Below are 69,806 nucleotides of genomic sequence, written 5' to 3' on the forward strand. Positions count from 1 at the left end.
AGTGCCGGTGAACAGCTGGACCTTCTGCATTCACTAGTGCAGAATTTTTGGAGGAACAAATTGCCTCAAGTGTGATTTGCTTTGATTCGTCACTCCTCAAAAGTTTGAATTGCTAGTCCTGGGTTCAAAGTCACTGGAACGTTAGACTCAAGACGCTTCCCTCAGGATAGAAAATCTGCCACCTGTGCCACTTATATACTTATTTCCCCCCATAAAATTTATATATTGCTTGATTGTAGAAAATCTCAAAGCAGTCACTGTAGAGGGGGCTAAGTTACAACAAGTCATTGAGCTGTTGGGCTGTATATCTTCCTTGTGGGGTCTACAACCCCTCAAGACCCCTCAAGTCAGTTTTGATGGATGGTGAGACATTTGGGTTAGTATGTTGTTTCGGAAGGTGTGAAATAGAGAGATTCCGATTGGGTGGTATTCAGGTAAGCTTTACTCAGAGTAGACCCCATTGAAATCAATGGACCTAACTTTGTCATGTTCATTCATTTTGATGGGTCTACTCTGAAAAATACCATCCATTAAATATGAATCAAACTGGATTCCCCCACCATCCCTACAGGCAGTCCCATTTTCGACACCGAAGGTAACTTGAAAGTTATTATTATTAAATGTATTTATATCCTGCTTTTCTCCCAAACTCGGGTCCAAGGTGGCTTACAACATTTAAAAACTTTGTTATAAAATTCAGAATAATAAAACAAACCAGTTAAATAACAAATAGTAATAAATTAATTGATAAATTGATAAATTAATAAATTAATAATTAATACATTAATTATTAATAAATTAATAATTAAAAAATTAAGTATTTGTTAATAAATTTGTTAATAAATTAACAAATAGTTAAAATACATTGAAACACATTTCGAACCAGCATTACCGTTTGCCCTGGCAATAGTCCAGTGCTCAGCTTTGACTATGCCTTAGTTTTCTGAATAAGAAGGTTTTAGCCTGTTGGTGGAAGGATAACTCCCAATGATATGGACGTATGATCATCTATTCTCCAGGCTGATTTATTACATAGTTTACGTTTCTAATACATTCACCAGCTTCTAAAGAGAAGAATGCTTTAAATAAGGTAGACACCTAAATATGGCTGACCTGTTTCGGGAAGCTTTTAATGATTGAGATTTCGTTGTGCTTCTTTATATTTCGTTGGAAGCTGCCCAGAGTGGCTGGGGTACAAGAAATGAATTAAAAATAATAAAAAAAGGTTTGCAAACAGCCACTCTCCTGGTCCCTGGTGGCAAGCATGAATCAATTCTGGGTGATGAGATGCAGAAGGGTCTCTCTAGAGGAAGAGCCTAGAGTTCATTCCCTGCTTTTTCCTGTACAGTACCGGTATTTTAAATAGGCTAAGGATGCTTCATCCGTTCTAGTATATACTAATGCCAGCTCCAAACTTTCCATACATGTCCTTATGTAGCAAAACCCACTAGGGCACAAGCAAGGAAACCTGCCAGACTCTGAGGTATGCCCATGGGGTTTTTTATTTTAAAAAGTGGATGAAAATACCAGTGAGAACATGGGGTGCTGACTGACTATTGGGAGGCGAGGAGGAAAACTGCAGGGATATGATGGAGTGGGTGGAACTCTGGTTGGGGAAAAGAAACAGCAACACTTTGTTGCAGTTCCTTCTTTCACATTAACAATGTTTGTCTCTGAGAGAAGGCTGGCTTTTATTTAATTAGGAAAAACACACACATATAGACTGCTTAATCCACATGATCCAGAAGCTGTCTGCAGACAAAAGCTGGCTCCCTCGGCCTATAGAGCGAGATGAGCGCCACAACCCCAGAGTCAACTGTGACTGGATGTAACCGTCAGGGGTACCTTTACCTTTACGAACTAGTAACAACAACAACAACAACAGCTGCCCATGCCCATGCCGTCTGAACACTTTTGCTCTCTTACTGTTTCTTCTTGGGCAATCACTCACAGCCAAGTAAGATTGTCTTCCATAAACACGATTTTAACAATGAGTCTGTAAGTGACTGTGGAGGCCAATTCTGGATCCACACGACATTGGTTTTCAGGCGGGAGTTGATCACCCTGTGGATTTGCCAAGCGTGCCTTCCTCTTAGCACGTTTCTCCCTTGCGTCCTGAGTTCAAGTGTCTTCAAAGCCCATGTAACCTTTGGTTGGTGTTTATACTACATTTTTTTTTAGATTTGCCTTGAGAAAGTCTTTAAACCTCTTTTATCTCTGATAGGACGGTATCCAGCTGAGAGTAAAATTTTTCTTTAACCTCTTCATCGGCATCCAGTGTTGGTGCGTAAGCACTTAGAATAGTTCTTACTGGTACTACATTAACTCTACAACCAGGAGTATAGGCTGGATCCAGTTATTTCAAGAGCTGCTTATCAGTTCAAGAGGTTAGATTCCTCGCTTCTGTCTGCCTTGGGCTCTATATTTTCCTCCAAGAAGCTGAAAAGAATACAATACTGCTCTTGTGAGCTCGCCATTAAGGGATTGTCTCTCCTGAACCACATGACTTGATAGGGTTCGGTCTTGTCAGGCCACTTGTTTTTCTGTGAAACTGCCATGTTAAACTTGCTTCGCTAAGGTACTTAATTGCTAAATGGCTGGAGCTTCTCCCCAGTTGCTCGGTCTGTTTGTACAGTGCACAGGCGTTTGCTCTGTACCAAACCTCCCTCCCTAGCACGATGATGTTTGAGGATGTCCTCCGGGAGGTGGATGGCTTTGGGAGATACCAGATCCTGGTCTTCTTGATGCTTTGCATTCCCAGACTGATGATCCCCATGCACTTCCTGCTCCACAATTTCATCTCTGCCTCTCCATCTCACCACTGTGCGCTTCCAGCCTTTGCTGGCACTTCCAATCTCAGCCAGGATGAGGTCTTCTCCGTTGGCCTCCCAAGAGAGCCTGACGGGACACTGAGCCCCTGCAAGATGTTTTCTAGGCCACAGCTTCAGTTGCTGGCAAATTCTTCCTGGGAGCTGGACAACGCCTCATCAATCCTGAGCTGCCAACATGGCTGGGTCTACGATGCCTCACAATATGCATCAACCACGGCCACTGAGGTAAGCTTTTGATGTACTTCTATTGCAATGAAAGGATCCGGGTGAGAAAGAGGACGAGCATTAGCTTTTTTTTTGCTGCTGCTGCATCACACTGTTGACTTGTGTTAAGCTTGTGGTTTACTAAGACTCCCTTTTCACATGTCAGCCAGGTGTCCTCCATTTTAAATTTGTGCAGCCAGTAAAACCTGACATTTTGTTAGCTTGGGCCCTGTTCTCCAATCTGTTAAGGTCATCTTGAATCCTGATTCTGCCCTCTGCAGCATTAGCCACCCCTCCCAGTTTGGTGCCACCTGCAAATTGGATGAGCACCCCCCCCCCGAATTTGTTTTGTCATCCAAGTTGTTTATCATCCAAGTTGCCATCCAAGATGTTTATGAGGAACCATTAGAGAGCACTCTTTGGGCTTGGTTGGCTTCTCATGCAAACTACTCCAGCTGAAATCCCCTCTTCTGCCCAGCTATTCCTGTTCTGAATCTGGGTCACCTTAATTACAATCCATGATACTTCCTTCCAGTGGGATCTGGTGTGTGAGAAGAAAGGCATGAACCAGGCAATTGCTACCTTTTTCTTCATTGGTGTTACTTTGGGGTCTGTACTTTTTGGCTACTTGTCTGACAGGTGAGTAGAGTTTACTTTTGGTCTTTGGTGCATGGGCAGACAGACTTCTGGCGTGTGGGATCTACTGTGGTTCTTTTTTATTATTATTATCTCGAGGTCCACCAACAGCCGCCAGGTGGTTTGTTGGGGTGGGTCAGGGTAAAAAGCAGCATAATTATTGGAATCGAGGAATATGTTGCCTCTGGGCACATGCTCAACCCAATATTTTGTTTTCAGTATCAGCCCTGAAGGACCACAGTCCTTTCCCACACAAAAATCAACTTCTGGTTTTCACTCAAAGCTTTCTTCAACTTGCAGCCTAACTTAGATGTGTGGGGTTTTTGCCCGGGGGTGTGTGGAGATTATTTATTGTTGCTATTCTTAAACAAATGAGGATATCTACTGATCTGCTGCAAGTGCTCTGAGAGCTGCCAGTACATCTCTGATCCACTTTTTGCCCATCTCTGCCTCACCTGTCTCACTGCCAAGTCTTAGGTAGATAAATCTTTAATTACAAAGACGTATATGAATTTTCAAACTGTACAACCTTGGGCAACTACTTCCCTCCTCACCCCACCCTCCGAAACAGACAACCTTTTCCTATCAACCCTCCACGGGAATAATCCTAAACCCACCTCAATTGGAAGAAAACTTGGTGGGCACTGGGGTGTATGGCGGGGAAGACATCATGGTGCCCCTGAGTGCTGTTCAGAACTCCACTTCTTTTGATGCAATCAGCCCCTGAACACCTCTGCCATACCTCTAAATAAAATACTGTCTCTTTGCAGATCTATTTCCCACTCAGTTTCTTCCCCCTCCTAATTCATTTCCTACGCCAATCCCACTCAAAATTGACATTTCCTTCACTTAATCCCATTTCTTCCATTACAAACATGCTAACAACTCAGGTTCGCTCCTCCAAAAGAAAGGTTTCCCCTGGTTGTCTCACCTCATGGAGTTAAGCCAGATCTCTCCTTTCGTTTTTTTGAAGTTTGTGCCCAGGGCTATGTTAATGAGCTCTCTCAGTGGGTCGGGGGATGTCCCTTCCCAGGCTGGCTCCAGATACTACCACAATCGCTGGACCAAGGCATGACTCCGGTCCACCTTTCCACCAAGAAGGACTGACTCTGAGAAAGCAAAGTGCCATTTTGGAAAAAAATATGAATGAGCATGCCTCTGCCCTTGCTCCATGAAGAAAGAAGACTATGATCTTCCAGCATAATCTGTGGAGTCAGGCCAGGAGTGGAACTCTGGAAAACTCATTTGCACACTTTCGCTGGTGCTGGATGGAGCCTTAGAACCCCTTGATTAGGTCCTGACCATCGTACTAAAGGGAGACAGGAGGGGGTGGACAGGAAGTAGAAATCAATGCATGTTGGAGATATATATATATTACCGTGCTAAAAATCAATGCACATTGATTGTTGCTGCAGTTCAGTGCGCAGCGTGCACTGAATAAAAGAGCTAAAGCTGACTAGAGGCCGTTAATAACGCTATTTTTTCCAGAGGTGCAGGAACTCTCCATGAACGCCTCCCTCATTCTCTTGTAATTCCAACGGCGCCCACTTGAGAGGCGCCGGAACTGAATTCTAGTGAGTTCTGGCTGAGGAAAAAGCCCTAGTACCATCTCCTATTTCTTCAGAGAATTGAAAGGGGTGTTAATGGCTGCTAGCCATGATCATTTGATCCTGCAGCCAGGATTAAAGTGTAGAAACGATCTGAGAGGACTCCTGTGCTCAGAGCCTGTTTGTGGGATGAGCCCTGTGGGCAACAGGAGTGGGTAAGATAGGCCTCGGACAAGACTCTTCTTATGTAATCATGTACAAAGGAGGCATTGAGGCACCCTCCTCTCGCCATCATCTTTATCTATGGGTTTTGTAGGTTTTTTGTACTATTTCGTAAAGCTCAAATCCTCTCTATCAAGAAACAGCAGCGGGACCAACATGAAAAAGGTAACAAAAACTGTGGCATGCATTACATTGTACATTTGTCTTCCAGCAATAGTTGTTCCCGCTCTTCCCCCAGAGAATCCTGGGAAATGTAGTTTGCTAAGGGTGCCGAGAGGGTTGTTAGGATCCCTCTTCCCCTCACAGAGATATAATTCCCAGAGTCCCTGGGGAGAGGGATTGGTTCTGAAGCCACTCTAGGAATATGTTGTAGCGGCCTCTGCTTCAGAGTATCTGAAGAAGTGTGTATACACACGAAAGCTCATACCTAGAAAGCTTATACTTAGTTGGTCTTTAAGGTGCTACTGGAGTTATTTTTTAAAAAATGGGGGCGGGGAGATTCTTTTGAAGACTTTCTTAAGACAAAAAGACTTGATTCTCTTAAGGGAGTTCTTTTTGGATCATCTTTCAATTATTATTTTTTTGTATTTCATCTTGTTATTTATTATGACTTTTTTAACAAAGTTTACCAGCTACGGCAAACTGGGGGAAATCTTACTGGTTCTTTGTGAGATAAACCATTTCTTTCTTTCTTTCTTTCTTTCTTTCTTTCTTTCTTTCTTTCTTTCTTTCTTTCTTTCTTTCTTTCTTTCTTTCTTTCTTTCTTTCTTCACTTGTCCAAATATATACAAAAATTTATACCCATATGTCAGAACTGCCCTAGGTCCCAGCTCACAAAGGACCAACGCCACTTCGTTGTTATATACAAAAGTCTTTATTGAAGTTCAGTTTGTCTTTCACATCAGCAGCGTGCAGCTCTACGTCTGAAACTCTAGACTGCTGAAGCTCCGTCTGAGTCTCCGCCCCCCATACACCAGTTTAAGACCCTAGCCTTGCTCCACCTCTTCCTTTGCTCTTTCCTCCGCTGGGTCCGCCTGTCAGCTGGGGTTTCTCCCTTCCTAGACTCTTCTGACGCTGAATCCTCTGAGTCTTCCCCCTGCCTCCGGCGGGCTTTAGGACCTGGTTCCCGATCCGGGCTTTCTGCTTTCCCGCGCGCCTGTACATTTGAACTTGGCGCGCGCGCCCAGCCGGTAACCTTCCTCCTAACCGCTTCACTGCTCCTGTCACTGCTTCCCCCTTCGGGGGGGCTAGCTGGACCTGACACCTGGGCCTCTTCCCCCCCCCCACTCTGCTCTGGTGGGGAAGCTGGTCCTGATCTCCAGCTGCTGCTTTGGGAGTCCCCGGTGGCCCCCTGTTTCTGGTGTGTCCCCCCTGGGACCCCCCTCGCCCTGACCATCGGCGCCTCCTTCTGGGAATCTTCCGATTCGCTGGAGAAGCTCATGGAATCTCTCGGGTCACTGCCATACTCCCCTATGCTGCCCTCAGATCCCTCCCCTTCGCTCTCCATCTCCTCTCTCCCCTGTGCCTCTGTCCCTGAACCCCTGACACCATATTTCTATAATATTCTGAAATACACATATAATATTCTGAAATATAATATTCTGAAATATACATAGTCTAAAAAAGAACAGAGGCAGCAATATATATATATATATATATATATATATATATATATATATATATATATATATATATGCTTTCGTAGATTTTCACGGGTATAGGAATGCAGGTTTTGGTGTCTTCGGGTGTCTTCCCGTGTAAGAATCGGGGTGTCTGTGCGACGTTTCGACGAGGTCTCACTCGTCATCTTCAGGCTGGTGCTTTCGGCTTCTTGTTACTGGAACAGTAACAAGGTTCCAGTAACAAGAAGCCGAAAGCACCAGCCTGAAGATGACGAGTGAGACCTCGTCGAAACGTCGCACAGACACCCCGATTCTTACACGGGAAGACACCCGAAGACACCAAAACCTGCATATATATATATATATATATATATATATATATATATATATATATAACAAATTTAAAAAGAAATAAAGGAAGAAAGGAAAAGCGAAGAAAGGAAAAAGAGAGAAAAGAATAAAGAAAGATGAAAAGACTTCCGGTTCTCTGTCCTGCAGCAAAACATAGTATTGACTCATTAACACCCAACCATTCTATCTTCTATAAACCAGTATTTTTTCAATCTTCAAATCCAAAGATTACAAGTTCATTTTCTCTTTCATGCAAAAAGTCCACAAGAAGTTTCCAGTCTTGAATAAATGTCAGTATTGATTTTTCTCTAACTGGACACGTCAACTTTGCCATCTCTGGCAAGTCCAATAGTTTTATCAGCCATTCCTTTATAGTAGGTCGGGCTGTAGCTTTCCATCTTTGTGCATATAACAATCTCGCAACTGTAATCATATATTGGAGTGCTTTTAATGAAGTCTCTCTCCACACACACACACACAAATATTGTGTCATATGGAAACTGCCATTTCGGATGACTTGCGATGCGCTCATTTATCCACAAGAAGTCACTGTTAGCTTGTATTGAGAAGGATGGAGCTGGTGAGATATTAATGCTCAAAAGACAGCAAGGAAGCATTGGCTTCTTTTGCACCTTATGTTCTCAACACATATAAGGAAATCCCTCTAGCAAATGATGGCCCTAGTCATTTCTCCCCCTGTCTTTCTGGGTGGGGGGTGAGCTCATTTCAAGAAGGGGAGCTAAGCAAGAAGGGGAAGCACTTGTGCCACTTCCCCAGAAACACAAAGGTATCCATGGGCCTAGGAAGGATGTCAACCCCTATGCTAGACAAAGGCAAGCTTAGATGCTGTGAATGACATTGGAGAGATGTGCAGGCTGCGGCCTTACCTGGCAAGGCAATTCTTCTGGCATTCTGACTGGAACGGAAACAGGTGCTGCTGGTTTACTTTTGGCTTCCTAGGTTTGGCCGGAGGCGGATGCTCCTGCTGTCTTTCCTTTCCACGATGTTCTTTGGGGCCCTGGCTGCGTTTTCAGAGTCTTACTTGATGTTCATCATCATGAGGTCGCTCTGTGGGATGGGACTCACAGGCGTGTCCATCATCTCCTTGATATTAGGTGAGAGGTTCCGAGATGAGAGGCGATTTCTTTCCATTTCAGGCCGGATGCCTCCGCATGTTGACACTGCAGATGGGAATAGTGATCGTGGGCACCCTCTTTCTCTCTGGCCCCATCTAAACCTTACGTTTAAAGCAAGTACCACAGCATTTGAAACAGCCGTAGCTTCTCCTACAGAATCCTGGGAAATGCAGCTTTTGCTGAGAGTTGCTAGGAAAGCCCTGTTCCCCTCACAGAGCTAGAGTTCCCTCTGGAGAGGGATCAATGGTCAAACCACTCTTAGAAAGGTTGCTTTATGGCTGTCTTCCTTTTGCAAAGATTACAGTGGATGCTCGGGTTGCGAACGTGATCCGTGCGGGAGGCACGTTCGCAACCCACAGCATTTGCAACCTGTGACCTGCACATTTGCGCATGCGCGGGCCGTGATTGGGTGCTTCTGTGCATGCGCAAAGTGCGATTTAGCGCTTCTGCCCATGTGCAAGCACCGAAACCTGGAAGTAACCCGTTCCAGTACTTCTGGGTTTGGTGTGGTGCACAACCCGAAATCACGCAGCCCAAAGCGTCTGTAACCCGAGGTATGACTGTACTAGCTGCAGCAAACTTCTGTCCCCACCCTCTGCAATCTGTTGCATCTGATCAGGATAGCATCCCGTGGGTGGCAATTTCCTCCATGGATTTGAAATATGGAAGGGTCTTTGATCATAGGGAGGGAGTAGGGTGGCTTTGCCCCCCTTGCCCCACCCTAATGTTGAGCAGGGAGTGCAGCTTTGGCTGCTGAGTCGTTGCAGCTAGAGTTTATGGGGTTGACTGTGATTGTGTTGAAGGTGCACTGAGTCCAAACGTTGAGAGCTGCTGCTGTATATTAACTTCCAGCTGTAGAATGGACTGACGTCAAGCATCGCACCTTCTGCGGCACCATCAGCGGCATTTCCTGGTCTCTTGGGTACATGCTCTTGGCGCTTGTGGCCTACCTGATTCGGACGTGGCGTTGGCTCCTGTTGGCTGTCACCTCTCCCTGCCTCCTCAGCATCGTCATTTGGTGGTGAGTGACTGTGGAACTCCTCTGTTATGTATTCAGTGGTCTGGGTTTGCCTGAGCTTGAGTCTGGATTCAGAGCTCCTGTGTTCTGATTCAATACATGATGTCCAGTCACAGAACATTCAGGATTTGGGCCTCTGCCATTGGCCCTTGAACTCTTAGTCGTGATTCGCAGCTTGGAAGTTTAGGCAGCCAATCACGTTGGGAGTGGCCCAGGCTTTCAGGAATGTATATAAGCAGTTGCTTTGCCCCTGTTTCTCAGTTATGTAGTTCAATTAAGGTTCTTGCTGTTATCACTGCATCTTGCCTCATGGGAACCCACCTACACTTCATCCTCCAAACCCTAATATTCACCAAGGACTTTGAAAGGTTTCCTGCACACCCAGCCACATCTTGTCAGCTATGCCCTTTCTTCAACTTCCCTAGGTTCTTCTTTCTTGTACTCTTTACCTCCTCTTCCTGGTAACTTTGAGAACCAAAGTGTCAATTCCACTCCCCCTATCTTGCCTTGACTGCTCGCAGGAGCTCACAGGGGCAGGAGTGTGTGCATAGAGATGATGTTTTCCTCATCTGCAGCAATCCCAGATGCAGCAACCCCACTTGATCTACAAAACGCCTTGTTTGTCCCTTGCCAGGTGGCTCCCAGAATCTGCCCGGTGGCTCTTGACAAAGAAGGAGGTGGAGGCAGCGCATGGCTATCTTTCCAGATGTGCCAAAGTCAATGGCAAGAAAGAGTTTGACTCCAAGATAACTCCAGACGTGAGTGCAAGGGGTCTTGCAGCACCTCAGGTGCAGTGATGGACCTCTAGAAAACAACCACAACGAGTAAGACCCGCAACAAAATGATGTGGTGTGGAGGGTTCCTGCTCAGGGTTCCAACAAGCCAGCCAATCTAGTACTCTGTTATCTCTCTTTTCCTGTCTTCCATGCTTGCCCTCCAATAGGTGGCTCAGTGGTAGAGCACTTGCCTACCATGCAACAAGGCTCCAGGTTCAATCCCCGACCTCTCCAGGTCAGCCTGAGACCCCTGGAGATCTGAAGCCTGCTTGTATAGGCGATGCTAGTCAATTTGTATATATTTATACACAGTATTTATAGCCCGCTCTTCATTGAGTGTTTCCAGTCCTAGAGCTGGGAACCAAGCCATAAAAACAAAGAACGAAAAGCGACACACCAAATTACAAAATCATATAAACAGGTTCAACCAACAACAACTTGACCCTTCCACCACCTAGGTGGACCAATGACCTGACTCAGCGTAAGGAGTCTTCCTAAGCTCCCACAGCCAGCCTTCTGTACCCGTCAAATGCTCAGAACTCCGTAATATGGCTCAGTTTGGGATCCCTCCCTCCCTCAAAATTTATTTTTCATGCTTCTGTAGGCTTTGGGGGTTCTCTGAAGCATGCTGACAATCTCCCTCGTGTGCACAGATGGTACCATCTTGGCTACATAATCATAGAATCATAGAATTGTAGAGTTGGAAGGGACCCAAAGGGTCTAGTCCAACCCCCTGCCTCCATCCTAGGAGAATGAGTTCCTCTCTGATGTCATGATGGGATCTAGCCTTTGCAAAACAGCACTGAGGGGTCTTTTCCCTCTTCCTTTGCGGTGAATGTAGGTCCTGCGGAGGACACTGACCATAGAGGAGTCAAGGACCTATTTCTACTGGCACCTGGTGAAGACTCCCAAGCTGAGGAAGACCACCTTGTGTTCTGTCGTCGTATGGTATGAACAAAAATTGATGACTGTGCTTATTTCCCGACTTTGAAAGAGATGGAGCCAGTTTTCTTTCTTGGAAGGCGTTGCAGTTAATTGTGGTGGGAATTAAGCTGCAGAGTAACATTATCTGTAGACAGGCTTTCCTATGTTGGTTTTTTTTTTGGAAGTCAGATTAGATGTTTATTGTCTTCCTTGGGCGAGTGTGCAATATTTTACATCAAAGGAGGAATGCAAACCATCGTATTGCTGTGCTTTCTCCGGTGTCAACATATATTTTCCAAATGCTAGTTTGCGGTGATTTATGAAACTCCCACCACAAATGGAGCACAGTTCCTTCAGATGTCATCTCGCTTTGTAATGCTACCTCAACTGGGAATGAGTAATTCCAAATGACTGTTGACATAGTTGGTGGCTGTGTGCAATCCTGACTCTCTGGAACTTTACATCCCCAATGGAACTGGTCTTTCCCCTGCACACACAAACACAAACACACACACATACCTGAGCAGTGAGCCTGGAGAAACTAACAAGTTTTGGACTGGAGTTTATTGCGTGCATTTTCCACTGTTTGCAATTCCATTTCATTTGCGTAGCCCAGGTAGTATTACCCTCAAACAACATCAATTCCAGCCCTTCCCCTCCCCATAAAGTAGCATAAATCTGATAAATTAGGGGAAATTGGGCTCCGAACTGCTGCACTCGACTTATTTGTTTTGGTGTTTGGGGGCATTGCCCAAAGCAATAACCCAGCACTAGACAGGATTGCTCTCTCTACACATCAACTGATGTGTAGTGAGAGCAGTCCTGCTTAGCAATGGACAGATGCACAAGGGAACTCTGTGTACCTGAGCCCAGCACTAATCAGGGTCTCTCCCTCTCCTCTGCTCTCACACATTGACTGCTGCGAGGGAGAGCGACCCTGCTGAGTCCTGCAGGGAGTTCGTTCACACACTCAAACTGAGCAAGATTTGGACTGGTGGGCAGGACACCCGTCAATCACGTGATGCCGTAAAGGCATCCCGCGATTGCCCATCCACCTGTCAACTTTGGCTTGCAAGGGCTGATCCTGATATTCCTAGCTGCTGAACCTAAGTTGTCTCTGTTTTCCTTGCAGGTTTGGTGTGGCGTTCACCTATTATGGCATCAGTCTAAACATCAGCGGTTTCAGCTTGGATCCGTATGTGACACATTTTATCTTTGGGGCCATTGAGATCCCTGCCAAAGTCAGTGTGTATGTTGTCTTGGACCGCATCGGCCGCAGGCATTGTCAGGCATGGACTCTGATTGGAACGGGAGGCATGATTGCTCTGAATGCAGCCATCCCTGCAGGTGAGAGGCTCATCTGGCCAGTTCTGCAGCATCACTGAGCATCCTCCTAGTCATTACGTGAGCTGCAGCAGCATCACTTGCCTCCCGGGGCTCCTTCAGAAGACGTTGAGGAGCCATCCTTGATTTCTTTGCACAAAGATTATGCGGAGGTTGTACTCTTTTTTGCACATTCATCCCGGTTTAACACTGAGATCCAGTGCCGAGGGCCTTCTGGCGGTTCCCTCACTGCGAGAAGTGAGGATACGGGGAACCAGGCAGAGGGCCTTCTTGGTAGTGGCACCCGCCCTGTGGAACGCCCTCCCACCAAATGTCAAGGAAATAAGCAACTATCCTACCAGGCAGAGGACCTTCTCAGTAGTGGCTCCCGCCCTGTGGAATGCCCTCCCACCAGATGTCAAGGAAATAAGCAACTATCCTACTTTTAAAAGACATCTGAAGGCAGCCCTGTTTAGGGAAGTTTTTAATGTTTAATGCTGTCTCGTGTTTTTGATATTCGATTGGGAGCCACCCAGAGTGGCTGGGGAAATCCAGCCAGATGGGCAGGATACAAATAATAAATAATAATAATAATAACTAGTCTTCCTATTGATTTATCCTTATCCTACACCTTGCAGTACATTTCCCTAGCTACGAAAAGTATTTTTTATATTTAAAGGTGGATCTGTTGCCAGAGCATCAGAGTGTTGCATAAACCTACATTTCCAGAATGCCCTTAAATCTTCACGCCTCCTGTTTCTTCCTCCCTCAGAGCATGGGCATCTCCGGTCGGCGGTGGCCATTTTGGGCAAGGGTTTCTCCGAAGCCTCTTTCACCACCGTCTTCCTCTACACAGCTGAACTTTTCCCAACAGTGGTCAGGTAAGTGGCTTGGGCTCCAATCAGACCCACTGGTGGTTTTTAATTTTTTAACAAACTTTTTGATGAACAGTGACTTCCCTTCTTCTCTTTCCATGGTTCATTTTCTGTCTCTCCCATTCCTGCATTTCTAATACTATAACCATTCAAGTCAGTGTTGCATTTTTACACCATTCAAACATTAATTACGCTGTGTTGAATTTATCTTAATGCTGCCAGCATTTTCAGTTGTGTACAATTATTTTCCACATATTCAATAAATGTTTTCCGCTTCTCTTTAAGTATATGTTCTTCTTGCTCCCTTATTCCATGTGTTAAATCTGCAAGTTCTGCATATTCTAACATCTTAAGTTGCCAATCCTTTTTCTGGGACCTCGCTCATTTTCCATTTTGGGGCTAACGAAACTCGGGCTGCTGTTTTTGTATACATAAATAGGCTTTTCTGACACCTAGGAATTTCTCTCAGGGCTATTTCCAAGAAAAAGGACTCTGGTCTTTTGGGGAAAGTAATTTTAAACATTTTTTTCAACTCATTATAAATCATTCCCCAATATTCTTTTACCTTTTTACATATCCACCACATATGAAAAAGGTTCCCTCCCTTTCTTTACATTTCCAACACATATCTGATTGTACTTTATACATCTTAGCCAACCTGCTCGGAGTTAGGTACCATCTATGAATCATTCCATAGTTTCAGTGTGTAACATGTAGTAAATTTCAAATCACTTTTCCAGAGTTTCTCCCAGTGGTTTAAATCTATAATGTGTCCTATATCCATTGTCCAGTGTGTCATTGAAGCTTTGACTAGCTCGTCTCTCCCCCCCCATTCTAATAGAAGATTATACATTCTGGACAAAGGTTTTTTGTAATAGTTCTTTTTCAAATTGTGAGCTTTGGTCCAAAAACCCCTCTTTTTTTTGTCTAACTTGAACATATCATGTACCTGATGATGATGTAATCTGTAACTTGGCTCCTTAAGTTTTCCATAGGTTTCAGTCTGGATTCCCTCCCTGTAAATTTCAGAAAATCCCTGTATGCCACCCATTGTCTATCCATATTAACTCTCTTAATTGAAATTGCTTCAATAGGGAATAACCATAAGGGTGTTTTTCTTTCTAGCAAATTTTTATATTTATCCCAAACTCTGTTCATAAAACTCTTATAAATTTTAGCTTCCCCATACCAAAGACATGCATGCCAGCCAAATTTAAAATCATGGCCTTCCAGGTCTGAAATATTTGCATTATCCAATACAATCCATTCTTTTAACCAACACAAACAAGCTGCCTCATTATACAGTTGCAGATCTGGCAGGGCAAAGCCTTATTTCCCTTTTATATCTATCAAAATTTTATGTTTAATTCTATGCTTTCCTTCCTACCAGATAAATTTAGAAATACCCACCTTCCACATAAAGCAAAATCTTTGGGGATTTCTTCTGAGGCTACATTTCCCAAATCTTCTTCAAAAGAACCAAATACAGACCCATGCTTGATTTGTGCTGGAATCCAAGGCTGTTACTAAAGGAGAAGCAAGATCTGTTGGGGTGTGAATGCTGTCAGCCCCTCCATCTTAGGCTCAGGTTGTACATATGTGCAAATAAAGCCATATATCCTAAAGACATCACAGTCTCCACTGACCGTCATTCCAAGGAAACCAAACTCTGGGAAAGTGCCTGGAACCCCTTGAACCTCTCATTGCTCAGAGACTGGGATGGCGTGTAACAGTTTGATGGATTTATCTCCAATCGAAATTGTTTTGCGTTACCTTTGCAGGCAGAGTGGTGTTGGCTGCTGTTCATTCATAGCACGGTTGGCCAGCTCCATAGCTCCTCTGATCATGCTGCTAGATGACACCTGGAAATACCTTCCTCCCTTGATATTCAGTGTGGTGGCACTGGTGTCTGGGACGGTGGCCTTTCTGCTAACAGAGACAACCAACATCCAGTTGCCAGAGACTATCGAAGATGTGGAAGATGGGAGGTGAGTGACGTAGACACACAAGGCACATCACTTGAACAAAGCTTTCCACTTCAAAGAGGGAAGCAGTCAGATATCAGCAGGTTTCTCCCCCCTGCCCCCAAACTGGTTCCTCCAGACTATCAACATTTTGAGGGAGGGATTTCGGTGCATGTCAAATATTTAGACTTGCACCATGACACTGGATTAAAGTCCTTTGCCATTTTAGCATAACAAGTTAACTTCAAAACAATGGCAGTGGACTTTTTGCGATTTGGAAAGTAATGTACTGGAAAAGGTGGGATGAGAGAAAGATTAATGGGAATACATATAAACACTGTAGAAGCAAGTCAGGGTGGATGCTCATTGTTGCAGACAAACAAATCAGAACAAATACTCAACATAGGCTGGACTATAACCTGCAAGGAAGCTTAGTGCAAGTGAAGCTGGGTGAACGCTCAGTGATCAGGCCATCTGGAGGAAACCCTAAGTGTAGATCTAGGCTGCATCTATGCTGTATACTTAAAGGGCATTTCCTCGCTCAAAGAATCCTGGGAACTGTAGTTTATGGTCATGTGGCGCTGTGGGTTAAACCCACAGAACGTTGCTGATCAGAAAGTCGGCGGTTCGAATCCCCGCATCGGGGTGAGCTCCCGTTGCTTGGTCCCTGCTCCTACCAACCTAGCAGTTCGAAAGCAGGTCAAAGTGCAAGTAGATAAATAGGTACTGCTCTGGCGGGAAGGTAAATGGTGTTTCCGTGTGCTGCTCTGGTTCGCCAGAAGCGGCTTAGTCATGCTGGCCACATGACCCGGAAGCTGTACGCCGGCTCCCTCGGCCAATAAAGCGAGATGAGCGCCGCAACCCCAGAATCGGCCACGACTGGACCTAATGGTCAGGGGTCCCTTTACTTTATCTTTAAATTAGAGCTGTGTGCAAGATAAACTACAGCTCCCAGTATCCCAGCTCCTATATCTGAAGAAGTGTGCAAGCACACGAAAGCTTATACCAAGAACAAACTTAGTTGGTCTCTAAGGTGCTACTGTACAATTTTTTTAAAAAAAACTTTTATATACAGTGGTACCTCGGGTTACACATGCTTCAGGTTACATACGCTTCAGGTTACATACGCTTCAGGTTACAGACTCCGCTAACCCAGAAATAGTACCTCAGGTTAAGAACTTTGCTTCAGGATGAGAACAGAAATCGTGCTCTGGCGGTGCGGCAGAAGCAGGAGGCCCCATTAGCTAAAGTGGTGCTTCAGGTTAAGAACAGTTTCAGGTTAAGAACAGACCTCCGGAACAAATTAAGGACTTAACCCAAGGTACCACTGTATTTCGACTGCATCAGACCAACACGGCATGGTATTCATGCAGCCCAAGTACATTTCTGAACGCAATTCAAAGTACTGGTGCTCACCATTAAAAACTCCCCCCCCCCCGGAACCAAACCTGGTATCTTGAAGAATGCTTTTCCTTCTACTAACCTGTATTAAGGTCATTTTGAGAGTCTCTCTGCCAGGTGCTCCTTCATCCAAGGCAAGACAGGGGGTGACAAGAGAGAGGGTCTTCTTGAATGCAGAGCCTCATTTTTGAAAAATATTTCCCCAGAAAGGTTTGCCTGGTGTGAACATTCCTATCTGGAGATATATAGCCTCTGGATAGCCATGAGGGGACAGGTGATGGAGTCGTTGAGGTGCAAAGGGAGGTGGGAGGAAGGAGCTTGGCAGGCAGAGTGAGCAGGGGCAGCAGCCCCTAGCCATTAATATGTCCATAAGGTATTTCCTAATCAGAATACCTAATTCACATTTGATGTTGAATATTCAGATATCCCCTCTGCCATAAGTGAGCAAGCACGACAAATCTGTGCGGGAGGCTAAAGAGACAGAGGTGTACTTGTGAGATCTTGGTGCCTTCAGACCTCAGGGACCAGAGCAGAGCTTTATTCCATCATCTCTCTCGCTTGTCTTCAGAAACAAAAAGGCATTGGGGACCCAAGTACATGGACAAGGCATGGATGGAGCAATCCCTCTTGGGCTGATGAGTCAAACTGGCACAGATGCTCCCCTCTCTCAGCAACAGGAAGCCAGCACTGAGTGCAACGGGAAACAACACTGTGATCAGACGTTGCTGGCCAACGGAATGGACGCTGCTGGATGCTCGGAAAAAGTCTGATATAATGGGAACTGGGTGCTAATTGGAGCTGAAAGCCAATAAGAGGATAACACACTGTTGTGAAGTTAAATGCCACCGTATGGCATTTTAGTTTGTTTTCAGCTTTCAGAGAGGGCCGAATCTGATACACTTACCCTATTTGCCGACATGCGCGATGAAATAAAGCATTTGGGATATATTGTGCCTGCTAGACAGGTGTGATTGTGTGTGTGTTTGTGAACAGGAAGAGGGTAAAAGCCCCAATAAATTTAGAAGCACTGACTCCCAAGTCTTCCTCCTCATTTGCTGCCCTTTTCGCTATGCTTGGACTCCGCGATAACTTACGAGATTTGTAGGTTTACCTCTTTGGGGAGCTTTGGCTGTTTTTCGTGGTCCAGATAGATGTAAATATTATGTGTTAGTGCTATTTTTAAAAAATCACGTTGAAAGAAGTTCACTTTCCATTTATCACAATTAAAAGTGCTAGTCTTAGCCTTAAAAAAAGATAAAGGTAAAGGACCCCTGACAGTTAAGTCCAGTCGCAGACGACTCTGGGGTTGCGGCGCACATCTTGCTTTAAAGGCCAAGAGAGCCAGTGTTTGTCCGCAGACAGTTTTTTCCGGGTCATGAGGCCAGCATGACTAAGCCGCTTCTGGTGCAACGGAACACCAAAACCAGAGCAGCGCATGGAAACACTTTTTACCTTCCCGCCGGAGCGGTACCTATTTATCTACTTGCACTTTTTGGCGTGCTTTCGAACTGCTAGGTTGGCAGGAGCTGGGACCGACCAGTGGGAGCTCACCCCATCGTGGGGATTCGAACCACCGATCTTCTGATCGGCAAGCCCAAGAGGCTCAGTGGTTTAGACCACAGTGCCAGCCCAGCAAGGAAAGTTGCCTGAGTAATGAGATCATTAGCTGAGGTTTTCTGCAGGTGCCCCCACCACACAGACGCACAGCCTCCTCTGCTGTGGCACCCAGCTTATAGAACACACTTGGCAAACATGCTTATATAGTGCCCCTCCTGTGTAGTATCGTTGTTTAGAGAGTCAGACCAGGACTGAGGAGACACAGATCCAATTCCCCTCACAGCCACAAAGCTCCCTGGGTGACTTTGAGCCAAGCACTGTCTCTCCACGTAACCTGAAGCATGTATTATCCTTGGAGGAAGGGTGGCCTGTGGGATTTTTGGTGCCAGCTGAGCAGAGCTGTTGCCAGCCGCCTAGTAGAAAGCCAAACAGCCTGGGCTGCTCTAGTATATTTAACACTGATTTATTGTTCAGCTAGAAAAGCTTTTCATTGCAATGAAGACCAAACATTTTCACCTGCTAATTCCTGCAGCCCAAGACACAGTTACAGAAATCAGCTCCAGCAACCCTGAAGGGAAAGTGGTTGAAAAACAAACATGCAGAATTTCCAAATCACCAGGAAAAGAATTAACCCAGCATTTCCCTATGTATTCTGCAGCCTTTTATCTACAGAAATCTCTGGTATCACCATCTTCTGCAAGTTGCTGCTAGAAGCACAGGTGCAGTGGTCAGCTGGGAAGCTGGCAACCTTGCACTTGGGCAAGGATCTGAAGCAGGAGTATAGGTTCGGGGACAAAACAGCCCTTTATTTCTGCAGCAGTAGGAGCAGCCGTCAGCAACTAGTTCTGCAAAATGGCTGTGCAATTTTGGGGGGCTTCAGCCTGCAGACAGCCTGGGCTTGTCACTTGTTTCAAGGCTGCATATTCCCCCTTGCCCTGGAAGACAACCCCAAGCAAAATTGAGTCCCAATCCATGGGGCAGGGCAATAAAACCTATGGAGCATATTGGTCCCCATCTAGGCTTTTGTGACCTCGCCTGCATGCCCAGGTTAGGTCATTTGTCTGGGGGCAGAAACTAATAATTTTAGGTGCAATCTTCCAGAAGAAAAGCTTTATTGGCAGGAGAAGGTCTGTGGGCTGTGATTCTGGCCTGAACAGTTGCTGATATGCATTGACTAAAGTTTAACTTTGGGGGCAAGAAGTGGTGGATAACCATAATATATTTAATTTCTAGCCTGCTTCCTTGCAGCAGCACTAATGGTTACTCGTCAACTGCTAAGAGTTGTTGCGTTAAACATTCTCCTGCTCCATGGCACTGCCCTCGCCATTTCCCTGGGACAGAGAAAGCGAAAGGTCCTTTGGCTCAAGCGAAAGGTCTCTTGGCTCAGCCCCTACTGGTGAGGGCCAGATGCACGATCGACATCTCAAAGTCCACACGGACAACGGCATGAAAAGTCATGGCTTCCTGCTCTTGTGGAGCAGAAGAGTTGTAGGGGATCCCTCCTGCGGCACCTTGACCCCTACGAGCAAACAAGGGCCTTGGCAAAGATGAATTTCGAAGACCTCTTGTGCGAGGCTGGGGGCTTTGGCAAATTCCAGATCCTCACTTTGCTCCTGCTCTGCCTCCCGAGGCTCTTCCTCCCTCTGCATTTCCTCCTGCACAACTTCCTGGCGGCCACCCCGGCTCATCGCTGCGCCATCCTGCATCAGGACCGCTTTGCCAACCTCACCGAGGCAGAGGTGCTGCTCATCAGCATCCCGAGGGATTCGGAAGAAGCCTTCAGCTCCTGTGAGATGTTTTCGGAGCCTCAGTTCCACCTCCTGCTCAACTCCTCCCAAGCGTCGACCAATGTCACATCTGTACAGCGCTGCCAGAATGGGTGGGTTTATAACCGGTCCCAGTTCACTTCCACCATAGCTACCCAGGTAAGCCTAGCATCTTCCCGTACGTTTGGAGACCATCTGAAAGTGCAAACAAGTGCAAAAGAATGGGCTCTTTTGGAATTGAGCAGAGAGAAATATGTACTTGGCCATAAGGCTCATTATTGCCTGGTCTCAGTCTAATCTACTTCATAGGGTTCTTGTGAGGGAGAGAAGAACCATGAAGACCACCTTGAGCTCTGTGGAGAAAAATGCAATAAATAAATGCAATAAATAAATACATTACAGTTGTTACTCTCCCTTTCTCTGCCACTTTGAGAGTGCTTTGGGCAGTGAGCGTATGTTTCTGAGGGGATTATTTGTTTACTATTTATCACCATGATCATTATTTATTTCCTTTATCAGTTGCTTTATACATAATAAAAGAAATCAAAGTGACTAAATCTTAACAAATAAAAACAATTTAAAACTACGGGGAAATGTAACACCGTGATCAATACAAAATGCTCATCCAGTAAAATATCCATAAGAACAAGTCCTCCTCACTCACTAAAGCAGTGGTTCTCAGACTTTCCCTCCTGGGTCACACTTTCAGAATAAAAATTTGGTCGCGCCACAGCAGTTTTATTTATTGATAAGAAATACATTGGAAAATGAAAGGAAACTTGCAGCAGTGCTTGTTTTGTAACATAGAACACAACTGCTTTATAATATGATTGTGGGGCATCCCAAAAGTAAAAAATAACGCAGTACGAGGATGTTTCCCAAAATATAATACAGTCATACCTCGGGTTAAATTTGCTTCAGCTTGAGTGTTTTCAAATTACGTTCCGGGGCGAAGTAATGGAGCGCGTTACTTCTGAGTTTTGCCACTCGCGCATGCACAGACGCTCAAAATGACATCACGCGCATGCGCGGAAGCGGCAAAACGTGACCCACGCACGTGCAGATGCGCAGTCGTGTTTTACGTTCTGCTCAGGATGCGAACGCAGGATCCCGTTCGCATCCTGAGGTACCACTGTACTGATTGTCCTTGAATCTTCCTGCCACACTTGTAGGGCCGTCTTAAGCATATCTGGCGCCGTGGGGCAAAGATCCCTCTGGCGCCCCCTCTCTTTTCCAGAATTTAGAACTCAGGGCCTAACTCATGGACCACCTCGTAGGTCCAGGAGCCGCTGCCCACAGAAGACGCCGCCGATGTGGACGCAGTGCGGCTGGCCAGACCGCCAGAACCCTGTGTTCGCTTGTGAGTGTCCAGGGTGCCTCCTCCTGCCCGACAACGACAGCCTGCTGCTGGTGCTACCCAGCAGTCTGAGGGCCTAAGGAGCAGGAGGCAGTTGCCACGCTGCCGCCTGTGCCCCTGGGAGTGGTGGTGGTGTGGCGGGAATTACCGAATCCACATTTCTCAGCACATTAACTTGGTGCTATGTCACCCCGGAACACCTCAGCTGACCCTTGAAGCTGTTTGAGCGTTAATGTTTGATCATTAGATGACAAACTTCTATCCTGGCATCTATAGTCAGGTAGGTAGCCGTGTTGGTCTGACGCAGTCAAAATATATAAAAATTGTCCAGTAGCACCTTAGAGACCAACTAAGTTTGTTCTTGGTATAAGCTGGACAATTTTTATTTTATTTTTATATGTATTTCTATCCTGGCAGTTCATTTGGAAGTCCGAGGGAAAGAATAACAAAGAAAACAAAGGAACGTTCTCAATGATGTAATCCTGGCCAACTGGGCCCTTACTCGTGGAGTAAGTCCCATTGAGTTCATTAGTGCTTACTTCCAGGGAAGTGGGTGTAGCCTATATTATGTAACCTTTAGCTGCCATTCAAAAGCATCCCTAAAGAAAGGTACTCACATATTTAAAATGTTCAAAATTGAATTTATATTTAAGAATGAAGTACATGCAGTTGACACCTGGGTAGTCATAGCTCTAGCTTATTTGGTAGATATTATTTAATTTGGAAAGTCCTGATTTGAATCAGCTTGATAGATTGAACCTGCACCTTTATTGCAGTGTTCAGAATGCATCATTCAAAAGCCTCAGTGGGAAGCTATATGTGTCTGAACTCAAAATCTAAAGAGGTAAAAGAGTTTCCCCTGATTGCTGCTGAATAATAATAATAATAATAATAATAATAATAATAAGAAGAAGCCATTACTGTATCTTAATACTCTTGGCAGCTTCCAACAGAATATAAAAACACATTAAAACATCAAACATTAAAAACGTCCCTATACAGCACATAGATTTAATAGGTTGTTTCCCCCACATCCTATCCCATTGGTCTGGCTTGCAGGGGCTGATGGGAGTTGTAGTTCAGCCACACCTGGAGGGCCAAAGATTCCACACACCTGGAATAGGCAATTCAATATCGCTCTTCCATACTGTACCTAATGTAGTTAGGGGAATTGCTGCAGTTTTGATTAATAAAGCAGATCTATTTGAAATCAACCCTGTGTTTATGTTCCAAAATCCTTGCCTGTGTATTTAAGGCACACAGGAGTCCTCCTGGGGGGAAATGGCGGCAACCCTGAGTCAAGCTGCCTATAGGTATTCTAAATGCTTCTCTGGGTCCTTTGTTCCAGTGGGATCTTGTCTGTGAGCAAAAAGAGCTGAATCACGCCACAGCCACCTTCTTCTTCATTGGCGTCATGCTTGGAGCTCTGATCTTTGGCTACCTGTCAGACAGGTAATTTTCTCACGCTTCTTCCTTATTGAAACCTTTTGTTCACATGACAAACACCTTTATCTGCCCAATTTGATTGCCACGCTTTATGGCAGTCTTCCCTTACAGGATGCCTTCCAGATATTTGGACTCCAACTCCCATCAGTCCCAGCCAGCATGACCAATAGCCAGGGATGATGGGACTTGTAGTCCATCAACATCTGGATAGCATCAGGTGAGGGAAGTTCTGGTCTACAGAACTTCCCATAAGTGAGATGGGGCAGGGTTGGCATACTAGGACTTTAGGAAGGGGTCTTTATTCTCAACCAAACCACTCATTATGAAATCATAGAAGTGATAGAGAATCATAGAGTTGGAAGGGACCACGAGGGTCATCTAGTCCAACCCCCGGCGATGCAGGAATCTTTTGCCCAATGTGGGGCTCAAACCCACAACCCTGAGATCAATAGTCTGATGCTCTACTAGCTGAGCCATCCCTTCAAATGATTAAGATCTTCTTGCCTTTAAACGTTTCAAATACGTTTTTTATTTTATTTAGTCATTTGTATCGCTTTGCTGCTTTGTCGTTCGTTGCCCTGGGCTCCTTTGCAAAGGAAGGGGATTCTAGAACCTTAAATAATACAAAATAAGAACAACAGCTCCTCTGTATTTTCCACACTGAGTAGCAATGACTCTGCAGGCCATCAGAAGAGAGAGCCAAGTACTGTTGTGGCACATGGCAGGAACCCGAGCTCACAATGGTCTCCTTTGCCATGTAGTTAACATTTTTCTCCGTGGACGCAGGTGGCACTGTGGGTTAAACCACAGAGCCTAGGGCTTGCCGATCAGAAGGTCGGCGGTTCGAATCCCTGAGACGGGGTGAGCTCCCGTTGCTCAGTCCCTGCTCCTGCCAACCTAGCAGTTCAAAAGCACATCAACGTGCAAGTAGATAAATAGGTACCGCTCCGGCGGGAAGTTAAACGGCGTTTCCATGCGCTGCTCTGGTTCGCCAGAAGCGGCTTAGTCATGCTGGCCACATGACCTGGAAGCTGTGTGCCGGCTCCCTCGGCCAATAAAGCGAGATGAGCGCCGCAACCCCAGAGTCGGCCACGACTGGACCTAATGGTCAGGGGTCCCTTTACCTTTACCTAACATTTTTCTCTGTGGTGTTGTGGCAGGTTTGGCCGGAAGACCATGCTCCTGGTGTCTTACATGTGCACCCTGATTTGTGGGATGGTGAGTTCTGCGTCTGTTACATACAGTATGCTGGCGGTCATGCGGACCCTGACAGGAATGTCTATCTGCGGCCTCTCTCTCATCGTCGTGCCTCTGGGTAAGCACAACAAGAGTTTCAAGGCTGAGAAGCTGTAGCCGTAGAGCTGGCAACCTTTGCGGAAGATATGTGCAGGAATCAAGTTCCGTATTTTTCGCTCCATAAGACACACTTTTTTCCTCCTAAAAAGTAAGGGGAAATGTCTGTGCGTCTTATGGTGCAAATGTGTGGTCGATCACTGGCTCCCTTTCCGGCCCCGCCCCGTTGCCCAGGCCTCCATTGTTGAATGTTCTGCAGATGGAGGCTGTTTCATTCCCCAGCCACATGTGACTGGCTGGTTAGATTATCATATTCCGAAAGAAGCTGCAGGACTGTGAGTTGAACCCCATAAAAACCAGGATCCCCCCCCGCAAAGTAAGCTCAACAACTTTGAGCTGATCCTCAAAAATAGGGGCTTTTCCCCTTTGCAAAAGAAGCTGCACAACTTTGAGCTGATCCCCTGAAAAACGGGGCTTTCCCCCTTTCCTCCTCTAAAAGGTAAAGGTAAAGGTACCCCTGCCCGAACGGGCCAGTCTTGACAGACTCTGGGGTTTGAGCGCCCATCTCACATTTATTGGCCGGGGGCCAGCGCTGTCCGGGGACACTTCCGGGTCACGTGGCCAGCGTGACAACGCTGCTCTGGCGAGCCAGAGCCGCACACGGAACGCCGTTTACCTTCCCGCTGGTAAGCGGTACCTATTTATCTACTTGCCCCCGGGGGTGCTTTCGAACTGCTAGGTGGGCAGGCGCTGGGACCGAGCAGCGGGAGCGCACCCCGCCGCGGGGATTCGAACCGCCGACCTTTCGATCGGCAAGCCCTAGGCGTTGAGGCTTTAGCCCACAGCGCCACCCGCGTCCTTTCCTCCTCTAGGTGCGTCTTATGGTCAGGTGCATCTTATGGGTTGAAAAATATCCCAAACGCAGATCTGGGTATCCACAGGGTCTGGGTATCCACAGTTATATGGTTGTTGGATAACAGATTGCCACACCTTTACAACTGTTACAACATCTGTGCTACTGACTCTCAGACTTGTTGAAATATATATAACAATCAATCAATTTGAGTTGCACAACTCAAATTGGGTCTACTAGACCCAAATTTGTTAAGCGATGTGGACTAAAGTCATGTCTGGTGCCCCTTCAGGATTAAGGGCCCTGAAACTTAAGCTTCATTAATTTCATAGTAGATCTGCATCTATCTATCTATCATTTATCATCTATATCTATATCTATTTATCATCTATCTGTCTATCTATATCTATCTAATTATTCCCTTCATAGAGACATCTCACTTCCTGAAAATGTAAAATTGAACCATTGTGAAAATGTATTTCTTGTCCAAAATAAACAGTCACCAACCTTAAAATCACAAAACACTTGGAGAGATAAATGGGGCCGAAATGGAAAGAGTACTGGAGCCAGTCATACTTGTAAGTGGGGGCACTTCGCAAATTAGGCACCTCTGTCCCATTTGGTGTATATTGCATTCGGCTCTCCCTTGTATTACAGATCAACACTGCACATGTAGCGGGCACCAGCAGAGCTGTCCTTGCAGCTGCTATGTGCACCACAAGGTTCAAGTCCTTAAAAAGAGGCTAGCTTAGAAGCGTTGCAAAAGCCAGTGTCCACCAGAAAGCAAAGACACTGCAGCTGACTGGACCTCTTTTACTGAGCATTGCTGCTTGACTCCAAGCATAGGTGATGGTTAGATGAAGGTTTGCAAACAATGGGTCTGGGCGATAAGATCTAGGTCTGTTCTGTTTGGGCTCTCACAATCAAGTGCGTTTGTGTGTGTGTGTTTGTGTGCTAAACTCCATTTCTATGTTCCAGGCATGGAATGGGTAGACATCCAGCACCGCACCGTTTCTGGGATCGTAACCAGCATCTTCTGGAGCCTGGGGAATATGCTTCTCTCTCTGATCGCTTACCTGGTGCGAGACTGGCGTTGGCTGCTCTTTGCTGCTACTTTGCCATGTGCAGTGGGCCTGGTCTCTGTGTGGTGGGTGAAACTAACCCTGCGTGATGCCTTGTGGTCCTGCCTTTCCTCAAGGGCATCTTCTTCACAGAACCAGCTGGCAACCTAGCTAGGCACACCGGCGGACTTCAGGGCTACTATAGATGCTTTCTTCAGTTGGCTGGTTGCAACTGTCTGCTTTGTTTTTAGCACTTGTATGATTTATATGAGTTTGTTTTCATTTGCAACCTGCTCTGGGCTTGTGGGCCCCTCCAGACATCTTTTTATTATTATTGTGCATTCATTAGGATTTATGCTCAATGCTGTTTGAACCTGCAAAAGTCTTGGGGCAGACCTACGGCATCCATTCCATTCAGTGCATATCCCATAGCAGGCTTCCTCAACCTCAGCCCTCCAGATGTTTTTGGCCTACAACTCCCATGATCCCTAGCTAGCAGGACCAGTGGTCAGGGATAATGGGAATTGTAGTCTCAAAACATCTGGAGAGCCGAGGTTGAAGAAGCCTGTCCCATAGCTTATGGCTGATCTCCTGTAACTTTTCATACCATGAGTGCTCTGGGTTATTTTTTGTCCCACTTTTGTTGCTCTACAGTCTGGCCTTATCCAAACTTGCCTTTCGCTCCTCTCTTTCCAGGCAGAGATCTGTGCTTTAATGCTCCTTGTCCAAAGAGATCCCCCCCATTTTTTTTGCCCCAAGCATTCCCCACCAAAACCCACTTTTTAAAGCTGAATCAGAGCAAACACCAATTTGGCTTTTCTGCAGATTGACATTTGCTCCAATTGAGCTTTAAAGAGAGGGTTTTAGTGGAGAAAGCTCCAAAGGAAAGCAAAAACAAAGGAGCTGGGACACAGAGATTTATACAGTCATACCTCGGGTTACAGATGCTTCAGGTTGCGTTTTTTCAGGTTATGGACTGCCGAAACCCAGAAGTACCAGGATGGGTTACTTCCAGGTTTCGGCAGCTGCACATGCACAGAAGCGCTAAATCGCACTTTGCGCATGCGCAGAAGTGGCGAATCGCAACCCGCTCGTGTGCAGACGCACAGCTGTGGGTTACGAATGCTATGGGTTGCAAATGTGCATCCTGCACGGATCACTTTCGCAACCCGAGTGTCCACTGTATTGTGGACCATGCCTGCAGGGGCGGAGGAAGGGGGCTGCAGTGGGTGTGGGCCGCCCCAGGTGCCACCACTGAGGAGGGTGACAAAATGCCAGGCGGCACTCACCGCGGGGCCTGCAGCGCATCCAAGTTGCGTGTCTCTTCTGGGAAAGACACAGTGGCTTGGGCGCATGCAGGCTCCGCGCTGCCCAAACGGTCTGCCCACTGCCTCCCCCTCCAGCTGTAGGGCGGCTGAATGGGAGGAGGCAGGAAAACTCCGGGGGCCCCACAGCGCGCCCTGCCCCTATGGGCGACTTGCCCTACCCCTGGGCACGCCGCCCCAGGCGCCTGAGCGGCTTCCTCCGCCACTGCATGCCTGGAAAGAGTGGAGGAAAGGTCAGTTTGGATAAGCCACCTGGATCATGGAATTGTGGAATTGGGAGAGGCCCCAAGGGGTCATCTAACCGAGCATCATTTATCAGGAATGAGGCATTTGCTGGTGTATGCTGCCTGACTACTCCCACTTTGTTCCTCCTTTGGCGTAAGAAGCTTCAGCAAACCAGGAAAGCCTGGTTTCCTATTAACAACTCAACCTGTTGTTGTTGGCATCTGTCTGCCTTGAGAGAAAATGGAGTGTGCCTCAAGGGGTGAAGTCAAACTGCTGCGTTAGCAGCACTGAAGTGACCTCTTTGGGGCGCAAGCCTGGGCAGTGTGTATAGAGGTCCTGGGCTGCCCGGATGACAAGACCCCTCTTGGCCTTGCTGGTGTGGTCCAAAGGAAATTAGAGCAATATGTTTGGCACCAGCTTGGCTGCAGGAGTTGCCGGAAGGAGGCGTACACGGCAACATCCAATTCTTCACTCGCACCCCAAAAGTGTACATATATTTATACTAGGGGAAGTGTGTACACACAAAATCATAATTATCTTTGGGGGGAAATCGCTTGTAAAAATGTGTGTTATGCAAAACTGCGTAGAAAATGTGAATATTAGAAGACATGCCTAAGGAAATATGTGATTTTTGTGTACAGTGTGTGGATTTTATACAGAAATGATGTGAACTGAACTTGGGATTGGCAAATGCAGAAAGCAGAAGAGACAAGTTTAACCATCTCATTTGTGAAGAACTGGGTAGCGTGTTAATGCTCATGATTTTTAATTAACTTTCCCACCAGAATTACGTAAGGTAACAGTGGATGCATGCACAATGCACATTTTATTGAAACCCTGCAAAGGATTCTGGGAATTGTAGTTTGCTAAGGTGTTTGGGATTGCAGCTCTCTTAAGGGTAAATTATGGTTCCCCAGGATACTTTGGGGCAGTAATGTGTTTTAAATGTTTGGTATTCATGCAGCCAGTGCCTGTAAAGAGGACATCAAGGGGTCTCGCCTCTTTGACTCGTGCACTTTGCATCCAGTACACATTAATAGAAGGGTGTCAATCTATGTTAATCTGTGTCCAGCACGTTTGATATAAATGAAATGAGCCATCAGACACCTGGAGCCAAATGCTGAATCCACACGCACTGGCATCTTGTATAAGTAATAGTTCAACAAGTTGTTCCTTTGCCAAGAGCTGAATGTTCAGGCTGAACTAGAACCTGGGTGACAGGCAGCGAGGTGGTCTGTTTCAGAATCCCACCTCCCCACTCCTAGAACTGAGAAACTAACAATTATCATACCTCCTCATGCTGCTTACATGTTTTGGACGCACAAGATTCTGGGAGCTTTCAAGCACAAACCACACATTATATGCCAAGGTGTGTGGCTTACTCCCCCCTCTTTTTTTAGTGAAAAGCAACCTTAGTAATAATAATAATAATAATAATAATAATAATAATAATAATAATAATAATAATTTTTATTAATACCCCACCCTCCCCAGCCAATACTGGGCTCAGGGCGGCTTACATCAGTTATAAAACAATTGATTATAATACAATTTAAAAACAAGATTAAAATACAACATTAAAATGCAGCCTCATTTCAGTAGAAACTCAAATCAAAAACTTTTTGGGGATGAAAACGTCAAATTTTCACCAGGGCCAACTATCCAGACTGGTCCTACGTGGGCCAGAAAAAAGCCAAGGAAGTCCCCAAATGGGAGTTCCATCACAGAAGGAGAAAGGAGAAAGGAAAGAGGGGAAGGGGATCAAGTTGATTCCAAGCCAAAGGCCAGGCGGTACAAATCTGTCTTACCGGCCCTTAGGAAGCTATAATCTTGGAGTAACGGAGGTGCCCTAGGCCTCACGTTCAAGGTGTTGGTACTAACATATAAAGCCCTGTGCAGCTGAGGAAAATGTTACTTGAGATACAGATAGGTAGCCGTGTTGGTCTGCCATAGTCAAAATAAATAGTCGTGCATGCACACGAAAGCTCATACCAAGAACTAACTTAGTTGGTCTTTAAGGTGCTACTGGAAGGAATTTTTTTATTGTTACTTGAGAGACCACCTTATGCCTGATAAACCCAGCAGATCACTATGGAATAGCATTCCTGTCAAGATACCACAGGTGCCCCTTACCTGCACTTTCCAGAAGCAATTGAAGATTTTTTTTTCTTTCTGACAGACTTCCCCAGTTGGATAAACGGGTCTTTGCCACGTGTGTCCACTTCTTAAGGTTTTAGACTTGTTTTTAAATGTATTTAATATTTTTTGTGTTGTTAAATGTTTTTAATTATGTGTAAATTACCTTGAGATGGCAGTTTAGAAGACGGTTAATGGAACAGCTCCCTCTGAGCTTCCTTCCTTGGAGGTTTTTAAGCAGAGGTGAGGTGGTCATCTGTCATGGATGCTTTAGCTGAGATTTCTGCACTGCAGGCTAGATGGCTTGGGGTCCCTTCCAACTCTACTATTCTAGGATTCTAATAAATCAGTGGTAATAATAATAAGACTAATAAATCGGCTAACCCTAAGCAGAAACTTACTCCCTTCACAGAGCTACAATTCGCATAGTGGTTTAACAACTGATCCCCTTTCCCAAATGAGCTCCCATTGCTTGGTCCCCGCTCCTGCCAACTTAGCAGTTCAGAGGCACGTCAAAGTGCAAGTAGATAAATAGGTACCGCTCTGGCGGGAAGGTAAACGGCCTTTCCGTGTGCTGCTCTGGTTTGCCAAAAGCGGCTTAGTCATGCTGGCCACATGACCCGGAAGCTGTACACCGGCTCCCTCGGCCAGTAAAGCAAGATGAGCGCCACAACCCCAGAGTCGGCCACAACTGGACCTAATGGTCAGGGGTCCCTTTACCCTGTACCTTTACCCCTTTCCCAAGGAAGTCTGGGAACTGTAGCTCTGTGAAGGGAAATACTGGTCTCCTAACAACTCTCAACACACTTAACAATCTATCGTTCCCAGGATTCTTGGGGGGAAGCCGCGACCGTTTAAAGTGGAATTATACTACTTTCAACGTATTGCGCGACGTGGCCTTTTCAAAATCCACTGGAGGATGTGAGCAATGTATCAGACAACCTGATTATTTTCTCTTTTAACAGGTGGCTCCCAGAATCTGCCAGGTGGTTGCTGGCCAAAGGGAAGTTGAAGGAAGCTCGCAAGCATTTGCAGGCTTGTGCCAAAATGAATGGACGAAAGGAGTTTGCTGCCAAGATAAACCTTGAGGTGAGATGGGGCAGGGCTTTTATTTATTTATTTCATCCGGAACTCAGTCCCGGCCGCTCTCAGGTGGGTGCCATTGCCATTCTAAGAGAACAAGGGAGGTGTTTATGAAGAGTTCCAGAACCCCTTTTTCTAGAAAAATAGCACTGAATAGGGGCATTAGAAACTAATAATGAAGAGACATGATTGGAAAACACCCCCCATACAGTGGTACCTCGGGTTAAGACCTTAATTCATTCTGGAGGTCCGTTCTTAACCTGAAACTGTTCTTAACTTGAGGTACCACTTTAGCTAATGGGGCCTCCTGTTGCCGCCGCACAATTTCTGTTCTCATCCTGAAGCAAAGTTATTAACCCGAGGTACTATTTCTGGGTCAGCAGAGTCTGTAACCTGAAGTGTATGTAACCTGAAGCGTCTGTAAACTGAGGTACCACTGTACTGCCAAGTGCTACTGCCATGGAAAATGCCACAGACAGCAACATGGAACAGCGGTGAGGGCTGCCTGCTCAGTGTCTGTTTTTCGGATATCGCAAATCATGATGTATGTGTGTGAGTGCACTATGCGAAAATCATGATGCAGGAAAAACCGTGAAGCCAGCCCAGGCCTCTGCACAGCACCATCCTTATTTCAGCCATCATGATAATGTCAGTATATCATAATGTTTAGCTAGTGATTTATCGCGATGTTGAAAACCAGATATCGTAGGGTTGCTACAGAGTTGTTCAGCCGTGCTTTGCACCCACAATTTTCACCTTCACCCTCATTCTCAGTGTGCATCCTCCCTCCCTTTTTCGATGCATTAGGATCCATTTGCAAATTTTTATCCTACAAGACTGAATGACGTTTTCTTACATTCGTACCCTATCCTATCAATGCAGACTGCGCTGGTTTTTAAAGATGTACATATTACGAGCTGCCTTGTGGGAGGGTGCCTTCATGGGTAGAAAGATGGGGGTAAACCATTATAAATAAAAAAAACAAACACCGAGCAATTAAAACTTGTTTAAAAATTGAAAATCCTGCTACAGAAACAGTTCGAGCCAAAGACCTGAAGAATATGAATAATATCTGACATTTGCGTGCTCTCTCTCATATATATATATATATATATGGGGGGCTTTCTGACCCAGTTTTGTTTCTGTTTTTACTTTCTCCTGTTGTAACAGGGTTTACTAGCGGAGGGAGAATGAGAGACAATTACCCACTGAGTTGTCTGCTGCTGCTCATGCAAGCCAATAGTGAATTCTGATTTTTTAAAAAAATCGTGTCAGTGGAAGATTTCTTCATGCCTAATTGACACAAGGGGTGGTTTTTCTGAGGGTGTTATGAGGCACCCCATGTGCTACAACAGCCCCATAAAGCCCCCACTGCTTGGGGTGGGGGAACCCCATTGGTGACAATGGAAAACATTTTTTCCAAGCCTAATAGCCTGGTGGAGCCAGGATGGGAGATAGTGGACCAAATGGTCTACCGTGAGGAAGTCCTCCACTCCTGAACTGACCTCAGCTTCCCTTCTTCAGATGCTGAGCAAGACAGCAGCCGTGGTAGAGCAGAAGCTAGGAGGGAATTATTCTTACGTGAGCATCTTCCGAACACCGATGCTGAGGAAAATCTCCTTTTGCATGGGAGCCGTGTGGTGAGACACCTCTTTCTCTCTTCCTCTTCACCTCACCTGTGGGTTACCGTCCTCTCTGGGCTGAGTCTGGGGTTCCTCTGCCCACCTCTTTATCTGCCTCCCTTTCAGGTTTGGGGTGGCCTTTTCCTACTACGGCATGAGCTTGAACATCAGTGGCTTCGGCCTGAGCATGTACATGACGCAGTTTGTCTTTGGGGCCATTGAGATCCCTGCCAAACTCATCGTGTACCTCGTGGTGAATCGATTTGGACGGAAGCAGAGCCAGGCCTGGTCCCTCATCCTAGCTGGGTTGTGCATAGGAATCAACATTGCCATCCCAAGGTGTAAGTAGCTTTGCTTTATTCTTATTGCCTCTTGTTGTTGTTGTTGTTGTTGTTGTTTTCCTTTTAAAACGTTCTTCAAGCCAAGAAAATGGATGCAGATGATCATGTCACAGCTTCCCTGTCCTTCTGAGGGGGCTCAGAAATAATGGCTGGGAAGCTGCCCCCCTTGCTTCTCAAGACCCCTAGGCAGCTGCCTCACTCTGCCTACTGATAGGGCTGTCCCCAAGTTGCTATCCTGCCATTGCCAGGTGGCCAAGTTGTGTTTGCGGTTACATGGGGAAGCGGGAGGAAAGCCTAGCAAATGAAGTCTCTACATTGCAACCAGATTGCTTCACTAAATCAAATTCCGAGCATGCAAAAAGGGTGTGTTACGGGATGAAACTCCAACCCTCACCCCTCCGAGCTGTCCATGGGACAATCTGTACTGGATTGGCTTTCATTTGCCACTCCTAGCTCATGGATGGCACGGCCAACTTTGGTATCTTTCTTGAGGGTAAAGGTAAAGGGACCCCTGACCATTAGGCCCAGTTGTGGATGACTCTGGGGTTGCGGCACTCATCTTGCTTTACTGGCCGAGGGAGCCAGCGCACAGCTTCCAGGTCATGTGGCCAGCATGACTAAGCCGCTTCTGGCGAACCAGAGCAGTGCACGGAAATGCCGCTTACCTTCCCGCTGGAGCAATACCTATTTATCTATTTGCACTTTGACCCAACTGCTAGGTGGGTAAAAGCTGGCAGCAAACAACGGGAGCTCACCCTGTCGCGGGGATTCGAACCGCTGACCTTCTGATCAGCAAGCCCTAGACTGTAGTTTAGACTACAGTGCCACCCGCATCCTGACCAGATGATGGGTATCGAGGCCAGGTGAGAGTTGCTAGCGCAGCTGTGCCACCAGGGACATCAACAAAGGAGTGGCTTTTCAGGATCCATTACAACGTTGCAGGAGGTGCTTGCGACAGCATGGCAACATGTTCAGGATTGTTAGCACTGATTTTTCTTGTTGCACATGCAAACGCTTTCCTTGTAGTAGCTCCTTTCACCTTTTCCAACTGCTTCTCCTCCCAGCGCTGGGGATTTTGCGTTCTGTGGTTGCCATCATAGGCAAAGGATTCTCTGAAGCTGCTTTCACCACCGTCTTCTTGTATTCCTCGGAACTCTACCCCACTGTCCTCAGGTAAGGAGGCGCTCCTGTCTGAGCTCACAAATGTCTCCGCTGGAAGCCTGTGCATGGCCGTGGCGTGATGCTAGACCTTCTTATGCATGACCCTCCATCCTTCAGGCTGTGCAAACGCCAAATAAATACAGTCCAATCATTGACTTTTCTCAAACGATTTACCGAAAATTACAGCTATGATGTTCAATTGACTTATTTAGGGATAAGCAATGTGGTGAGTGAGTTGAGGGGACCAGAGTGTTACACAATATTCCAAGTGTGGTTAGGCCATAGATTTGTATTATACTATTATGAAGTGGCCACATCAGGAAGAATTGGACATATGTTTGCAACAGGAGCAGGAAACTGAAATATATATATATATATATATATATATATATATATATATATATAACACGTTTAAATAATTTGGCTTGATTTGTTAAAATTTGGAAAACTAAGAAAATTAAAAATAAAAACTAGATAGGTACCGTATTGGCTTGAATATAAGCCACACTTTTTTTCCCAAATTCCAAAGTTAAAGTGCAGCTTATATTCATGACCTCACGCTGCTGGCAAAGCAGCACGGCTCCCCCCCCCCCAGGGAGCAGCTTGGGAGCATGGGGCTCCCAAGCCTCCCCCAAGCTGCCAAATTTTAAAGGTGTGGCTTATTTGCAGGTGCAGCTTATATTCGGGCCAATACAGTATTATGCTATTATGATATCAGCAGTTCTATTTTCAATAGGGCACTAAGCTAGCAAGGCTTAGACATTTACAAGTCACCTCAGCCCTTATTATTAATATTATTATTATTATTTGTAATGGAATTTGTTAGTTGCTTTCTCTTACCCAGAGCAACCCAAAGAGACATACAACCAAGCAAACGAATGCATGCATGGGAGAACCAGGTTGGGTTCTGGGGGCAGGGGAGAGATCCACCATAACATGCATTCCCCTTTCTGACCCACCTGGATTCCCATTCTGGGCTCCAGCTCCAACAAGAGCCAGCAGCCTCCCAAGGAGCCCTGAGCGCCATGTTGCTAAAGGTCTCCTCCAGTTGTCCTTAGACATCCCAGCTACCACTTTCCCGACTGATAAGCTGAGAATGGAATTGTCCACCCAAGACATCCCATGCCCAGCCTCTCTTTGCAGGACTCAAGCCTTATGGAATGCCTCTCCGCTTTGCTTCCAGGCAGAATGGGCAAGGGTACTGCGCCTTCATGGCACGCCTGGGTGGTTCGGTGGCTCCTCTCGTCTTCATGCTGGACAGCCTATGGAAGCTTCTGCCCCAAGTGATCTACTGCATCATGGCTGTGCTCTGCGGCTCAGCAGCCTTCTTCCTCCCTGAGACGTTAAACACGGAGCTGCCGGAGACAGTAGAGGATGTTGAAAAGCGAAGGTGAGAGCCGGGGAGAGGCAGAGAGGCAGGAAGTGGTGGTGGTGAGGGACTGGCTGAAAATATACTCTCCAGCATTTCTCTGATGAAAATAAGGACACTCTATTCAGTAATAATACAGTGGTACCTCCGTTTTCAAACGTAATTCATTCCGGAAGTCCGTTTGTGTTCCGAAAACTGAAAGCAGAAGCCTCAAAACAGGAGCCGCAATATGGAAAACTCAAAACAGAAGCTGTGTTTCCTGTTTGATTTCTGAGGCACGTTCAAAAACTGAGGCATTTACTTCCAGGTTTTCGGCATTGGATTTCTGAAACGTTTGACTATGGAGGCATTTGAAAACCGAGGTACCACTGTAATACAGTGGTACCTTGCAAGACGAATGCCTCGCAAGACGAAAAACGTGCAAGATGAAAGAGTTTTCCGTTTTTTGAGTCGTTCCGCAAGACGAATTTCCCTATGGGCTTGCTTCGCAAGACGAAACGTCTTGCGAGTTCTTACGAGTTTGTTTCCTTTTTCTTAAAGCCGCTAAGCTGTTAATAGCCGCTAAGCCGCTAATAGCCGTGCTTCGCAAGACGAAAAAACCGCAAGACGAAGAGACTCGCGGAACGGATTAATTTCGTCTTGCGAGGCACCACTGTAACAATAATTTTATTATTTATACCCCTCCCATCTGACCGGGTTCTCCCAGCCACTCTGAGTGACTTCCAACATATATAAAAACATAATAAAACATTACCCATTAAAAAACCTCTCTATGCCTTCAGATGTCTTCTAACAGTTGTATATTTACTTATCTCCTTGGCTTGGGGATCACATAACTCTATACCCTCCAACATTTCCCTGATGAAAATAGAGGCATCCTAAGGAAAAACAAGACATTCTGAGATCGCATCAGAAACCAGGACGGTTTCTGTAAACCGAGGACTGTCCCTCCCTGGAAAATAGGGACACTTGGAGGGTTTGTGAAAACTAACTGGTGGGAGACACTGCTGCATTTGTGCTAATGCGCCAGCCTCCACTTCTCAGCAAACAGCACCAATCTTTTTCTTTTTTGTTTCCCTGTAGCTCAGAAAGGGAGAAACACCTGCGTGGGAAGGTGTCTGAAGTCGTGCCTCTGCAGTCGTTACAGAAGTGACCTGCTGAGGGCTTGATGCAGCTAGCAATGGGGGACTTGGGGCTTGCAGAAAAGATGATCAAGGGCAACATGGTGCGCAGGCTGAGATTTTCTAATGCAATAAAGTGAAGGGCGCTGTCAGGGTTGCTTCCAGATCCTAGCTCACAGAGGATCACGCTAGCCAGCGATCATTAAATAAAAGTCTTTATTGAGTTACGGTTTCCATTCTCAAGCTGCTGCGTGCAACTCTACGTCTTATGCTTAGATCGGCGAAGCTTCGTCTGAATCTCCGCCCCTTGTACACCAACTTAATATCCTAGCCCTGCTCCACCTTTTCTGCCTGACTGCTCTTCTCTGGGTCCCTCTGCCCCCCGGGGTCTCTTCCTTCCGGGATTCTTCTGACGCTGACCCCCCGGACCCTCCTGTCTCCTTGCGCCGGGCTTTAGGACCTGGCTCCCTTTCCGGGCTGCCTACTGCGCCACCTTCCTGTGCATTTGAACTTGGCGCGCGCGCCCAACCTTCCACTTTCCGTCTAACCGTCTCTTCGCTCCCCGATGGAGGTGTGGCCACTCCTGACTCGTGCCCTCCCTCCTGTTGTGAGCTGCCAGCGCTTGATCCCTGGCGCCCTTCCTCTTCCCTGCTCTCTGGCGGTGACGCTGGTCCCGATTTCCAACTGCTCCCCTCTGAGTCCCCTCTGGCTCTATCTTCCTGGGGTGTCCCCCTAGTCTCTCCCCTTGCCCTGGCCACTGGTGCTCCTTTCTGTGAATCTTCTGATTCACTGGAAAGACTCGGAGATCTCGGGTCATCGTCATCACTCATCTTTTCTTCTGCCTCCTCCCCCTCGCTCTCTGTTTCCTCCCTTGCCCTCGCCTCTGCTCCTGAACCCCTGACAGGCGCAATCCGCTTTGGTGTCGTTCCTCAGCGTGGAGGTGAGTGGCTGATTTCCAGGTCTTGCTCTCGGCTGTTTAATTCATTCGTGGTTTGACTGGAGTGCTGGCAGTTACAAGCAGGGCTCAGGAGGACATTCCCTAAGAGACCATTGCTGGTTTTGCCATTTGCACAACAAAAAGGGCATAGCCCAAAATTTCCTTGAACAGCAAAGGGCACCAAAGGCAGGAAGCAACCACCCCTCCCTGGTCAGTTCTCTTCTTTCTTAATTGCCACACATCATGACTGGAAACACAACAGAAGCCTCAACTGAACAGTACAGTGGTACCTCGCGTTAAGAACTTAATTCGTTCTGGAGGTCTGTTCTTAACCTGAAACTGTTCTTAACCTGAGGTACCACTTCAGCTAATGGGGCCTCCACACGATTTCTGTTCTCATCCTGAGGTAAAGTTATTAACCTGAGGTACTACTTCCGGGTTAGCGGAGTCTGTAACCCGAAGTGTCTGTAACCCGAGGTACCACTGTATAGAAATGTGGCTCAAATGCACATATTTTGCAAGTAATCCTGCCCTTCCTAACCAGCCTGCCAAGAATGAGAGGTCAGCATCTGCTGTGGCTTTGGCCTGAAAGAAAGGAGTAAGTTGTTGGAAAGATGTGGGCTTCAGTATAGCTTGGATCTCACCAGACGATTATTTATTAAATTTGTATACCACCCTTCATCCATAGAACTCGGGGCGGTTCATGTCATCCCCCCAACCCCCCCCCAAACCCCAAAACACCACAATCTAGCCATATGCCAGGATATACTCCTTTGACTGGACTTAACCGTCCAGGAGTCCTTTACCTTTTATCTCAAACTATTTCCCAAACCTTTCCCCCTTCATGGATCACTGCCTTGCCGTGGCGAAGGGGCTTGAAGAACTCAGAGAAGCTATGAACTACGCCGAGCAGGGCACCCAAGATGAACAGGTCATAGTGGAGAGTTTTGACCAAACGTGATCCACCTGGAGTAGGAATCGGCAAGCCACTCCAGTATCCCTGCCAAGAAAACTCCATGGACAAAGACAACAGGCATATAAAAGTTATGACACTGGAAGATGAGCCCCTCAGGTCGGAAGGTGTCCAATATGCTACTGGGGAAGAGCGGAGGACAAGTACAAGTAGATCCAGAGCTGATGAAGCGGCTGGGCCAAAGCCGAAAGGACGCTCAGTTGTGGATATGCATGGAAGCGAAAGGAAAGTCCAATGCTGTAAAGAAAAATATTGCATAGGAACCTGGAATGTAAGAACCATGAACCTGGGTAAGTTGGATGTGGTCCAAAATGAGATGGCAAGAATAAATATTGACATCCTGGGCATCAGTGAGCTAAAATGGACGGGAATGGGCGAATTCAGTTCGGATGACTACCATATCTACTACTGTGGGCAAGAAACCCGTAAGAGAAATGGAGTGGCCCTCATAGTCAACAAAAGAGTGGCGAAAGCTGTACTGGGATGCAGTCTCAAAAATGATAGAATGATCTCGATACGAATCCAAGGCAGACCTTTTAACATCACAGTAATCCAAGTTTATGCACCAACTACTGGTGCTGAAGAAACTGAAATTGACCAGTTCTATGAAGACTTACAAAACCTTATCGAAGTGACACCAAAGAAGGATGTTCTTCTCATTATAGGGGATTGGAATGCTAAAGTAGGGAATCAAGAGATAAAAGGAACAACTGGCAAGTTTGGCCTTGGAGATCAAAACGAAGCAGGGCAAAGGCTAATAGAGTTCTGTCAAGAGAACAAGCTGGTCATCACAAACACGCTTTTCCAACAACACAAGAGACGACTCTACACATGGACATCCCCAGATGGGCAACATCGAAATCAGATTGATTATATTCTCTGCAGCCAAAGATGGAGAAGCTCTATACAGTCAGCAAAAACAAGACCTGGAGCTGACTGTGGCTCAGATCATCAGCTCCTTATAGCAAAATTCAAGCTTAAACTGAAGAAAGTAGGAAAAACCACTGGACAGGTAAGATACAATTTAAACCAAATCCCTTATGAATACACAGTGGAAGTGAGGAACAGGTTTAAGGATTTAGATTTGCTGGACAGAGTGCCTGAAGAACTATGGATGGAGGCTCGCAACATTATACAGGAGGCAGCAACTAAAACCATCCCAATGAAAAAGAAATGCAAGAAAGCAAAGTGGCTGTCCAACGAGGCCTTACAAATAGCGGGGGAGAGAAGGCAAGCAAAATGCGAGGGAGATAGTGAAAGATACAGGAAATTGAATGCAGATTTCCAAAGAACAGCAAGGAGAGACAAGAAGGCCTTCTTAAACGAGCAATGCAAAGAAATAGAGGAAAGCAACAGAACGGGAAGAACCAGAGATCTGTTCAAGAAAATCGGAAATATGAAAGGAACATTTCGTACAAAGATTACCATAATAAAGGACAAAAGTGGTAAAGATCTAACTGAAGCAGAAGACATCAAGAAGAGGTGGCAAGAATACACAGAGGAATTATACCAGAAAGATATGGATGTCTCGTACACCCCAGGTAGTGTGGTTGCTGACCTTGAGCCAGACATCCTGGAGAGTGAAGTCAAATGGGCCTTAGAAAGCACTGCAAATAACAAGGCCAGTGGAAGTGATGGTATTCCAGCTGAACTGTTTAAAATTTTAAAAGATGATGCTGTTAAGGTGCTACACTCAATATGCCAGCAAGTTTGGAAAACTCAGCAGTGGCCAGAGGATTGGAGAAGATCAGTCTACATTCCAATCCCAAAGAAAGGCAGTGCCAAAGAATGCTCCAACTACCGCACAATTTCACTCATTTCACATGCTAGCAAGGTTATGCTTAAAATTCTACAAGGAAGGCTCAAGCAGTATGTGGACCGAGAACTCCCAGAAGTGCAAGCTGGATTTAGAAGAGGCAGAGGAACCAGAGACCAAATTGCAAACATGCGCTGGATTATGGAGAAAGCTAGAGAGTTCCAGAAAGACATCTACTTCTGCTTCATTGACTATGCAAAAGCCTTTGACTGTGTTGACCACAGCAAACTATGGCAAGTTCTTAAAGAAATGGGAGTGCCTGATCACCTCATCTGTCTCCTGCGAAATCTCTATGTGGGACAAGAAGCTACAGTTAGAACTGGATATGGAACAACTGATTGGTTCCAAATTGGGAAAGGAGTACGGCAAGGCTGTATATTGTCTCCCTGCTTATTTAACTTATATGCAGAATTCATCATGCGAAAGGCTGGGCTGGATGAATCCCAAGCCGGAATTAAGATTGCCGGAAGAAATATCAACAACCTCAGATATGCAGATGACACAACCTTGATGGCAGAAAGTGAAGAGGAATTAAAGAACCTTTTAATGAGGGTGAAAGAGGAGAGCGCAAAATATGGTCTGAAGCTCAACATCAAAAAAACGAAGATCATGGCCACTGGGCCCATCACCTCCTGGCAAATAGATGGGGAAGAAATGGAGGCAGTGAGAGATTTTACTTTCTTGGGCTCCATGATCAGTGCAGATGGTGACAGCAGTCACGAAATTAAAAGACGCCTGCTCCTTGGGAGAAAGGCGATGGCAAACCTAGACAACATCTTAAAAAGCAGAGACATCACCTTGCCAACAAAGGTCCGTATAGTAAAAGCCATGGTTTTCCCAGTAGTGATGTATGGAAGTGAGAGCTGGACCATAAAGAAGGCTGATCGCCGAAGAATTGATGCTTTTGAATTATGGTGCTGGAGGAGACTCTTGAGAGTCCCATGGACTGCAAGAAGATCAAACCTCTCCATTCTGAAGGAAATCAGCCCTGAGTGCTCACTGGAAGGACAGATCGTGAAGCTGAGGCTCCAATACTTTGGCCACCTCATGAGAAGAGAGGACTCCCTGGAAAAGACCCTGATGTTGGGAAAGATGGAGGGCACAAGGAGAAGGGGACGACAGAGAATGAGATGGTTGGATGGTGTTCTTGAAGCTACTAGCATGAGTTTGATCAAACTGCGGGAGGCAATGGAGGACAGAAGTGCCTGGCGTGCTCTGGTCCATGGGGTCACGAAGAGTCGGACACGACTAAACGACTAAACAACAACAACATTTCCCAAACTGGGTAACTACTTCCATGATTTTACTAGAGCTACATGCTAGCAGCCTCTCAAAATTCCCCACCCTGTCAGCAGGCAAAGGGGGACGCTTTCACCACTGGGGCTCACCATTAGTAGCATCTGTGGCTTCCTTCTTATTTCTTCAGGGTTTGCTGTTGTGTTTTTGGCAGCAATTGAAAATTGCATCCTGAACCTAACCTTGTTCCAGGGTGTGTGTGGGTGTGAATGTGAACTATTCAGAAAAACTGCAAAGTGACCTTCTTTGCTAGGAGGGTTGAGAAATGGAAAAACCTTGGATGTTTTCTTAGGGGGAAATGACTTCTCAGCTTTAGATTTAACATTTCTTGCTCATTGTGTACAACAGTGGTTCTCAAAAGGATTTGATGCTCCACACCAGTATGGCAGAAGAGGATGGCAAGTGTGGCAGGAAGATTCAAGGACAATAAAGGAAACATTTAAATGTTTCAGTATAGTATAGTATAGTATAGTATAGTATAGTATAGTATAGTATAGTATAAAAACAATTATTTTTAATATTCAGAATATGGCTAGATATCTTTTCAAAATGAGAGCAGAGAGGGAAATATGGTTGACTGACTGGAACATTGTTATGATTTAGTAGGGTTGTTGTTTTTTTAAATTCAATTGTACAGCACGATGTTTGAGTTTCTTTCCAGTCTTGAATTTTTTAAAATTAAATTATCCTGAAGCCGCAAACTGAAATATTCAGAGTTTGCCCTGTGTTCTCATTTCCCTCTCTCCTTTAAAGGGAGATGACCTTGCAGAAAGCGCCTTGACCTTCCCTACCTCCTCTCAAGGACACTGCTCTGAGAAAAGGAGAGCAAATCAATATTTTAGGATTATATTGATCTCTAACAGGCCCTCTCTGCTCTGTTTATGCAGCACAGAGGGCCTTCGTTCTGCTGCAATGCCTTGCTGTGAATTAATACAATTAGCCTTGAACCATATATCATTCAATGAAAAGTTAATGTAATAGCACAGATTACTTAAGGGAAGCCATTCATCCAGGAGTTTCTACCCGCCCCTGAGTTCCATTTCCATCTCCTTTCCTTTAAATTAAACTGAGAACGAATGCCAAGGGGCAATTATTACAAAACCAACCTTTTTCTAATGTGGGAAGAAAGGTGGTGCATCACAGACCATTTCTTCCTCTTTCATCAGAAGGGGAAATGCTTCTTCATAGAATGTCCAAATGCTTTGCAGAAAGTAATATTTTGGATGAGGAGGGAATAAAATGACGGGCAACAGAGCAATTGCCTTGAGTGTCCCAAACGTGGGGACTTGGGCTGCAACCTTTTAACACACTTACTTTGGAGTAGCAGTGGGTGAACATGTTCTCATATTTCTAATTTTAAGTTCAGCTCTCCACATTTCCACATCAGCTTGTGGAACATGAAAATTCAGGAAGTGCATCAGCATTTTAGCATATTTTTGCATGCAGTTTTGTCCAATATATGCACTTTTGCAAAACAAAAAAATCCCTTCCTCTGACACAATGCACTTGGTACACTATTTTCAACAACATGTGTATATTTATTCACACCATCCGTGTGTGTGTGTGTGTGTGTGTGTGTGTGTGTACCGGTATATATATATATATATATGCAGGTTTTGGTGTCTTCGGGTGTCTTCCCGTGTAAGAGTCGGGGTGTCTGTGCGACGTTACACCCCGACTCTTACACGGGAAGACACCCGAAGACACCAAAACCTGCATTCCTGTACCCGTGAAAATCTACGAAAGCATATATATATATATATATATATATATATATATATATGCACATTTTGTATACTTGCCTGGAGAGTTGCATTGCAAAATTCAGAGAGGCCGTGGCTGTACTTTGGTTTGTGTACTATTTAAGAAAGTGACAGGCAACTCAGAAATATCTGTACTATGGGAGTGTGTGTTTTAGCCTTGCCTCTGAAACTGAACCTAACCTACCTCACAGGTATGTTGTGAGGATAAAATGCAGAGAGGGAGACTTGTGTGTGTTACCTTGAAGTCCTTGAAGGAAAAGTGGGATATAAAAGTAATAATTATACTGCTGGATGCAGAGGAGTGGTGGAAAGCCCCGGCAGGGGAACCCCCCAAGGGAACCCTCAGGGAAAGAAGTCTCAGAGCCAGGGGGTTGGTGGTGGGATGAGCCAGAGGGAGAAGAGGGAGCAGACTGGGAGGAGGAGATGTTAGAAGCTAAGAGGCAACAGTTGTTTAGTGAGCAGGAAGAGGCTGAGACAGAGAGCAGTCCAGACTCAGAGGCTGGAGCGGAGAGGCTGGACAGCGGGGAGGCAGGACAGTGAAGAAGCTGGTATCTTCCTTTCCTGCTGTGACCAGATCTCCTTCCCACTGGTCTTCCGGAACATAAAGAGGAATGAAGAGGGCAGACCAAAGACGGACAAGATGAATAAGCCTCAGGTTGCTGGGGAAGGAGTCATAGAGAGCAGGGGGAAGGCAGGGACCTTCAGTCCTCGCAACTGCCTCCTTAGAGCAACTGGGAAGAGTTGCTGTGCTTGCTAGGCCTGTGCTGTTTTGGTTTCTTGGAATAAAGAGTTGGCTTCATTGACACCGGGTGTTTTATTGCTGACCTGCTCCCGACTCCAGTTCCCTGACATCTATTATCACTTTGATCGCTTGTGGTATGATACCGTGTGGTACTTTAAGAGAAGATAAGTGTGTGCGATGTGGGGAGGATTAACCAACGAGACATCTTAAGCATGCTTGGAGATACGTCTGTCTCACTGATACCAGTGGGATTAATTCTCAGGAAATCTGTTCCATTACCAGCAAAACTGCACACACCTCCTTGAATATGAAGGAAGAAAGCATGGTCTGTGTAGAACCAAAGAATATAGATGGGCATATGGAAATGTCTGTATGCCTTCCCCAAAACATTGTTCCTCTCTAAAGACGAGGCCACACACACATAGGCAAATATAATGGATGATCAGAGGTGATGTGTGGTGACTTCCTTGCAAATAAAGGCACTTAGGAGCTATAAAATTTGAGTTAAGCTGCTCTTGCCACACTGGACCGTAAAGATGCATGCTGGAGAGCTGTATGTCGATAGTCCGCTACAATACTGTGGCTTTCCATGAATTGAACATTTTAGTTTGTGTGCTTTCACAATGCATCTGTCATGCCTGGTAATATTAAGCTAGTGGCAATTATCTGTGCATGTACACAGGGGAGGACTTTGGCAATATGGCGCCCTAAGGAAGGACAAAATTTATGCCCCACCCCACCAAATCTTATTTTCACAGTAATTCCTTTTGGTATAGTTGTATTTTGATAGAACTTCTCAGTAAAAATATAAATGGTAAAGGGACCCCTGACCATTAGGTCCAGTTGTGTCTGACTGGGGTTGCGGCGCTCATCTCGCTTTACTGGCCGAGGGAGCCGGCGTACAGCTTCTGGGTCATGTGGCCAGCATGACTAAGCCGCTTCTGGAGAACCAGAGCAGCGCACGGAAATGCCATTTACCTTCCCGCCGGAGCAGTACCTATTTATCTACTTGCACTTTGATGTGCTTTTGAACTGCTAGCTTGGCAGGAGCAGGGACTGAGCAACAGGAGCTCACCCTGTTGCGGGGATTCAAGCCGCCGACCTTCTGATCAACAAGTCCTAGGCTCTGTGGTTTAACCCACAGCGCCACCTGCGTCCTCTAGATCTTCTCAGTAGGAATTCATATAAATATAGTTATCATCATCATCATCTTGTGCCCCCTCGGCTCGATGCCCTGTGTGGGGGAACAGCCAGCACCTCCCTAAATCTGGCTCTGATCTATGTGGAAAGCGCAGCCCTGTGGCTATGCATTTGCTTGGAAGTGCAAAGCAAACCTTGCAATTGTGCAGATCCTGTTTCGATTCTGAGCTTTACCGACGCTGTACAGCAGAGGGAAGCAGCCACCTACATTTGAACGAACCATTTCATTCATTCATTTATTTTTGAAGCGAACTCTGTGCAGCACTGAAGGTGCGTCTCCTTACCTTCCCCATAGTAGCACCTATTGATCCTGTCTCAGCAGACAAGCCATGTCTAATTATACATACTTTGTAATAGCTTAGATCTGGTATTAAGCCCCCCCCCCCAAGAGCAACTGGGAGACAGAAAGAGAGAAAAAACTGGAGTTGTATCTATTAAAGTTGGAGAGCATGATATATTTTATGGAAAATGAAGTCCATCTGTGAAGTATGAATGCCATTAAGCAGGAGAGAGATGCTGTTGGAGCCCCTTGCCCCCCGAGGATAATGTTCCAGTGGTCACACACCAGCCTCATAATCCTTTAATACAGGGAGATTTTCCCAGTGCAATATCCATTAACTGATTATCCATGCACTCCAGGCATACAACATGAAGGCACTTTTTCTGAAAACAAGAAGGGGAAAAAAGCCTGGAGCCTTTAAATGCACACAGCGCCTTCCTGCAGCGGATGCCAAGAATGGCCGCCTTGTACTTCTCCTCCATCTCCTCCCATCTGCCTCTTCCTTCTCCTCCTCTTGGGATTCCTTCTCGAATCTCTAGCTCTTTCCCAGGCTTAATGCAAAGCAAGTGCAACGGAATTGGTTTCTGCTGCCCTTATGTTTTTGTCAGCTCAAGTTATTGTTCCATAGACATAAGACGACCATGCCATTTTGGAGCTTTCCCCTTCCACTTGCTTTGCAGTTGAGATCTCGGGTGAAATATGCTCTGAGTCGTGTAGTGATTTCAGGCTCTTTATTGCAGCTCCTAAAAACAGTGAATCCATTCCCCCCCCCCAAACCTCTGGCTCTATATACATTATTTACACAATGGGTCCCGTGTGATTGGCTGATTCTGCTTCCCTCCTGGAGCCTGATTGGGCTGCTCCTGTAGGCCAATCGGCGGTTGCATTCTAGGATCCTACCAGCCTGATAGGCTGGTTCACTGCCTCCTGGGGCCTGATTGGACTGCTCCTGCAGGCCAAACAGGTGGTTGCATTTTAGGATCCTACTTGCCTACTGTTCTAGGATCCAAGCTTAGTACATAACACCGGGGCAGTGTCCCTGGGTGCTCAGGGACCAGGCTGGTCTTTCCTTTGTCCATCAGAGACCGGCGGCATCAATGATACAAACAGGGACTGCAGTGTCCCAGATTATGGTACATACAGTGGTACCTTAGGTTACATACGCTTCAAGTTACATAGGCTTCAGGTTAAAGACTCTGCTAACCCAGAAATAGTGCTTCAGGTTAAGAACTTTGCTTCAGGATGAGAACAGAAATCGGGCTCCGGCGGCGCGGCAGCAGCAGGAGGCCCCATTAGCTAAAGTGGTGCTTCAGGTTAAGAACAGTTTCAGGTTAAGTACGGACCTCCAGAACGAATTAAGTACTTAACCTGAGGTACCACTGTATTTGCCTATTTGTCTAAGTGTCTATCGGGATACCATCTGAAACAGGAGCAGGGAACTTTTTTCCAGCCTAGGGGCCGCATTTCCTTCTGGGCAAAGCTTCTGAGGGCCACATGCCAGGAATGGGTGGAGCCAGAGGCAAAAATGGGCATAACAACAAATGCAAATTTTACCTTTTTTTCTTTTTACACTAGGCAGGTTTCTACACACACAACACACCCTTTTCTATCCTCCTTCCAGGTAAACAAGGCACATTACGAGGGTTATTTAATTAAATTTATATTTTTCACCACAGGGGGTTGGGCCAGATGACCCTCAGGGAACCCGGGTTCTATCTCAGGGTGGTTCACAGAATAAAATATAAGTTCGAGGTCACTTTTCAGCCAAGCAAGAACACTCGGGGTTCAAAACAGGACCAGCGAGCGGTGAGGCCTGGGGAGATTATTGAAAACCACACAGAGAGGTCTGGAGAGGAGCATTGGGCCTGAAGTTCTCCAGCCCTGATCGAAAACAATCTCTTTTATCCTTTTCAGACCGGCCCTACCGTTAGGTAGAGAAGCAGCTGTCAAGAAAGGGTTGTCTTATTTGCCATGATTTAACTTACAGTAATTGTCCCTCTGCTGCCAGGAAAGGAGGGAGGTGCTAATGGGGTTTTCTTGCCTGTCCTTGACCACCTTGGCTTGGAAGGAGATGTCCTTTGTTGCTCTGCTTCAGCAGCAAAATGTCATGGGCTGGCCCTCTGGTTCTGCCCTATCACTAGTATTCACCACCCTTCCAACACATGCAGTTCCCAGACAGTCAAGGAAGGCAGTGTCTCTGAATTATAAGTGTCCACAGTAGACAATAATGGACCGCTTGGATACAAGTCATATTTGAAGCTCACATGAATTTCCCCCAAAGGATCCTGGGATATGGAGTTTACCCTCTGACATGGCTGCAACCCCCAGCACCCATAACAAACTACAGTTCCCAGGATCCTTTGGCGGGGAGTTATGTGCCTGAAATGTATTGTGTGGGTGTGACCAATTGTCTGATTGGATAGTAGGTAGTTTCATGCATCAGGTATCATATTAAGGGGTAGGTGGGCTTCATCCTGGTGCCTATTATTATTATGCATGAAAGTTAGTGAAGGCTGTTGGCATGCTATATTCAAAAGAAGAATAAGGTTGTGTCCTCATCTACAGTGAGAATCATGCAGTAAATTTTATTTATAGGCGACAATAAATGTTTCTGCTCCTCAAGATACATGCTCACATTTAAGCTGACACCTGGTTATATCACAGATAAATGGCTGTTCATAGCCTTTAGATGCTGCAGTAATAACAAACAGTAAATAATAACAAGGACCGTCAGCAAATGGCAAGGATCGTGGTCTGTGTGCCAAGCAAACACCATCAGAGCCAAATCTGGAAAACAAATCTAAAAACCTCCAACTCAGATGATTCTTTAGATTAATAAATGGCTTGGATTGTTTCTTTAAAAAAACAAATAAATCTGATTTTTTATTAGCTTGACTAGCCTGGAGGATCTGAAATGCACTTGGATAGCTGCAGATTTGTTTTAAACAGGAATTGTATAAAGAAGCGCTCAAAGAATCAAAGAGGGGTAGTGAGACATATAAAGGTAAAGGTAAAGGACCTGAGAGTTAAGTCCAGTTGTGAATGATTATGGGGTTTGTAAAAGAAAAAGGTTCTGACCTCCTTTGTCTCCTTTGCCTGGTCCTCAGACCCTAGTTGGCACAAAGAGTCCTGAAGAAACAGTACTTTGCAGAATGCTGCTTTTATTCTTAAAAGTCATCTTCTCCAACCACAACCAACAGCTTTATACACACACCAAATGCAACCAGCTTTCTACCATCCACCCAACCCACACCCAACACTAACATTGACCACTCTATATATACCGGTACAATTTGGTGAAAGGTTACATGAGTCATTGTAGGCCGCTGACTCAGGCTGACTTAGTTTTTTTAGCATGAAAGAAACAGCGGCCAATTTTTTTAGCTGTGACAAACTGCACATCTGTGGGCAAGAGGGAGTGGGAGACCCAAGGTTTGCAGAAAGACTCTGCCCGACTTCAAACAAAAACCATAGGAGGAAAGCCCTGAAGGAAAGGCAAGTACAGTGGAACCTCGGGTTACAGACGCTTCAGGTTACAGACTCCACTAACCTAGAAATAGTACCTCAGGTTAAGAACTTTGCTTCAGGATGAGAACAGAAATTGTACTCCGGCGGCGCGGCAGCAGCAGGAGGCCCCATTAGCTAAAGTGGTGCTTCAGGTTAAGAACAGTTTCAGGTTAAGAACGAACCTTCAGAACGAATTAAGTACTTAACCTGAGGTAGGTAAAGGTAAAGGGACCCCTGACCATTAGGTCCAGTCATGACCGACTCTGGGGTTGCGGCGCTCATCTCGCTTTATTGGCTGAGAGAGCTGGCGTACAGCTTCCGGGTCATGTGGCCAGCATGACTAAGCTGCTTTTGGCGAAGCAGAGCAGCGCATGGAAACACTGTTTACTTTCCCTATTATCTGCTTGCACTTTGACGTCCTTTCGAACTGCTAGGTTGGCAGGAGCTGAGACCGAGCAATGGGAGCTCACCCCGTCACGGGGATTCGAACCGCGACCTTCTGATCAGCCACTCCTAGGCTCTGTGGTTTAACCCACAGTGCCACCCACGTCCCTTTAGAACCACTGTACTAAAACAGCTTGGTGAGGACTAAGCATTGTCAGTATGCAATGCTGTCCAGCAACAGTGGTGGACTTTGAGCTTTCAAATTTCAGCAGTGCCCTGTGCGACGTCAGAATTTGGCACCCTCTCTGCCTCTCACCTTCCATTCTAAGTCATTGCTGTGGCTCTCTGTTTGGTGCCCAGTGCAGGTGAGCCTGTTGTGCTCACCTAAATCTGTCTCTGCTGGCAGTTGCAGGAGGAATGGAGCAGATAAAAGAATTGGGCAGGGGCATTGCTGGCTGGCTTCCTGAACAGGAATGTTCCGAATGGCACCATTTTGTTGTTTCTGCTTCTCCCCTATAACAAGAGAGATGGGAGAGTACCTTTTTTGAAGATGGCACCATCTTCAGGTTGTTGTTGTTTTTTCAAGTAATTTTTTATTGTTTTCCTTACATATTCTTTTCCAACAAACCATATGAATGCCATACATTCCCTTTGACTCTGCCGAGTCGCGACTCCCCTCCCTCCCTGCAATTGGTATATTTAACCCCTTTCTATCGCACACATCATTCTCACAATAGTACTATTATACACTGAAGGTATTATGTCAATCCTGCTAGTGTCTTGACTTCTTTACAATTCTCCTTTAAGTATTCAATAAATTTACTCCAATTATTTTGGTATCTTTGGTCTTCCTGGTCCCGGATCCTCCCTGACAATTTGGCAAGTTCTGCGTATTCTGTCGATTTCACCTGCCACTCCTGAATGGTTCTTATGTCTTGTGTTTTCCATCTTTGGGCCAGGAGGGTTCTTGCGGCGGCCGTAGCATACATGAACAGATTTGGGTCTCCCATTTTGATTTCCATTCCTATTAAACCTAATAGACACGCTTCCAGTCTTTGTTTGTTGTTTTTTTAAAAAAATATATTAGTCACCCGATAAATTGCAGTAGCTTTTTCAGTCGCTCCAAAGATTTTCAGTTGATTAAACCGAAAGCTGGATTGATTAAATATTGCAGAAATCAAAGATCGCCATAACCTTGCTAATAATAAATGTATACCTCTCTTGCCTTATTTCCACGGCTGATGTAAATGTCCTTCTTTTGAAAAATGTAAAACTTTATTTTTAACGCTGGTGATGATGAGTCACCTTTTCAGGGCTGCTTGGTGCGATGTCCTGAAAATGACAAAGAATACAAATATCAACAATTTGAAACGGAGACCAATTGTTTTGTGCTTGTGCTGCATTTCTGCGGGAGTGTTGAACAGCCATGGGAGATGTCCTTGGCTGCAGAATTCAAAGCACAGAACAAATTATGCAAAATAAGGTGTATAGTGGGAATTGGCTCGATTTGCACACTATATGCAAGTCACAGATTCCACTGTCTATTCCAGCAATAGAAAGTGGAATCTGTGACTTGGATATATTATGCAAATCGAGCCAACTTCCTTACCGGTGTAGAAATGTGATTCTTTTTTTCCCCCTTAAGATTTTTCAAAGTGCACAGAATAGGACCCACCTGGAAGCTTTCCCCACAGAACCCAGAGAAATTGGGATATTTTGCCGTTGAAAACAGCAAAAGATCCCAATTTCTCTGGGTTCGGGGGGGGGGGAGCTTCCAGGGCTGTAGCTAGGGGGTGATAAGGTGGGCCCCCGCCAGGGACGTGGGGGGGGGGGCGCAAAATCGGCTAAAAATATGTCCATAAATATACATATTGATTCTTGCCACATAAGAAATGGTTTTAAATAGAAGGTGAATTGAATGGGGGGGGGGGGGTTGGAGGAGAGGCAGAAAGAAGAGCTGATTTGTCCATGGCTACGGCTCTGCAAAAGAGGCACTCCTTTCAGACAATATTATTGCTTCATATCCCGCAGGCTGCAGCATTATACTCTCAAAGCATCAAACAGTACAATTTCCTTGTGATGGAGGTTGAGGATTTGGCTGAGGACTATAGTACAGTGGTACCTTGGTTCTCAAACGCCTTGGTTCTCAAACGCCGAAAACCCGGAAGTGTGTGTTCTGGTTTTCGAACATTTTTTGGAAGCCGAACGTCTGATGCAGCTGTCAGCTATTGTTTCCGGGGCACCTGCACCAATCAGAAGCTGTGCCTTGGTTTTCAAACATTTCGGAAGTCGAACAGACTTCCAGAAAGGACTAAATTTGGCACTTTTGTCTTTGCTATTTATTTTGCGTTTTTGTTTTTTAGGCTCTTTTGGTTAATTTGTTTTTGTGACTGTGTGGAACCCAGTTCAGCTACTGATTGATTGATTGTGTGACTGTGGAAATGGATAAAAGCCCCCCATACAAACAATGACTATCATCAGTGCAGGTAAGGGGGGGAAATAATTTTAATTTTTATCATCGACAGTACTGTCTTATTTATTTTATAGTACAGTACATTGATTATTGCTTTCATTCTATGGATCAGTGGTCTCATCAGATTGTAAAATTCATGTTAAATTGCTGTTTTAGGGGTTGTTTTTAAAAGTCTGGAACGGATTAATTTGTTGTGCATTCCTTTCTATGGGAAAGTGCACCTTGGTTTTGGAATGCTTTGGTTTTGGAATGGACTTCCGGAACGGATTAAGTTTGAGAACCTAGGTACCACTGTAATAGCCCTTTAAATGTAAAATTTGCATTCATGTCCTACTTAGAATCATAGAATTGTAGAGTTGGAACGGGTCTAAAAATCTGCCTTAAAGATGGAGACAGGTCCATGTGTCAGTAGAGGACTTGCCCTGCAATTCACACACACACACACACACACCTCCTGTGCTCAGGACTGCCAAACTTCAGGCTGCTTTCTACTGCAAAGTTTCACTAAATAGCTGCTGGAAAGTCTTGGTGCGTCCCCATCCATTTTTGCCCAGCAGGCGGTGTGAACACTGAGCTGCAAATAAGAAGCCATTTGCAACCTCTGGAAAGCATTGCCACGACGACGTTGAGTAATTAATGGCATTACTTTTAATAGATACTCCGGAAAGTGCTAAGTCAGTGACATCTGCGGCACTGTGGCGAGGATGATACCTTCAGGGAGAATATTTTTAACACGGCGATACCTCAAAAGGAAGCCTGAAGGCAGGCTGCACAGAGAAGGAGCAGCTTGTGGAGTTCCGGGCCTGTTTTCTTTTTATGCGCTCAGCTCAAAACACCAATTTGCTGGCGAGCATCTTAATTAGGAGTTGTGCAGCGTTTGTTTTCTTTTTGAGGATGCTAGAGGGAATTAGCCGGTGAACTTTGTAGCTAATAATGTGCGGCCCAATCCACCAAGGGAGACCCGTTGAGCAGAAGTTTCTGCTTGCAAGGGCTGCTGATGTAGATACATTACCTGGAAATGGAACTGGAGAAAGGTGTTCCGTGAAGGAGAAATGGAAGGGAAGGCAAGTTTTCCACAAGAAGGAGACAGAGAACGGCCAGGGGTGTTGCTGTAAGCAAAAAGCAGAAGGGAGACAGAACTTAGGGAATGGCCGTAGGTCAATGGAACAGCATCTGCTTCACTTGTGCAGATGAAAGAAGGTAAAGGTAAAGGGACCCCTGACCGTTAGGTCCAGTCGTGGCCGACTCTGGGGTTGCGGCGCTCATCTCGCTTTATTTGCTGAGGGAGCTGGCGTACAGCTTCTGGGTCATGTGGCCAGCATGACTAAGCCGCTTCTGGCGAACCAGAGCAGTGCACAGAAACGGCGTTTACCATCCCGCCGGAGCGGTACCTATTTATCTACTTGCACTTTGATGTGCTTTCGAACTGCTAGGTTGGCAGGAGACCCCGTCTGAAATTGTGGAGGGCCTCCGCCAGCCAGGGTAACTGTACCATACCCTCCAACATCCCTCAGATGAAAATAGGGACATTTTTCATTCCCCGCAACTGACCTTCCTCAAACCCCCCCCCCATTAAGTAGTGGGTAGACATAGCAGACGACACAGAGATTTCTCCAAGTAGTTCTTTATAAGTAAGCTGGAACTGAACTGAACTGAACTGCTCAGCCTGCCTGCTTTTATAGGCAGCCAGTTGTCAACATTGTAACAACACCAACCCAGGTTTTCCCGCCTAAATTAACTTACTTGGACCTGAGTGAAAACTATATATACAATACCCCTGTCGCAGAGCATTTCCTGTCAGAAGAAGGGTGAATGCCACCCCCACAACACCAATGGGACACATCACACACGCCCTCCACCGTCCTCAGAAAACCCATTCATCCTGATATTTCGCCTTCTTCTTCTTCTTCTTCTTCTTCTTCTTCTTCTTCTTCTTCTTCTTCGAATCATAGAGTTGGAAGAGACCACAAGGGCCATTGAGTCCAACCCCCTGCCAAGCAGGAAACACCATCAGAGCACTCCTGACATATGGTTGTCAAGCCTCTGCTTAAAGACCTCCAAAGTAGGAGACTCCACCACACTCCTTGGCAGCAAATTCCACTGTCGAACAGCTCTTACTGTCAGGAAGTTCTTCCTAATGTTTAGGTGGAATCTTCTTTCTTGTAGTTTGGATCCATTGCTCCGTGTCCGCTTCTCTGGAGCAGCAGAAAACAACCTTTCTCCCTCCTCTATGTGACATCCTTTTATATATTTGAACATGGCTATCATATCACCCCTTAACCTCCTCTTCTCCAGGCTAAACATGCCCAGCTCCCTCCTCCTCCTCCTCCTCCTTCTTCTTCTGTGGGTTTGCAAAAAGAAAAACACTCACCCATAAATAAATTTTAGAAAGGGGCAATATTAGATGCAGGTGCACAAAGCATTTTTTAAAAATCAAAACAAGGCTCCTTGCTCCCCATTCTTGCTGCCCAAGGCGGTCCAGCCCTCTGCCTCCCCTCAGAGCTAGCGCAAAACACGGGACTGGGCCTCAGAAGCCACAATCTCTCCTCCTCCTCGCCGGCTCTCTAACAGCCTGCCCAAGGGAGGAGGTCAGCAGCGACAGCCATGGCGAGGCTTCGGAGAGGCAATAGGATGCTCCCTCAGAGCTGCTACAGCTGCAGCCGCCATCGTTTGGGACAAGCACTGGCTCATTCTCCTCCCCGAACTTGGTAGTGGTGGCACCGGCAGAGGAAATAGGGGCATTCCGGGATCAAATCAGAAGCCCAGGATGGATTTTTTAAATTCCGGGACTGTCCCTGGAAAATCAGGACACTTGGAGGGTACGCTATACAGTGGTACCTCAGGTTAAGAACTTAATTCATTCCGGAGTACCGTTCTTAACCTGAAACTGGTCTTAACCTGAGGTACCACTTTAGTGAATGGGGCTGCGCCGCTGGAGCACAATTTCTGTTCTCATCCTGAAGCAAAGTTCTTAACCCGAGGTAATATTTCTGGGTTAGTGGAGTCTGTAACCTGAAGCATATGTAACCTGAAGCATATGTAACCCGAGGTACCACTGTCCTGAACTAGATGGACCAGGAAATTGGAAGGGATACGGATTCATACCGTCCAATTCACACACACACACCCCCGCACAAAATCAGGATAAGTGACTCCTGGGTGAGTCATGTGACCCATGCCTCGCTCCCCCCCATGCTTTTGGGGGGGATGACAGCACAATGAGATTGTGCGAGAGCATGGGACTCAAAATGGCCGCCGATATCTTGTGCAGAAAAACGGGGTGTCCCTTTTTTCCAGGGCACCTGGAAAGTATGCAGATTCCTCATCCCTGGGAAATGAGGGGTGTCTAAAGGGAGAAAGGTATCAACCCCAAATGACTCCAGAGAAAAATTTTCATCGGAACTTCCCTCAATATTTTATATGAACGAAACAAGCATAGTGGTGCACAAATCTCTCTCTTTATATTTTTTTTCTCTTTCTCTCTCTCCCCTCCCCTCCCACCCCCACCTATATATAGTAATAAAATAATTTTGCTCATTAGCAAATCAGCCCCGGTGGTGCTTTGTTGCTGTCTCTGAAACTAGCAGCACAGAATTCATGAGTCAAAAGCCGGACAAATTGAATAGCCGAGAGTTCATTTCAGCAGAGAGGATCTCATTATCTGGCTGGCTAGTCATCTACAGAGATGGATAGATCATGGCTGGCAGCTGAGGCCCTGCAAATGAGTCCATCTATGTATTTGGAAGAAATGGAGACTAATAAAAAATAATTAAAAAATTAGCTGCTTTCCCCGCATTTACTTACTCTCTCGTTCACCCAAAGGGTATCTTAAGGGGCTGGATGGAGAGGGCCAGGATCCTGAAAAACAATATGTGTGTACATCTTTGCTCAAGACCCTCAGCAATGAGGGGAGAGGACTAGACAGAAAGGACGAGGTGTGGCTTTCATTTGAACGGACCGTTTTCCAAGTGGATGATAAGCCACTCGTTTTTATTAGGTGCGGTTTGTCATTTTTCATCTATTGCAGTCGTACCTTCGTTTTCAAATGCCTTGTGAGTCAAACGTTTTGGCTCCCGAACGTCACAAACCCAGAAGTGACTGTTCTGGTTTGCGACCTATTTTTGGAACCCGAACGTCCGACGGGGCTTCTGATTGGCTGCAGGAGCCGTGTTTTGGTTTTTGAACGTTTTGGAAGTCGAATGGACTTCTGGAACAGATTCCGTTCAACTTCCAAGGCACGACTGTATGTACATTTGTAGCCTGCTCTTCCTCCCAAAGGATTACAGGGTGGGAAACACACAAATGATGAAAAATTTGGAGCATCTAAAAGCTTCTAAAAACAGCTCCAATGCAAAGAGAGAAAGGTCTCAAAGGCTCAGTGGAAGAGGAGGGTCTTTGCGACACTGGGAGTGGCCCTGAGCCCTCGCTGTGCATTAGTTCCAGATGGAGGGATTACCTGTCCATTTAGTCCATCCCTGGCTGGCAGCAGCTCTTGGGGATCTCAGCCCTACCTGGGGATAGCAGAGTTTGAGCCTGAGACGTTGTGCGTGCAAAGCATGTTCTGTACCACAGAGCAAGCAAACCACGGGAACCTAATTAAAAGTGACCTTGATCTAAACATATACAAAAAGGAAAAAAGGACAGCTGAGGCCAAGGAGTCATTAAAAGCAAAGCCCGCTGTGTAAACAAGAGCCTCCCTCACCAAACAATGCTGCACATTTAGATACTAAAGCAATTCTCCAGACAATACAAATAATTTAGAAAGGAAAACACACACACACAAGGCAATAAGGGGTTAACAGCAGCCATCCATGCATATTTGCCAATTGATGTCTGAAGGAGTATGGAATGAGGTTCAGTACAGGAGATCTCATCCTGTATTGCTTGGAGAGTTGCTTTATTGCCTACATGTGCTATAGTGTTTGGGGAACTGGATCGTTGTTTACACGATGGCATTTGCATGGGTGGCACTGTGGGTTAAACCACAGAGCCTAGGACTTGCTGATTGGAAGGTCGGCGGTTCAAATCCCCGCGACGGGGTGAGCTCCCGTTGCCCGGTCCCTGCTCCTGCCAACCTAGCAGTTCGAAAGCTCATCAAAATGCAAATAGGTACCGCTCCGGCGGGAAGGTAAACGGTGTTTCTGTGCACTGCTCTGGTTCGCCAGAAGCGGCTTAGTCATGCTGGCCACATGACCCGGAAGCTGTATGCCAGCTCCGTTGGCCAATAAAGCGAGATGAGCACCGCAACCTCAGAGTCGGTCATGACTGGACCTAATGGTCAGGGGTCCCTTTTACTTTTACCTTTACTTGCTGGCCTCAGCTTGTATTTTTCTGTCTCTTTGTTCCCTTTAATTGGGGAACCTCTGCTGTTGTTTTTGGCCCGATGCCACAGGGCAACTTTACCCCAACATGGGAGAGATATGTTTTGTTGCAGCTGGGGCAGATGAAGGTGTCTGGTTCTGCTGTTGCAGATGCACCATGGCATTTCTTCTCTCTGGACTCCTCCCAAAAATCATTTCTCCTCTGGTAACTGCTGTGGATACAGGACTTGATGGGGTTGATGTCGCCAGCCTTCATGACACATCTGCAAACATCTTTGTAATGCAGAGTTGGTCTGCCAAGGGGCCTGGTGCCTGACGCCAGCTTCTCTGTAGACCATGTCCTTGGGCAACCCAACCTGGGGTTTAGATAATGGGGCTTTAGGGTTTCTCTTCTTTTGCACAACTCACAGTTCCACTGTGTGCAGTGAGACACATCTCCAATAAGTGTGTTCAGCAGGAGTTGGTAACGTGTGTGAAGCTCCAGATGTTGCTGTACTCCAACTTCCATAATTCCCAGCCAACATGACCGATGGTCAGGAATGATGGGAGCTGTAGTCCAGGAGCATAGGTAGGGCCACAGGCCCTCATCCCTAGTTTCTAGGGCTGCAGTCTCAGTCTGTACCCATTTATCTAGAGTGGCCCCACTGAACTCAATGGGACTTACTCAATGGGGATGCATAACCAGTCATTGTATTTCCTGCCTAATCATCACAAAAGTCCTGAAATCATGTCTCTTGGGGAAAAAAATACACACAAGACTAGTTAAACTAAAAAATGGACTACTCAGCCTTAACTATAGTGGCAGAGTCCTACCGCTATAATGATGCCCATTTTATTATTATTACCCATATAAGCAACAATAAGAAAATTAAGAAGGAGGATTAAGGCCAGCAGCAAAGGCAGGTCCTAAAGCTGTAATAATTTTAGGGTGAGTCAGAGCTCTCAGCGGGTCCTGAGTGGCTGCCTGTAATTTTCATCTTATCACACAATGTGATTAAAAAGGCTGGATTACAAAGCGAAACGAACGCAGGGGCAGAGAACAACCCTCGGAGCTGAAGCAAACACTTTAAATTTAGCAACTTGGTGACAGCTAATTTGCTGTTCCGCAAATTCAGACAAAAGTAGGAGCCTAAAGAGGCACTCGGAAGGACAAGACATCCCTCGATGTCATTCTTCTTTAACTTCTGTTGGGTGTGGAGGAATGATTCACTGGGCCCAGTGGTTTCAAGGTCTCTCCTGGGTGACAGAAAACGCTAGCAATCCCAAGGACAAATGGTGCACAGAAGTGTCCACAGATGAAGCTTGCGCACCAGACCCCTTCACTACAGTTTAGCAACATCCCACAATCAGCTTTCAATGGCAGCACAGATAATTACACCAGGAGAGAGGTCGTTCCTTTGCCCGTGCGCTTATTCAGAGAAGGACGAAAAGGCCATCTTTCATTTCTGCACAGAAAGAACTCTCTGTTGATGATGGCAGTGTCCAGCACTGTTGGAGTCAGTTCACCTCTGAATATAAACTGCTAGGCCTCACAACAGGGGAGAGCTGTTTGATAGTGGAATGGACTCCCTTGGAAGGTGGTACAGTGGTACCTCGGGTTACAGACGCTTCAGGTTACAGACTCCGCTAACCCAGAAATAGTACCTTGGGTTAAGAACTTTACCTCAGGATGAGAACAGAAATTGCGTGGCAGCAGCGGGAGGACCCATTAGCTAAAGTGGTACCTCAGGTTAAGAACAGTTTCAGGTTAAGAACAGACCTCCAGAATGAATTAAGTTCTTAACCCGAGGTATCACTGTAGATGCTCCTTCCTTGGAGGTTTTTAAGGAGAGGTTAGATGGCCACCTGTAATGGATGCTATAGCTGAGATTCATTCATTGCAGGGGGTTGGACTAGATGACCGTGGGCGTCCCCTTCCAACTCTCCTCTCCTATGATTCTTTGAGTCCTATTGCACTCAGGTCAGCTGTCCTTTGAATTTCACACTTCATTGAAATTTGTGACGCGGTTCTCCAGCCAAATATTGTGCTCCAGAATGTGTACATTAGAGAAATGTGAACTATAATGCTGATGAATTTTCCTAAGAACTTAAAAAATTTACAAAGTGATGAAGAATGTGGAGAATTGAATTTCAGATGAGAAACTGAGAGAAACTGACATTTGACTACCTCTACTCTCCAGATAAGTTTTTTGGGGAATGTAGAGGACACCTAGAGTTAGGAAGATAGGATGAAACTTGGCCTTTGTGTAATTCCTAAGGTTCACTTATCTCAGGATTGATGCCAATGTTTGTAATTTCACTGGCATTTCAGTGAATCAAAAAAATAAAATAAAATAATCAGTGCAATTTTGAAATCAGTGGCTAACAATGAGTGCAGCTGTAAAAGATTCAGTCCACCATCTTGAATCAAAATGGCATCAAAGTATATCCAAGTACAGCTGATTTTGTTTTGTTATCTTCAGGGGTCTCCAAATGCCTAGAGACCATACAAAACACTTTCCAAAACAGATAGATGATTAGCACAAATAATCTTTGTAGAATAGCCAATGCTGGCTGTTGTTCAGGCTGATAAAGTGGGTCTTTCATTTGCCTTAATGCCCATTAATTTAGAGAGCGTGAATAGACATAATGCCACACTCCCTCTTGCCTTGCTTCCTCTCCAAATTCATTTGGGCACGGTCTGTCACATGAAACTCATGGCCTTCCGTCAATGATATGCTGCTGTGGTTTCCCTTCATCTCCTTGCCCTCTTCTTGCCCTCAAGCATCCTAGGGCCACATACATGTGACGAGAAGGGGAGGAAACAACAGCCAGGGCACTAGACTAAATTTCAGCAGAATGGGTAACGTTTAGGGTCGAATTAGGTTTAGGCATCGGTTGGAGAAAGTAGATAGGCAGACATTTTTCAGGCTCTCTCATAATCCTAGAACTAAGAATCATTCAGTTCTGCTGAATGTTGGAAGATTCGGAACAGGCAAAAAAAGGTACCTCTTCACAAAGTGAATAATAATAATAATAATAATAATAATAATAATATTTATACCCTGCCCTTCTGGCTCACTTGCCCCAGCCACTTTGTGAAATTACAGGCTACAGGCTAGTCATGTTGTGCGGTTGCCTGATTATCGTCTTCCAAAGCAACTATTCTATTCCAAACTTAAAAATGGAAAGCGTAATGCTGGTGGTCAACAAAAGAGGTTTAAAGACTGTCTCAAGGCAAATCTTAAAAAATGTAGTATAGACACTGACAACTGGGAAACACTGGCCTGCGTGCGCTCCAGTTGGAGAACAGTGTTGAAGACACTCGAACTCAGGACACAAGGGAGAAATGCACTAAGAGGAAGGCACGCTTGGCAAATCCACACCGTAATCAACTCCCGCCCGGAAACCTATGTCCCCACTGTGGAATCAGGGGCTTTGATCCAGATTTGATCCATACTTGGAGAAGGCCCACTGAAATCGATGGGAATCACTCCCACAGATCTGCTCCAAGCATGACTAAGTCTGGATTCAACGCCCCCAATTTGCTGGTAAGTGAAGGCGAAGGAAATTGTGGCAGCCTTATAATTAACAAATCAGGGAGAGATTTGGAGATACAAGTGTCGTGCCCAGGATACAAAGTGGGAACCTCATCCTTGCAATATGCAAGGATTTCACAATTCACAAGTGAGGAAATATTGTTTGTAAGAATATAGCCAGAGGAGGGTGCTCTCTAGTCTTTTACAATGTGCCATGGTCCAGCATAGAGAATGGCTGCTTTCTCTCTAGGAGGCAGAACACAAAGAAAAGTGGCCTGGGAGTCCAAGAAACTCTTCACTAAGGATGGGGGCGGGGATTTGATTCCGTTCACATTTAAAGGCACCCCCCCCAATTTCACACCTTCCCAAACAACACACGAAACAGACATCCTATGAAATGTTCACTTCTCCAAATATAATAATGATAAGCAAAGTACGCAACAATGGTTATACTAGGTTAAAATAAATACAGTAAAATGCATCCATCGGTGAAAATAATATACAAAAATGCACTTGGTAGAGCATGAGACTCTTAATCTCAGGGTCATGGGTTCGAGTTTCACATTGGGCGAAAGATTCCTACATCGCAAGGGGTTGGACTACATCACTACTGGGAAAACCATAGCTTTAACTATACAGGCCTTTGTTGGCAAAGTGATGTCTCTGCATAGAACTGAAGCATCAGAAGGGAGCACAAGGGTCATCTAGCCCAACTTTCTGCAATGCGGGAAACGTTTTCCAGATGTGGGCTTGGACCCATAACCCTGAGAGGAAGAGCCTTATGCTGTACCATAAGAGTCTTATGATGTATCTCAGAAAGACAGCACATGTCACTATAGCGGGGAAGAATGTGACCAGGTGACCTGCCCGCTTAATCAACGCAGCTATTAGGAAACCACAGAACATCCCCCTTCCTAATGTGTTTCTAAGTCTGCAACTCTCCCATGATTTGACTTCCTTCCGCAAGGCACACTCCTCCCAAGACTGACAGGTGCCAACAACAACGATAAAATGCTGCTGAACAGATCGGATGTGAAATTTGCGTCAAGTACAAATCACGCCTACTTCTTTTGTCATTACAATACCTTTCGTTTTCTGAGTGACAGCTTTTCGGCACGTGACAATTTGTACAGAATTCTTGCACATCTGTAATAGGTGGCTGGCCTCTTATTCATTATCGTAGGATAATGTTATGCTGTGATCATTAGCAGAGGTTGTGTGCATGTGTTTAAATGCAACTTGCATACTTTGTCTTGTCTCCAGTAAGTGCCAGAATCTCCTGACCAGGTCCAGATATTTTAGATTTCCCAGCAAGGTCTGCTCAGAGCTTCAAGGCCATCCCTTAAGCTCTACTCATGCTGTGTGCGACTGGCATTCAAAGAGATGCTGAATCTTCATCTGGGGGTGTTGTTGTTTAGTCGTTTAGTCATGTCCAACTCTTTGTGACCCCCTGGACCAGAGCACACCAGGCACTCCTGTCTTCCACTGCCTCCCCCAGTTTGGTCAAACTCACGCTGGTAGCTTTGAGAACACTATCCAACCATCTCGTCCTCTGTCGTCCCCTTCTCCTTGTGCCCTCAATCTTTCCCAACATCAGGGTCTTTTCCAGGGAGTCTTCTCTTCTCATGAGGTGGCCAAAGTATTGGAGCCTCAGCTCCACGATCTGTCCTTCCAGTGAGCACTCAGAGCTGATTTCCTTCAGAATGGATAGGTTTGATCTTCTTGCAGTCCATGGGACTCTCAAGAGTCTCCTCCAGCAACATAATTCAAAAGCATCAATTCTTCGGCGATTAGCCTTCTTTATGGTCCACCTGGAGCAGGAACAGACAAGCCACTCCAGTATCCCTGCCAAGAAAACTCCATGGACAAAGACAACAGGCATCTGGAGGTAGTATTTAGCTATTGTGACTGGCTTCTATAACCTTATCCTCCGTTTTTAAACCTAAGTTGGTGGCAGTGGCGTAGCGTGGGTTGTCAGCACCCGGGGCAAGGCAAGTAATTTGCGCCCCCTAACCCGTGTATTTGCGCCCCCTAACCCGTGGATTTGCACCCCCACCCCTAACCCCCAGATGTTGTGCCCGGTGCGGCCGGCCCCTCCTGCACCCCCCTACGCTACGCCACTGGTGGGGATTGAATCAAAACTACACACACACCCCTCTATCTAGAAAAACAGAAGACGTGTTCACACGCTGCACTGAACACAGATACAGTGGGTTTGGTGTTTGTGCGACGGAGTGTACACTTGATTTGAACAGTTCAGCTGCAGATTCCTGGAAAGTTAACATGTGAATACCGTCTGTACTGTTCACTCCATGAAGGTGGCATATGAATAACCGTGCACATGTGCACCTCGACCATTTGTGTACAGAGATTGTGTTCCTTCAATGTAAGGTATAATAAACACCTTTGGTCAGACAGACAGGGGTGTGCGTGCAAGTTGTTCCTATTCGTTTTTAATGACACAAGGTTATATACACAAACACACCAGGTACTCCCAGCTAAGACCTCGACTTTAAAGCGGACAAACTCTGGTTGAGTCTTCTTGCCACGATCCAGCCGAAGTGTAGCACGTTCAGGCTGCAATCCTAACCCTACCTTGCACGAGAGTAAGCGCCATTGGAACACAACAGGCCTCAGTTTGAGGTATTCGGACAGCAATCCCGTGCGCACTTATATATGGGGCTTAAGCACTCTTGGTCACCGCAGGGCTTACTTTCAAGTCATTACTGTACAGACCCTCGCCCGCCCGCCGGCTTCCTCTCGGAGGGTTTTGGGGAGCGCAGGGCGCGGCGAGGCCCCTCGGAGCTCTCCTCCCTCCCAGTCAGCAGAAGTAGCCGCCGCCTGTGGCTGGGCTGAGGGGATGGCGGCGGCGTCGGGGTGCAGAGGCTGCCCGTGCCCGGCCAGGCGTCGGTGGCGGCGGCAGCGCTGCTGCAGCGGCTGCTCCTGCGAGCAGTGAGCGGAGCGCAGCCGCAGCGGTGGCGGGGGGCGCGGCGCGCTAGGGCGCAAGGCTGGCGGCGGCGGCGGGGAGCCCGGCGGAGGAAGGAACTTGTCCCTTCCCTCTGGACTCGCGCCCCCCCAGATGTGGCGCCCGGTGCGGCCGGCACCCCTGGCACCCCCCACGCTACGCCACTGGTTGGTGGCCTTTTCCAGATTTTGTGGTAGCGAATAACATAGTTTAACTATGCAACACCTTGGCGATAAATGATTGACCATTAAATCAGATCAGATTCTCAAACCTTTATTGGCATATGTACAAGATTCCAGTGGGGTTCAAGACAAAAAAGACCACTAATCAAAAAACCAAAACGAAACACTGACTCTAACACTTAAATTCATGTTATATAGCACCGTAAAATCACCTGAGCTTCTCGGCTGATACGTTTTCTCCACCTTTTGGAGTTCTTTCTTGAGACCCTTTTTGTGAACATCTATCTTATTCTTTTCAGGTGAAAAGGAAAAAATAGGAAACTGGTCCCAAGAAAGAACTCCAAAAGGTAGAGAAAACATATCAGCCCAGAGCTCAGATGATTTTATGGCCAATCATTTATTGCTAAGATATTGTCAAACTGACTCTTGTCAATGGCTACTAGCCAAGAGGGCTGTGTTCTACCTCTGCTGTCAGAGGCATCATGTCTCCAGATACCAGTTGCCGGAAATCAGAGGTACAAAGAGTGATGCTGTGCTTGTGCCCAGCATTCCCGCAGACATCTTGCTGGCCACTGTGAAAACAGAATGCTGGACTAGATGGGAGATTGGCTTGATCCAGCAGGCTGGCCTTGTGTTCTCATGACTGGTTCGTTTTGTTGTTGTTGTTATTATTATTATTATTATTATTATTATTATTATTATTATTATTACTTTTCAAGTTTATACATTTCACTAATTCCATACATTTCATTAATTTTGCAATCATTTTGACATTTCAAAACTTGACTTCCTTCCCCCTCTTTCTGCGGTTCCTTAAATTTATTTTTAATATCTTCTGCATATCCAAATTAGCCCAATTTGCTCATTTATTCATCTTCTTTAAATATATACTCTTACGAAACTGCAGGTTATTACAATAATCCTGCCAAATCTCTTATCTGTTTACAATTTATCTGTAAATATTCAATAAACCATTTCCATCCTTTTATAAAAAGTTCGTTATCTTGATTTCTTATTCTTCCGGTAAGTTTCGCCATTTCTGCACATTCCATAAGTTTTTGTATCCATTCTTCCCATTGCTGGGATTTCTGCTTCTTTACATTTTGGGGTGAGTCACATTCTTGCCACTGTACTAGCATACAGAAATAAGTTTCTACACAGTTTAGGTAGTTCTATCCCTATAATTCCCAAAAGAAAAGCTTCTGGTTGTTTTTTGTTGTTTTTTTACAAAGGTTATTTTAAACATCCTTTTCATTTCATTATATGTCATTTCCCAGTAAGCTTTAATCTTACTACAAGACCACAACATAAGAACCATTTGTCTCTGGTTCATTTCTTTGGCGTCAAGCTCAGTGTGCCTTTGCTATGCATAAGATCTCTTGCAAATGAATTTTTAAGGAAATGTCTCCCAATGTCTATCAGCTAAAGGCGCTGAGAGCCATCCTCTCTGAAAGTGAGTTGTCGCCTGGTGATTGACAGACCAGCTGCCCTACCCAGATATCAACATTGGCCTGTGGGGTGGGAGAAGGAAGGATCTGTACCACTGGCTGAATCCAGTTCCCCACCCTTAGAATCATAGAATTGTAGAGGTCGAAGGGACCCCAAGAGTCATCTATTCCACCCCCCGTGCAATGCAGGAATCTCAGCTAAAGCATCCCTGACAGATGGCCAGCCAACTTCTGCTTTAAAATTTCCAAGAAACAAAAGTCCACCATCCTTCCACTGTTGAACAGCTCTTACTGCCAGAAAGTTCTTCCTGATATTCAGTCAGAATCTCCTTTCTTGTAACTTGACTCCATTGGTTTGAGTCCTACCCTCCAGAGCAGGAGAAAACAAGCTTGCTCCATCTTCCATGTGAGAGCCCTTGAGATATTTGAAGATAATTATCCTATCTCCTCTCAGTCTCCTCTTGACATAAGTACGCATAGGTGCACATTTTAACCATTGTCCTTCCATAATGGATCTTGCCGTTCAATAATTATGCTTATAATTATTGTTCAGGGTGCCTTTTCTGCATTTTGTTTTGCTGGCTAATTTTCTCCTTTCTTTTGCTTAATATATCCATTGCTTCTGCGATACTTGCCTGGATGTGCTTTCGTTTGTTTTCCTCCTCTTCCCTTGTAATTTACTGAAGGAATAAATAATTGCATAGTCATCATCAATATTCATTAAGGCCAGCTAGTTGAGCATGCAAGGCTGCCATTTACCTAGTTGGTCCACTCACCTCAGCCAACATTGTCTGCTGCGACTGACAGGGACTCCCCAGGGTCCCACAGGCAGAGTTCTCAGTCCTGCTAAAATGTCAGGGATTGAACTGCGGGCCATCTGTTTCCCCAAATATATGTGCTCTGCCTCCAAGTTACAGCTCCTTTGGAGGCAGGCTGATGGCAGCAAGCATTTTTTTTATCCCCTCATTCTTCAAAGTCATCCTACTTTTCCTAAGTTATCCTTGAGCTCTTGCCTCAGCCCTGTATACCTGAAGGGGCGTCTCCACCCCCATCGTCCAGCCCAGACACTGAGGTCCAGCTCTGAGGGCCTTCTGGCGGTTCCCTCCCTGCAAGAAGTGAGGTCACAGGGAACCAGGCAGAGGGCCTTCTTGGTAGTGGCACCCGCCCTGTGGAACGCCCTCCCATCAGATGTCAACGAAGTAAACAACTACGCAACTTTTAGAAGACATCTAAAGGCAGCCCTGTATTGGGAGGTTTTTAATGTTTGATGTTTTATGATGTTATATACATTGTTATATACATTGGAAGCAGCCTAGAGTATTTGGGGCAACCCAGCCCAATGGCCGAGGTTTAAATTATTATTATTATTATTATTATTATTATTATTATTATTATTATTCACTCCTCTTGGTAAAGCTCCACATTTTTATTATTTCTTCACTCACTTTAAATTTTTTATTTGTAATTTTCAACTTTATACATTTCACTAATTTTACAATCGACATTTCAAGGTATGACTCCCTTCCCCTTCTTTCCGCAATTTGTTTTTTAATATCTTCTGCATATCCAAATTAACTTAATTTGCTCATTTATTCATCTTCTTTAAACATATACTCTTATGAAACTGCAGGTTATTACAATAAATCCTGCCAATGTTCTTATCTGTTTACAATTTATCTATAAATATTCAGTAAACCATTTCCGTTCTTTTATATATATAAAAAGTTTGTTATCTTGATTTCTTATTCTTCCGGTAAGTTTTGCCATTTCTGTATATTCCATATTTCTTCACTCACTTTGAGTTTTCAAATATAAAATTGACACAAACACGAATGCACACACAGTGCATTCTGCAGCACATTGAAAGGAATACGAGGTTCTGCACCGTAATGTGAAGCCATTCTGACTCCATCTGCTCTGGAATTTAATATAGGCCTGCTGAGCTCTCTCCCAGATGTCCTTTTTATTGCACACCTATGATGATTTGTCCTCATTATGTACCAAGTGGCGAGACTTTTCTTGCAACGTGGTGTCACGGACTGGCTGGATGCAGAAGAGTGGCGGGAGGTGAGAGCTGGGGGGGGGGGACCCCAGGGAAGAAGACTCAGAGCCAGGAAGTGGGTGGTGGGACACTGACGATTGGTCAGAGGGGAAGAGGGAGCAGACTGGCAAGAGGAAGTGTCAGAAGCTGAAAAGGCAACAGGGTTTAGTGAGCGGGAAGAGGATGGAGAGGAGGGGAGTCAAGAGGATGTTTGTAGGCAGACTGCCAAAGAAGACAGGGAATCTCCACCTCCTGCTATTCTCCCTCCTACTTCTCCCAGAACACAAAGAGGAATGAGGAGCGTGGAGCAACAAGAGGCAAGCAGATGAAGGAACCAGGGAGGAGCCTTAGAAGAAGAAGAAGAAGAAGAAGAAGAGTTTGGATTTGATATCCCGCTTTATCACTACCCGAAGGAGTCTCAAAGCGGCTAACATTCTCCTTTCCCTTCTTCCCCCACAACAAACACTCTGTAGGGTGAGTGGGGCTGAGAGACTTCAGAGAAGTGTGACTGGCCCAAGGTCACCCAGCAGCTGCATGTGGAGGAGCAGGGAATCGAACCCGGTTCACCAGATTATGAATCCACCGCTCTTAACCACTACACCACACTAGCTCTCTAGAGAGTGGAGGAAAGCTTCATTGGCAGAAGATCTCCTGGAAAGAATTGCTGAGACCACTAGGCCTGAGTTGTTGTTGTTTGTTTCCTTAAGTAAATAGTTAACTTCACTGGCCTCGGTTGATTTACTGCTTTATTGCTGACCTGCACCTGACAAGGGGACGTGGGTGGTGCTGTGGGTTAAACCACAGAGCCTAGGACTTGGCGATCAGAAGGTCGGCGGTTCGAATCCCCGCGACGGGGTGAGCTCCCGTTGCTCGGTCCCGGCTCCTGCCAACCTAGCAGTTCGAAAGCACGTCAAAGTGCAAGTAGGTAAATAGGTACCACTCCGGCGGGAAGGTAAATGGCATTTCCGTGCGCTGCTCTGGTTTGCCAGAAGCGGCTTTGTCATGCTGGCCACATGACCCAGAAGCTGTAAGCCGGCTCTCTCGGCCAGTAAAGCGAGATGAGCGTCGCAACCCCAGAGTCAGTCACGACTGGACCTAATGGTCAGGGGTCCCTTCACCTTTACACCTGACAAGATTTCTTAAAAATAGTACAGTGGTACCTCGGGTTACATACGCTTAGGGTTACATATGCTTCAGGTTATAGACTCTGCTAGCCCAGAAATAGTACCTTGGGTTAAGAACTTTGCTTCAGGATGAGAACAGAAATCATGCTCTGGCGGTGCGGCAGCAGCGGGAGGCCCCATTAGCTAAAGTGGTGCTTCATGTTAAGAACAGTTTCAGGTTAAGAATGGACCTCCGGAACGAATTAAGTACTTAACCCGAGGTACCACTGTATAGCAATCCTTAGCATTAGTATTGTGCCTTCGAGTGTTCAACGTACTTCCCTTGCGTTATATAATTGTGATCTTCACAGGAACCTGGTCAGACAGGCTTCGCCGACCTTGTGCCCCCCGGATGCCTTTTGGACTAAAACTCCCAGCCAGGAGATGTGGTGCGTTGCCATGGCGCAACAAACCTTTTGCTCGGTCCTAAGGAGCTACTTGTGGATTCAACACACACTCTCCCTCTCTCCTAATGCAGTTATCTATGCCATTTCCGACAAAGCAAGAGGACTGCAGTGTACCTGAGCAAGATGTGCTTTCCCTGTGGTTAAAGGACAGCCCATGTTACAGAACAATGCTCAAAACCGAGGGCCAAGTCTCCAGAGGCTTGAAACACTTGTTTGTCCTCTAGGTTTTGCCCTTGATCCTTCTGCAGGTCTCTCCGGTTTCCCTAAGCAGGGCAACGTTCCAAAAAGCCTATGAGCGATATTAATGATGTGCTCCATGAACAGCTGTGCTCTTCCTTGTCAGGATGACCTTCAATCAGTCGCAGCCCGATTTTTCAGCATCACCAGTCAAGGCTGGTAGAATTCGGGTCGGCTGAGTTGGCTCGACATTTGGACTTCCCCAAACGAAATGTCACCACATGCCCCCCCCCGTGTCCAGTAAAAGAGTTTGGATTTGATATCCCGCTTTATCACTACCCGAAGGAGTCTCAAAGCAGCTAACATTCTCCTTTCCCTTCCTCCCCCACAACAAACACTCTGTGAGGTGAGTGGGGCTGAGAGACTTCAGAGAAGTGTGACTGGCCCAAGGTCACCCAGCAGCTGCATGTGGAGGAGTGGAGAAGCGAACCCGGTTCACCAGATTACGAGTCCACCGCTCTTAACCACTACACCACACTGGCTCTCAGTAGGTACCGTGGGTACAGGTAGGGTCATTACTTAGGGCAGGCCGCTTATTAAACAGGCAATCTTTCCTCTGTCTGAAGGGCTGAGCTGTCCAAGTCAGGGGCGCCATCTTGCCTCCCAC

The 69,806-nt window shown here is 45.9% G+C and overlaps 2 protein-coding genes across 4 annotated transcripts; both read left to right on the forward strand.

Annotated features, from left to right (window-relative positions):
* The first annotated feature begins 2,339 nt into the window (after positions 1 to 2,339).
* Positions 2,340 to 17,790, forward strand: LOC309529444 (solute carrier family 22 member 7-like). Of its 3 annotated transcripts, none has more exons than XM_082217627.1 (10): positions 2,364 to 3,056; positions 3,571 to 3,674; positions 8,374 to 8,528; positions 9,402 to 9,570; positions 10,202 to 10,325; positions 11,185 to 11,291; positions 12,400 to 12,614; positions 13,363 to 13,471; positions 15,247 to 15,453; positions 17,253 to 17,392. In XM_082217627.1, exons 1-10 carry the CDS (start codon positions 2,679 to 2,681, stop codon positions 17,272 to 17,274), a joined length of 1,590 nt encoding a protein of 529 aa, XP_082073753.1. In that variant the 5' UTR covers positions 2,364 to 2,678; the 3' UTR covers positions 17,275 to 17,392. The 3 variants fall into 3 exon arrangements, with proteins under 3 accessions (XP_082073752.1, XP_082073753.1, XP_082073751.1); XM_082217625.1 differs by lacking the exon at positions 17,253 to 17,392 and adding an exon at positions 17,399 to 17,790 and having other exon boundaries at positions 2,376 to 3,056; XM_082217626.1 differs by lacking the exons at positions 13,363 to 13,471; positions 15,247 to 15,453; positions 17,253 to 17,392 and adding an exon at positions 12,677 to 13,054 and having other exon boundaries at positions 2,340 to 3,056; positions 12,400 to 12,634.
* A 2,144-nt stretch (positions 17,791 to 19,934) lies between these two features.
* On the forward strand, positions 19,935 to 36,698 carry SLC22A7 (solute carrier family 22 member 7; the record flags this gene model as incomplete). The annotated part of the gene is made up of 10 exons (XM_082218072.1): positions 19,935 to 20,312; positions 22,859 to 22,962; positions 24,117 to 24,271; positions 26,081 to 26,249; positions 30,815 to 30,938; positions 32,457 to 32,572; positions 32,681 to 32,895; positions 33,960 to 34,068; positions 35,240 to 35,446; positions 36,509 to 36,698. The coding sequence occupies 10 exons, from the start codon at positions 19,935 to 19,937 to the stop codon at positions 36,576 to 36,578; spliced, it is 1,647 nt and encodes a 548-aa protein (XP_082074198.1). The 3' UTR covers positions 36,579 to 36,698.
* Positions 36,699 to 69,806: the final 33,108 nt, after the last annotated feature.

The sequence above is a fragment of the Podarcis vaucheri genome, assembly GCF_965113315.1.
Source record: "Podarcis vaucheri genome assembly, chromosome: 3".
NCBI classification, from domain to species: domain Eukaryota; kingdom Metazoa; phylum Chordata; class Lepidosauria; order Squamata; family Lacertidae; genus Podarcis; species Podarcis vaucheri.

Excerpts from the sequence above, each read along its gene's own strand:
- LOC309529444 (XM_082217625.1), top strand. The coding sequence starts at position 2,679 with ATGATGTTTGAGGATGTCCTCCGGGAGGTGGATGGCTTTGGGAGATAC. Across the intron at positions 11,292-12,399 it reads TTGTGTTCTGTCGTCGTATG|GTTTGGTGTGGCGTTCACCT; the intron begins GTATGAACAAAA and ends TTTTCCTTGCAG. Across the intron at positions 15,454-17,398 it reads GAAGATGTGGAAGATGGGAG|AAACAAAAAGGCATTGGGGA; the intron begins GTGAGTGACGTA and ends GCTTGTCTTCAG.